This window comes from Leptidea sinapis, chromosome 5, assembly GCF_905404315.1.
Source record: "Leptidea sinapis chromosome 5, ilLepSina1.1, whole genome shotgun sequence".
Lineage (NCBI taxonomy): Eukaryota > Metazoa > Arthropoda > Insecta > Lepidoptera > Pieridae > Leptidea > Leptidea sinapis.
The window spans coordinates 14992057-15064145 of record NC_066269.1 but is presented as its reverse complement, the minus strand read 5'-3'; the positions used below and the strand labels follow the sequence as shown (position 1 = coordinate 15064145).

The 72089-nt window shown below is 34.0% G+C and overlaps 1 protein-coding gene across 1 annotated transcript; it reads left to right on the top strand.

The window, feature by feature from the left end:
* The first annotated feature begins 32375 nt into the window (after window positions 1–32375).
* On the top strand, window positions 32376–33275 carry LOC126964736 (uncharacterized). The gene has a single exon (XM_050808010.1). The coding sequence runs from the start codon at window positions 32376–32378 to the stop codon at window positions 33273–33275; it is 900 nt and encodes a 299-aa protein (XP_050663967.1).
* Window positions 33276–72089: the final 38814 nt, after the last annotated feature.

The following is a 72089-nucleotide window of genomic DNA, read 5'->3' as shown; positions in this document are numbered from 1 at the left end:
GGTAAATATTATGCTCCGTAACACATAAGCCTCGAAACAGATTAAAATATTCAACCTTGTAATAATTAACTGTCAATGAAATATAATACCGTATGTGGTAAGATTTAAATATTTTGACATTGCACAATATGTATATTTGAAGCATGTAAATTTGTAAAACAAAATATTCATTTATTTAAAAGGGCCATTGAATTGAATCCTCGTTCCACCAGATTACCGGACAGACTCGTTTACTAAATAGTAGCTACGTAATGTGTATTAGTAAAATTATTTTATCATCTATATCTATATACAAAACTAAGCACAGAAACGATTTCCGTCCAGTAAATTAAGTCCTCTTTAAATGATTAATCGCCAAAAATTTTTAAAGTGTTAAGGATTTTTTAAATTTTAAATAAACTTATTGCCTGCTAATTTAAATTAGCCGAATAGAAGACACTATAATAAATTTAAGATCTATAATAAATACTGTATTCTAGGCAATAAATAAATTTCAATTTATTTAATTTAAAAGTTATTTGTTCGTTTGGGTCTTTAAGCAAGATCTCTTACCTGTATAAGATTATATCTCGCTGCAGTGTATTGCGTAATTGCTAACTTTTTATTAAATAAAAGTAATAAGTACCTTGAATATTTGTGTTCCCATGTAAAATACAAGGACTAAACCATATAATAATATGTAAAACAGAACAATAAACAAATTAGTTTCGGAGCAATTACTAACGTTAACTTTTATATATATGTATGATTAAGGTAGGGCTTTTACGAAAGTTGATAACAATATCAAAAGAATGTGGTGGTCCATGTATAGTACATTTATAAACATTTTGTCTCTTAACAACACATGAAATGGTTTTTACACGCTTTTTATTAGCTTCGTCTGCATGTATGTTTGTTTGTAACCGACTCATTTGGGCGCGATTAATCGGCCAGGTCAAACTTCATAGATTTATCGAGAACCGATGGCAATATATTAATTTGATAAAATTATTCCATTTTCAATTTGCAAAATAAGATTGATTTGATAATTTATATAATTGTTTTCATCTATCGTCGATAAAGCAATAATTGATTATCATTTTAAATTTCAACTATTATATTTTCAACCAAAGCGTATTTTTTAGTTTTTCCAAACTATTTTTATTTTCGGATATTTAAAATGAAAATATGAAATAACTGCCATGCGTCTTTTTAATACTGGATGAAAAATGAAATCGATATTTTGATAATTCATATTTTAAAAAAATCAGTAAAAAAATATTCTTAATAAAAATATATTATACCTCTCTCTCTTTACAACGATCTCTTGATCTAGTATCATATATTTTTTTTTATATTTACAATATATTGTATAAAAGATTGCAAAGTTACCAATACAGAGTTTTATTAATTTAATTAATTATTTATTAAAATGAATTATATTAATCGTAAATTAATAAAGAGTAAATTAATTAATATAATTCATTTATCAATCTATTTTTTTGTAAATTTATATTAAGATTTTATTCGTAGATATATAATATATTATAGTTCTTATTTTATTTTGTGGCTTAATTTAATTGAATAGCATGTCATTTTGGCCTATAATTGAGGCATCACTACCATATATGAATGTTATTGTTTTTGTATTATACTGTGTTTATATTAGTGTATACCTTGTTGGCGGAATTTAATAAATAAATTAATTTACTCCTCATTAACGATTTTTATTGATATAGTGACGAATATATACGTATAAATTTTTTCACGGGGGCTACTTGAACTTCAAAAGTACTCAATAATACATTACGCTACCACCACAAAAATTTGGGAAATGATATTCGTAATATTTAAGTTTTTGCGTAACCTAAGGTAAAAATTATATGCGTTTTAATCCTTTGAAATGTATTTTATTTAAATGTGTCACGCTCGAGTTAATCAAAGAATATAATATTATGTAGTATGATATTGATTTGTTTTCAATATTAGTTTAATTATATATTGAAAATTCCAGATACGTTTTCAGAAATAAAAAATTAAATTGTTAAAAAAACACTTTACATTTCTATTCTAAGAATCTTTATAACTTAAATAATTTTATTATTATCCTAAACGTTTTTACCACTTAGTATCCGTCAGATTTTGCAAAAGTGTTTCCATTTACTTTGCGAAAAGTAAAAAAAAGTTTTCACTTTACTGTTAGCCGAACGTTATCTTCATAAGGTTGTGATTTTGAATCACAACCTTATGAAGATAAGAGAGTTGCAATATTCTATTATTATGTAAAATAAAATATTTTATTTCCGTTGGTCATTTGTAACTAAATCTAATATAATCCTGTAAGATTTTCAAAATACAGGGAGCTCCAACAATATAATTCCGATTCACGTAATTTATAATTATATAAAACAACGAATGAAATCGAATTCCCTCACGTTACAACCCTTAATGTTACAACACACTGTAAAACCTGACAGATGTATCACATTAACCTTTTTCAAACAATATTGAGGGTATTTACCCCCGAGGACAACATAACGAATCCCTTCATTGAAAATATTTAGAATTTTCTGTTGTTCCATATGTTACATGTTTTATTTTGAGATTTTGTGTTTTAAATAGCTTATAACTGTATTAGAAATCAATTTTATTTCATTTGGTATGATAAATATTTTATAGATATTATTATCTTGTAAGCCATCTTTTTTTTATGTAACTAAGAGACGAGACGTCCAGGACGTTCAGCTGATGGTAATTGGTACGCCCTGCCTATTACAATGCCACTCACAATTATTGAAAAACCAAAAATTCTGAGTTTCACTACAACTGTCACTGTACACTCGTCACCTTGAGACATATGATGTTAAGTCTCATTTGCCCAGTAATTTTACTAGCTACGGCGCCCTTCAGACCGAAACACAGTAATACATTACTGCTTCACAGCAGAAATAGGCGCCGTTGTGGTACCCATAATCTAGACGGCTTCCTGTGCAAAGGAGCCTCCCATTGGTTGATGTCATCACAATATGAAGTTAAATTTAAGAAATTCTAGATACGGAGACTAACATAGGTTGAAATTCCATATGGATTAAATTATATCTAATTATTTTGACTACAAATTACCATTACATATACCACAGCAAATATAATATTATCATCTTGGGAGGGCCTACCAACACTAAGTCTTCCGGTACGTGGTTGGCATTCGAGGACTATACTGCCCCCAGAACTTGTCCATCAAGCTGTGTGCTCTGCCCACTGCCACTTCATTTTGGCAACCACCTGGGCTATTTCTGATTAGATCTCGCAGGGAAACTCCAAGTATAACACTTCCCATTGCCCTCTTAGCGACCATTGTCGACCAAGCTCATAAGCTTCCTTATATGGCCCAAAGTTAGTGACCACGTCTGCGTTCGCATATAATATTATAAAAATATATATTTAAAAGTAAATAAAGCATAAAATTCAACCAACATTATCTTGTTGAATCGTTTGTCAGTTGGACGAATGATATTAAGTTTGATATCTCCTAAGGCAGAAAATATTAAGTATGTAATCAAATGCTCGTGAAATGGAAAGTCACCTATTCTTATGTTCTATGATATCCATCAAAACAATTAATTGGCTTCATTACGGTAAGAAATATTTCAAGTGGGCAGCGACTGTTTGGAAGGAATTTAGTAAGTAAATAAATATTAAAGCTGTGTTATTTAAAAAACTTCTCTTCAGGATTATATAGAAATTGATTGATTCTATTATTCTCATCTACAAATACATCCATGTTCTTATGAGATTTAGTCTGTTCATAAATAAATGTGAATTTAAGTAGCTGTATTCACAGGATAGGAACAACCAATTCCAAATTCTGTATCCCTTTATCTTTATTAAGGGCATACATATAAAAATAATGGAAGCGGTGCGTGCGTGGCTTCGACGGTTGGTAATCTGTATAGCCCGAAATTCAAGTACACAAAAGCATCAAGAAGTAATCAAAAACACTTTCTTTAATATTTTATAAATTTAAAATTCAGAAAGGAATATCTTTGCAATGTTTTGTTACTAAAACAATGTAATAGGTAAGTACCATAAGTCATCCAAACTTTAATAGTGCAAATATTAGGATGAGTATGACCGAACATATAGAAATTTATCCTTTTAATACAATAAATTATTTTATTTAATAAGCTGAGCACTTTAATTGAAACAAATTGGCTATATTTGCTCATTAAACTTATGGTTATCTTAAAAAAATATAAAATCTCATGGGTAAACTTATAAATATTTCGAACAATTATTCAACCTAAAATGAATTATAACAATGGGTTGAAATGTAAATGACGCCTCTGAAAGGGAACAGTGACAAATTATATCTTCTCAACCAAATTAGAGGGTCGTGGCGAATTCTGGAATTCATTAAAATGGTTAATTACATACATCAAAGCCCTATTTCGATTGCGGTTCACCTAGAAATGGCTTTATCTAGCGTTGACTCATTGTAATTATACACTGTTACAATTATAGCAATAATTATTATGTTGATAAATCTATCGGTAAAATTTTAAGCGTTGAAGTTAAACTAGAACACGCAAGTACTGGGCGTTGTCGGAATTACTCGTAATTATATATTAGAAATAGAAATATATTTATTAGCAATAATTTAACGCCACACACTTATCTTATCTATAAATTACATCTTACAATACTAAATCACATTAGGGAAGAAAAAACAATTATATATACTTAATTAAAGAGAGATAAACAATAGCAATATAATATTTAAAATATCAATATTCATATGAAACAGGTAAAAAACTGTGCGACGCGTGATTCATTGCTAAAAGGAGCTGACTCAGTACTAAGTTGTGTTGAGTACTTGAGACACCAACACACCACTGGTTTTCAGCAGCCCCTCGTGACATTTGGAGTAGACAGTAATTATTGTATTCCTATTGTAATAAATTTATATGTAATATATATATTTTTTTTTGTATTTATATAGGTTACATATATTTGTTATAATTTGTATCCTCCAATTGTGAAAGAAGCAATGCGTCCAGTTAAATGGTTGATCAGGACATATTCTTATTTTATTAGTAACGTCTCCTGTTAGAGAATATATCATGCCGGAGTCCGAATAATACACAGTCTAAATTATCTTCAAGAATAATTTACTCCGACATAACCTCCCATTCATAGGGATATACTTTTATATTATGATAAATTGACATATTGGCCGATGTAAGAACAGTCAGTTATTCTGAATGTGTTGTAAACAGAAGCTTAAGAAAAAATAACATGGATTTATAAATTTAAATCTTAATATAAATAAATTACATGACACGTTGTTTGTCCGCGATGGACTCCTAAACTAATGAACGGATTTTAATGGAGATTACTTCATGGAGTGCAAGTTGGGCCAACTTGAGAGAAAGGATAGTTTTTATTTCGATTTGGGACCCATTATTATTTTTATTTTCAATATTTGTTTTGTATGGACACATTTACCACGAGAGAATTAAGTGACGCACAGTTTGACAGTTCCGCTGTGAAACAATATTATTATAACAACAGGGGGCCTACCATCAACTTTTAATAAGCGATGCGATTCCGATGCAGTTTAGTTTAGGTACCTAAACTGAATCACTAATATTCGTACCATGAAGTGCCTTTTACTGAATGGCGCTTGGATCGCTTATGAAGAATGAACGAAACAAATTTCTCTTTGGTCCGCGCTGTGAGAAAGAGATGACGCTCTACAGACCTTGCATAAGTTTGTCTCTCTTAATCGAACCATATGCGTTGCGTTTCGAAACCTAAAAAGATATGATTTTAGCGTTTTTTTTGCGTAGAAAATACTAAAAATATATTTTAAAATTGCGCTTTATCGCGTCAAATTATAAGCCATTAAGCCCTTTTTGTACTTATTAAATAATAGTAATATAAATAAATATAGCATTTTTTACGAAATAATTATTATCATTTTGAAATATTATTGGCAAATTCCTATAAAACATAATTTTTCTTTATTATCTACAGAACAACGTCTGTCAGGTCAGCTAGTTATATTATAATTCTATCTTACTTTAGTTAAGCGTTATTTGAAAATTCAATACTTGCTGTGGTACAATTTGATCAAATTTCAATTTAATATTGATTGTAGTATATTAAACTAACTTATAGTATTAATAGTACTTATATATATAGTATATTAATTTAACTTTATTTATTCAAATGTGCTTAACTTACATGTCTGAGTGTGAGACGGGACGTTATCGTTAACTCACTACGCCTGATGAAGGACCTCTGAATGGTCTGAAACTAGTCGGTACCATCACGGATAAACCGTGAGGGAAGCAGATATTAAAAAAAAATGTGTTAACACTATGTAAATATATTTGAGGTATTTTTTTATTTGAAATAATCTGAAAGACGAATATAGCAACAATATTATTTTTTTAATATAATAAAATAATTTATAAATAAATATATTTATTGTAAAATTTTATACATTGGATTTTCAACGTCACTCATCAATTTTCGTTTAGAATATCAAATAATCTCTCATTAAAAACTGATACCATAGGTTAAGGTTTTAAAATAAGAAATATAATATATAAAAATATTGTATTGACATATATTATGTATTGGCTATATAGGTCATCAAAATGATTTCAAGATAACCAATAATATTATTCATTTATTATTAATAATTTAAGATTCATAGCTGTTATCGTAAAATAATAGGTTTATCAAAAAACAAACGATGAACAATTACCAACTCCGGCATGATATATTCTCTACCAAGAGACGTTAGTCATAAAATTAAATATGTCCTAATCAACCATTTTACAGGACGCACTGGTCCTTTCATTATACTGTAGAAAAGCAAATAGAATTATGTATTTTTGAAAAGGAGGACAAACGAGCGTACACACCAGAAGCCCCCCGGTGTTAAGTGATCACTGCCGCCCACATTCTATTGTAACACCAGAGGAATCACAGGAGCGTTGCCGGTTTTTTAAGAAGGTGTAAGCGCTTTTTTTGATGGTACCCATGTCGTATCGTCCTGGAAACACCGCACAAGGAAGCTCATTTCACAGCTTTGTAGTACATGGGAGAAAGCTCCTTGAAAACTGTGAAACAGCACTTCGGAACACTCTCCGTGATAAATGTGGTAGAAGACACACAATAAAGCGACGTCTCTACGAAACGCCGTAAAAAAGGACTGGGTCCCTGACAATTCGAGCTGCTCTGCGTTGCCCGCGGTTAAATGGATCGAGCGGATACTGGGGTGCGCCAGACCAGAGATGACAGCAATACTCCATGTGTGGGCGGACCTGTGCTTTGTAGTCCGCTAGAAAGTGGGCTGGCTTCAAGAACTGCCGTGCTCTATTTATGATGCCCAGCTTCTTCGACGCCATTTTAGCTTGACCGCGGAATTGGCAATCGCTCGAGATTTTGATGCCCAGTATTCCGATACTAGGTGAGGCTTTAAGGTGTTGTCGAAAAGCGGTGATACGATGGGTTTTTTTAGTGTACTATGTATGATTTTTTTCAATTTAGTTAATGATAATTCGATTTATGACGTATTAAAAAAGTACTTACTAAATTTCGTTCATACCAATTTTCGGTGGAAGTTTGCATGGTAATGTACATCATATAATTATTTTTTGTTGATTTTATCATTCCCTTATTTTAGAAGTTACAAGGACACACATATTACCACTTTGTAAGTGTCTCTCGCGCAAGCTTTAGAAAAAAGATATTAGAAACCTCAATTTTAAAGACCTATCCATAGATACCCGATAAACCCAGACTGGGTTTGATGAAAAGAAATTTTTGAGCTTCAGTTCTAAGTATGGGGTCCCCCAAAATTAATTTTTTTTTCCTATTTTTATATGAAATCTGAATGCGATTTACAGAATACATCTATTCACCAAGCTTCAACAGTATAGTTCTCATAGTTTCGGAAAAAGTGACTGTGATATACAGGACATATGGACAGGAAACAGACGAATTTATAAGGGTTCCGTGTTTTAATAGCTCCTTTTTATCCCTGATAAACATTTTTTCACTGTATTTTTTTGGCGAGATTCAACAACCAAGGATAAGTTGTAAAAATATATGGCCATCTTCCGCAGCGCAGGCTCATTTTCACTTATCTATGTGTTGATAATACCCGCATTGCCAAGCCATCATGACGTCACTAGGAGATAGGATGTATATATTTTCTTACTTTGATTAAAATTTATGAAATACATAAATATGTGCTTAGGATTATTACTGCAAATCTTAAATAATAATATTATGAACTTTGATGCTTATTAATTTTGTGTATTACCAAAGAATATGTACTCATAATAGTACAAGTACAGAAGTCTCACTCCCCAAAATTAATTAAAGAAATAGAGACCCTTGCGGCCATACATAAATAGGTGTAATTCTACATCTGCTTCTATTAACCTACCTTTTTATTCACCTAGATGTAACCTCTCTTTCGATCGCGTGGCTCTTGCCACTTCTGACGATATTAGGGTTGTCTTCTTTACCTAAAACTATACCTACCTATTATATAGCAGATATCGAGCGTCAACGTAGGGCTCTTTGTGTGGTGGGCAATATGATTGCGAGAAAGTTTAACTATTCAGCGTGAGAATTACTCTCTTTAAGTCATTCTGCCAGTCGTTTTACACGTGTCAGCTTCGGACTAATTATTCTAAGAAGTCGCATGACGGCATACGAGTCGCCTATAATAACATTTTTAGATTCCTCTTGGGCCTGAAACGTTGCTGTAGCGCTTCAGAAATGTACGCGAAGGCTAGGATTGATTCGTTTAATTCTATCCAGCGTAAAAGAATTACATCGTTCATGTCCAGGGTTGAGACGTGTAATAACGGCATTATCAGAAGTCTGTCTGATAGGCTGATGCTTTCAGCAATGTATCAACGCTGGGTAAATATTACAACCTAGTTTCTATTTGTAATTTATATTTTTGACTTTATTTTAATTACATATTTTATACTGTGTCTGTACTATGGATCAAGGGTCTGAAATAAAGTATTATTATTATTTTAAGGTCAACTTATAAAAATAGCTCATTTTTTCTATAGTATAAATTGGTATGTAATCGTAACTTAAATCAATATTATTTCTTTGTCAAACCTACGTTAGTTGCAGATAGTAATGTATGGGTTGGAACCATGATCATGAATGGTAATTTCATTAATAATCACTTTAAATAAGATTCTTTCAGCGTCTATAGGAAGCTTAAAAACATAGTTTTGGATCACAATATATATAAATGATCGGTAGGACCAGTGAAGTAGGTGACAAACAAAGTTCACGCGTGCGTCACTGCTCGTGAGTCCTTGGTGAATAGCCTCTCTGTAGAGGCCGCCTCGCGTACTTATTATTTCGATACGTACACGGAGAGTGAGACAGGCCTGATATTACTGACACAAAATTATCTACCTATATAGAATAGTATAACTCTGATATAGTAAGAAGACTAATACTAACAAAACCATTTGAGTTAGTGTAGTGCTAGTGAATTTGTGTAATACAATATACAAACAGTGATATTATTAAAGACACGTGAATAAAGTGACTTCCCCTTAATAGATACATTAAGAAATGTGTTAATGGATACATTCTTACTTTAATCTATATAGCAGTTTAAGTTAAAGTAGAATTACATATTAGTCTAAGTTAAGGCTAGATTGTAATGCAAATGAGGCAACATTATAATGACTATATTATTATGTTCCCTAGAGAAAAAATATAGTATAGTATGTGTAACCATTGTGACATAGTTGAACGGTTGAACCGTTGACTCTCACAACGGAGCCACCGGTTCGATCCTCGCCCGCCACGTCACTAAGTGTTTTCAGTTTTCAAATTCATATGTATGGTTTATAAGGTCGGCAACGCTCTTGTCATTCCTCTGACGTTACAAGACAGTATTTGCTGCGGTAATCACATATCAGGTATACCCGTTTGCTTTTCTGTCCTCCTCTTCCATAAAAAATCTCAAATTACATAATTTATTATTCCTAACGTCTGGGTGTCTGTAGTAAAATTATTTTCAAATTAATTTTAATTAATAAATTCTTAGGCATGAATTTAGTCACAAATTTTTGGGCTGAAAAGTACTAAACGCTTTCGCCTCAGTTTGTCACCGAATCCACAGCTTCTGGTTATCTGTAACTATGTCAAATGGGCTGATTATTAATATAAACTACATCAATTAGGTAATAGTTAGTAGATGTTATTTAATTATTTTCAACGCTATAAGGTATCTCTGCAATAATTATAATTGAAACTTTTACTGAGGCTCTCGTCTTGGACAGAAATAGAACAAATAGAAAACCAGTTCACTCGTTACTCAGCCGTTGTTATTCTAAAAACAATCATTTCCATAAAGAAAATCTCTAGACAACCTTTTAAGCCTCTTGCGCTTTTATTAATATAAAATACTTTGTTGTGTGTATTGCGCTATATTTGTATTTTACAATTAATTTACATACAGTGATTGCCTTTTTTAAATACGAATAATACTTTCATAGAATGTGGTAAAAGCGAGGCGTTATTAGAATAATTTAAACACTAGAAATAACTACAAGCTTATAGTGACCCCTACTAGGCTCTGTAAAATAAACAACTTTTTTGCGTGCAATAGTATTAAATTTTACAATAAGTTACCAAAAAGTGTATCTGAACTATCAATAAATATATATTTTTTTTAATAAGCGCAGACATATGTCGAAGTTTTATTACTCGTACAGTGTTGAAGATTACGTAAACGATATTACAATGTCGAATTGAATAGTATTATAGTTGTTACTTTTTATGGATTTTATGGTTCAGCCTTGTATTGTTTTACTGGATTGCATTATTTTTAGTAATTAGCATATAATATTTGAATTGTATTTTAGGTGATTTACGTTGACGAGCAATCTGTTGATTTTATATCAATAAAATATTTTTGACTTTGACTTTGAATATTTGTCCGCGCCATACCTTATTCCTAACATATCCATCCTTCTCATTCCTAAGCCTTGTCCGTCCTAAACGACGTACTTAATCTAATGGAACAGCCATCCGTACACGCGCAAGAACAGTTCATCCGTGGCACCACGCGATAGAACACACCGCCCGTCTGTCTGCGTTGACACACGGAGAGGACACCACTAATTATTTGTTCGCTACCTAGTGAATATACCTACCGCACCGCGAGTGAATTACAGGCTGTACCATGTTCCAAACTACAGTCCACACCAACAACTACTAACTAACTGGTAACTGCCACACCCCCAAGCACGCGCCTACATATTTCCTGGTATACGATAAATGCCACACAATATTCATTTACACAAATAAAATTTGAAAACAAAGTTTTGTGAACGATTCGGGACTCGAACCCACGACCTCTCGCGTTCCGTGCGAGTGCTCTTCCAACTGAGCTAACCGTTCGTATCGTCATAAAATCTCGTATGCTTTGTTCAACTCTCAGGTTGTAGATTTATCGACAGGATCTACTTTACAGGTGATAACTTCCTCAACACTAGTATTTGCATATTCGAAGTGAGGGTTAGCACTTTAAAAACATAACAAATATTCATTTAGACTATAGTTTCGCAACCTTATTTTGCTCACCGCCCACTTTGAGAATATGTTTTTTTCTAGAGTATTTTCATGTATTTTTTTGCCTTTTTAGACTATATTTTTTAATCTACCCACGCCCATCTCAATGCCCCCTAATTTTCTCTGGGTCTTCTACTGCCCCCCCGAAAGTCTCAAACGCCCACAAGGGGGCGTTATCGCCCACTTTGGACACCTATGATTAAGATATTTACATGTAAATACAATATTATTTATGAATAAATAAAATAAGGCATAAGCTTCAGAATTAATGTAAAGAGTATGGAATACGTATTATCATTAAAATTAGAGATACATTCAGTGTTAGCTGGGAGTTAGTAAAATTAAATAAGAACTACTCTTAAAAGCACCCTGACACGCGAGTTAAATGAATAATTTCAGTACTTTTGAATTTTTATTAATTATTAAAGTATGTTTTACAACGATGCGAGTCCGGGTTGTTGCAGTATTTTATTACGAAACTATGAACGGAAACGTTTTTATGACATACTTTTAGGCTTTTAGCTAACAAGTATTGAACTTTCATCCCCCTTTATCAGCCCAGACAGGTCTAAATTTTAAAAACGCTAGAAGCAATATTTAAAAGTTTCATGGTGCTATCTTCGATCATGACGAAATTTCATACAAATTTCCAACCCTCTATTTTGACCCCGCCAAGCTTTTTATTATTACAAAAACTAGCATACGAGTCCTTGTCCTTTCATAAGCTCTTATCTATCTCTGTACTAAATTTCATCAAAATCGGTTCAGTGGTTTAGATGTGAAAGCGTAACAAACAAACTGATATTGAAATATTATATAATATTCGCAGGGATTATGAAAGTATAAATAGTTGTAGAATATATTGACATATAGATGACCTGACAGACCGAATATGCTTCACCAATTTTGATTTGTAAATGTGTGCATCAGTTAGTAGAGTCATTAAAACTACTAAGGAGTTAATTCCAAGCGTGGCTGAGAGTTTACGACTTGTCAATCAAAATCTTGTTGAATGTTTCGTTAGGGATGTTTTTCACTGGCGCTAAAAATATGTTAAACAATTTTGAATAATCACAATTTTTTATTACTCACTATATATTTGGAAAATAAATCAGTGAAAAGAACAAACCAGGGCCCAATAGTTGGAGGAAAGCTATAAAAGAATATACCGAAAGGTTTTACAAAAAGTTGTTTACAAATGTTTTGAGTTTTTCTTGAGTTTTATCTCCGCGAATCTTTCACCAATGTGACACGTGTTTCTCTTCTTTGGGATAATTATGGATTTTGGCAAAATAACGCCTTATTCAATAAATTTTCAGAAGTTATTTCATTCGATAGGCGAATGATTAGTTATTTTGGTATAATTTATGAATCTCTTCTTTTAGAAATTCACACGATATGCCAAGTTAAATAGGACATTAACTAAAAACTTTATTAAAGCTAACTAGTAAAGTCAAGAACTCTGGCAAGCTGCCAGTGATTGCAAGTTTTGCACAACTTCGCGACAGGAATGTCTATCTACAAAGTTCTGTTACATTGTTTTCTTACCACACGGTTGTCTGAGATGTTCGCACATATTATTAATATGTTTTATTTTATTTTAATGAGAAAATGTTACGAGTAGAGCAATACTGAAAAATAATAGTGAAATTAATGGGCAAACGAGACTTATCATCTTATGTCTAAAGGAAACGAGCGCATTGTAGTGCCACTCAGAATTGTTGAATGTTTCAAGAATCCTGTATTAGTAATGGCCAGGGCGTATCAATTACCATCAGCTGAACGTCCTGCTCGTCTTGTTCCTTATTTTCATAAAAAAAAATACGTTTTCTCCATGGAAAATGATAATTCAATTCTTGATTGAACTTAAAATTATACGCGGCATCGCGATTACGCTCGTCAGTTGTAGACATAAGATGTAAAGTCTCATTAGGCCAGTAATTTCATGCTTGCTGCATGCATGCTGTTTCAACAAACATAAACTTGTAAAACCGGCTAAGTCGAGTTAGTAAGTCTTTTGTGGGGCATTGTGTATAATATATGCTTTTACAACAAGATCCCAGAAAATATTCAAAATAAATGTATTACTTAAATTATTGTTAAAAACGTTTGTGTGGTAAAGGTTACTATAACAAAAGAAACTTTCTTAACCTTGCCGATTTTGGAATTCCCCGATTTGCTAAATGGCACTGCCCGATTATTGAATTTCATAGTTTCGATTTCATACCACAGATTGGAGCGACCGCCCTCAGGCAATTTAATAATAAATTTTATTGTACGATTATACACATTTTACATTTTAACCATAATATTTTGCAAGAAAAAGAAGCTCGCTGAGTTTCTTGCGCCCGTTTTTTTCAGGTCTGAGGCATACCTTTTCGAATGTGTGATAGTTTTTTGACTTTCAATAATATATTTCAATATAAAGATATTATATCTTAATTTTAATAAAAATATTTGAATTTGGCTAACATTGTGATACGAGAATTTTATATATAAAAATTTTACTTATATTTTGACAACTTTTTCTTTAAAATAATTATTGTTTGCAGCGAAAAGAAATTATTTTATAAAAAAAATATATTATGATATCTAAAAACTATCTAGTACATAAAAATGATAGCCAAGCTGCATACTTCAGTAGAGATTATTTTTCTAATATTAATATTCAAATTATATTTAAAATTCCGAACGTGTTTTTCAATAAAACTTTGCAGACATTAATTAAACAGTAACAGCAACAACCAATGAAGTTCATCACGAGTCAAAAGGTTCATCTCAAATTCAATTCAGTCCAGCTGTCCAATCAATTTTCTATCCAATTCTCTGTAGTGGTGAATCTATAAAAATATAATTTAAATATAAAGATTCAACGCGATAAACTTTGGAACTGCCAGTGGTATTTGAATTGTTCTTTTTCTTTAAGATAGCCGTATAAGTTTTACCTGTGGGAGACTCCTTTGCACCGGATACCGGCTAGATTATAGGTACCACAATGGCGCCTATTTCTGCCGTGAAGCAGTAAAGTTTTAGAATTACCGTGTTTCGGTTTGACGGGTGCCGTAGCTAGTGAAATTACTGGGCAAATGATGAGACTTGACAACTTATGTCTCACGGTGAAGAGCGCAATTGTAGTGCCGCTCAGAATTTTTGGGTTTTACAATAATCTTGAGCAGCACTGTATTGTAATGGGCAGGGCGTATCAGTTACCATCAGCTGAACGTCCTGCTTCTCTCATCCCTTATTTTCATAAAAAAAATCAACAGGATAGTAAGGGCTGTCAAGCATTAGGTTTCCCCTTTCAGCCAGCTTTAAGCCTTGACTTTCATGAGGTTTGTTATTTTTGAAGAGCAATAAACGATAAAGGATAAACACAATATTATGTTAACGAACTTAATGAAAACAACTTGATAATTAAATAATAGTTACTGGTATATTAATTAATGCGTTTATTAAGTAAATACTACTAAATTTTTATAGTAACTTAATCAGTTAAGTTCCTAAAACAATAAGACAGAGGTCTACTAGTATATGGAAAGATGAAACCAAACTATTTTTAACAAATTTCGACTAACCAGGTCATGTAAAATACGATATCTAAGATAAAGACATTAAATACGATATGAGCAGTTTTTGTGTTATTAAGGAAAACTGTAATACCATGTTTTATTTACCATTATTTGTTAATAACAATTGATATTAATTATGGGCTAATAACAACTTCGAGATCTTGGATTATGGATTGATCTTCACCGCCCTCCAACTAGATACCGCACTATCTAAGAGCATTAGCTTTTTTATTACGGCAACTATTAGATGTTGTGTGCTTGGCATCTTGACCGTCACTGGCACCTTTCAAATTTTGTAACATACGCTTCGTGTTATTTTACATTGAAATTAATAGAATACAAAATACTGATGATAATATGTGATCCCAGTGTCTTTCTTATTTCTTGTAGTATTATTTTTACAAAGTTTTGCTACGCAACCCGGCATTCTAGTTTCAATGTTAGCAAAGTTTAACAGAACATGGCATGTTAACGTCACACATTGTTCGAGACTAGCTCGAGTACGCCCACCTGGGGGTAGTATTAGTTGCCACACTTTGCGACTATACCTGCGGTGTCTAGTTGGAGCGCAGAGTAGACCAATCCTTAATCTAAGGTCGAGATACATTTTTCACATCGAAAATTTTTAGGACGATTTTGTACTTGTTGACAAGCAATAAATTAATAATAATAATATACATTTACACAGTTCTTATTGTAAAATTCGATTTAATTTATTTATAAATTGGACGTAATTCCAAAAAATGATCCAAACCACAATCATGTCGAAATTGAGTTAAGAACACAAAACTGGTCACGTGGTTCATATTAACGGACTGACAAAAAATGGGCGCCCTACTGTCACTCTTTAAATGACATCATGACTTAGTAGCCCAACCCACATGTATGGAATGCACTAATATTTATTAAAGTTTAAACACGAATTCTTTAAAATGTGATGTTTGTGGCTTGGAAAGTTTTTCAGGAACTAAGTCCAAATGTAAAATCTAAATTATACAGTCTGTTCATGACAATTAACTTATTCTATTATAAATAGCTTTTGATTCAAGCTACATAGTGGAGCTTATAATATTGTGAACGAAATATATGGTTTTAATTAAAGAGAAACATTGAGGTTACTCAAATAGCTCTGGCTTTATAGATGTTGCTAATCAGACCACAACTACGTAATCTTGTTTGTAGTGATTCTATGTACGAATTTAGACTTTCAATTATCTTAGTAAACTTTATATTTGTTTTTGATTAATTAATTTTAGAGCTCAAACGCAGACTATACTATTTTCTATTTTCTACGCTTTGAAAAGAAAAACATGTGTGCAATTCGCACCTGGTAAAATTGAAACCTTCAAAAATTTTGGCTTATATAGATAATGAGACGAATGTAAAATTTCGGGAAGAGAATAATTGTAGGTTTCAGTAATGATCATAGTGATACAAAGTTTGATAATTACTTTACATTATATTCGTATATGCGTCTTAATACATACATTAATCAGATTCAGAGCTTACATTTTCAATAAATGATACAAGAGGCTTTTGGTAACGAAAGTATGAAATAAATACTCATTTTGGTCGTTATGATATTTTTGATCTTGTTGTTGACACAGTGTGACTGCTGCGTATTTTCAAAAAAAAATGGCGTCCATAAACTCAATCAACGCAATCGCTGTATCCGATGCAATTTACATATAAATTACTATATGAAGTCCTGGTACATGTCGCTAGGATGACACATGATTACAAGCGCTTTGAAAGACATTACTATCACCGCTACCATATTTATGTCTTCCTGGTGTCTATGTAGTAATACGTCGTGCGCATGACGTCAGAATACATTAGAGTATACTTGCGTCATAATAAGACAATCTCTTCTTTAATTATGATCGCCTGGTACCAAAACACTGTATAAAACTTCCTATCTCATTTTCTCCCACGTTAATCCTTATGAATTTATGTGTCTGTATCTTTTTACTGGGGCGCTTTTTCGTTTCATTGACTTTAAATGACAGCGATGTTAAAAAAGTTTTCACTTCAAATAATAAATAACATTATATAATAATATAATTTCATGAAGTATTTTTCTCATATCTGGTCTGATGCACCCTAGTTCTAGCTCGAAACATTTATATGATTGGAACAAATGGTTGTCATAATCGTTGATGTTTCAGTACTCTATGAACGGTTCAGTCACCTGTCACTGCGTAGAGACGTCACTTGGTTAGCTTACCCCCTGAACCTGCCCCCCAATTCTACCTTGACAACTACGTTTTTTTAATTAAAATAAGGGATGAGACGAGGAGGATATTCAGCTAATGGTAATTGATACGCCCTGCCCATTACTATGCAGTGCCACTCAGGATTCTTGAAAAACTCAGAAAAACTGAGCGGCACTACAATTGCGCCCATCACCTTGAGACATAAGATGTTAAGTCTTATTTGCCCCGTAATTTCACTATTTACAGCGCCCTTCAGACCGAAATACAATAATGCTTACACATAACTGCTTCACGGCGAAATAGGCGCCGTTGTAGTACCCATAATCTAGCCGGCATCCTGTACAAAGGAGACTCCCATTGGTAATTTACATTACATTTGTTAAATATGTTTTCAAAATTCAATAGCCAATATGGTAAATATGAGATTGCTTCTGAGATATATTTTTCGCAGAGAGCAATAAAACTCAGCCGGTTGATCATAAAACATGTTATTGCTTCTTGCTTATCATTTAAAATTTGTGGTTAAATACGAAAGGGCTTATATTTATAGTGAGAAATATATTTTTAAATTCAATAGTAATTACTTCACAGCAGTTGCATTTTCAGATGTAAGACCCAGAAATTTCACAAGCTACGATACCTTTCAAACGAAAACAGAAACAGTACTGGCAATTTAAAGCTGGAATCCTCTAAGTACTAAGAAGCCATCCACTGCTGCAAACTTACTCTATAAACAACATACTGGACTCTTTTGTGAAACAAACTATTTGTTCAAAATAATTCGTTTAGGTAAACCTTAGATCAGGGATTTGTCTCCGCTGCGATCCAACTAGATACAGCAGGCGTAGTTGCAAAGTGCGGCAACTAATACTAGGGCCAAGTAGGCGTCCTCGAGCCAGTCTCGAACAATGGTGACGTTGACGTGCCACATGTTCTCTTTAACTTTGCTAATAATTGAAAGTAAAATTCCGGGTTGCGTAGACACTGGGATCACTTATCATCACTAAGTAATATGTATTTTATTAACTTCAATGTAAAATAGCACGAAGCATATGTTACAAAATTCAGAAAGATGCCATTGAGTGTCAATATACCACGCACACAAGCATCTTATAGTTGCCGTGATAAAAAAGCTATTGTTCTTAGGAAGTGCGGTATACTAGTTAAAGCGAAGACCAATCCCTAATCTAAGAGGTGAACCTTAACATAAAATAAACTAGATAAGAGACCGTGGCAGACTATAATTAATTAAATGAAGCACTAACGGCAGCCAATTCTTGAAAATAATATATCTATTTATTATTATGAATGGTCCATGACTTGGCGGCCCGCCAAATGATATTAATTATCTATCAGTCAAGCTACTGAATTTGATTTTGTTACAATTTCATGAGTTACATATTTTTATAATAATTGGTAATATATTAAAAATATATAATATTTTTAAAGGCGCAATTTCCTACTGAACAAAGTATTGCTCACCGAACTCTTCAAAATATTATTGAAAAGCTAATTCTACTAACTCTCATAAGGTATTGTCTAACTTTTTAAAAGAAAAATATAACTCGATTATAGAAAGTTGAAAAGTACTTTTCAATATTCAGATTCATTAAAATGTTCTTAAATACTTTGTTAAAAAATGAGATTAGTAACTGTACATTATTGAAAAGTTTTCTTGCTGCAAGATTTAACATTAGTTAAATACAGTTTTATTTCTATACATCACATTCTGTACTGACGCATCGAAAACACTTTAGTACAGTCGCCTCGTCATCGTCGTTTTGTTGATGAAAAAAAAATAATAGGTTGCACTCCGGGAGATGTTAAAACTTTAATATAACGTTGTGCATTTTCAAATATTTTGGAATGGCTAGCGAGAAATTTCGCACGAATTGCTTACTATACTTATCATTCTATTTTAAAAAATGACAGTTAATATTACATAAAAACTTTAACACTTCTGAACTATTACAATTATTTTACATTAATAAGTTTACCTCTGAAGAAAATCAACTTCAACAATCATTCATAATTTCAACGACTGTCTTACAAATTTTCGATCAGACCACGTGTCCTGACGGGAGTTTAACATTTTATACCCATCCCAATGTGCTCAACGCTGCTAAAGAATTATTCTACACTTCAAAATTAAAAAAAGAATGCATTGAAGCTCTTGTGTAAACATAAATACCAAATTAATCTAAACACACAAGAAATTTTTGAATTTTTGAATGCAGGAAATATTTAATCACCGGCAATATTATGCAAAAAATATATTCTATATTTCTTAAATTCCCAAATTTCAATAGATTTCCCTATATGTATTAGACGATACAAATCATATTGAAATTAACCTAGAACATATTACTCAAGAATAAAATAAAGTACAGTATCATCGAAACACATAGATATTATAATGCATTATCTATTTTTGAATTATTGAAGTAAGAATGAAATATTATGATCTTGGAGTATTTTAATAATTTTAAGCTCATTTGCAAAAGATAGCGCTGCTATATTAATACATCGTTGAATATTAATGAATACAAATTACCTGCAATTTGTGTGAATTATGTTAATACAATGCTAGAAGCAAAATTTATTATGCATAAATTATGTTCAATGCTGCATTAAATTGTTTAATGTTTTGTTGTTTGATACTACTGTTGACAATTTGATTACTAGCATTATTTATGTACTCTTGGGTACATCAAATACTATTTTAATAATTAATTAATCTCTATGATTAGTGTTGATTTTTAAACTCTCTTACAATAAAAATGCTTCCATAATTAGCAGTAACAAGACAGCCTAGCGAAACTTAAAGAAAAAAGCGATTCACTTTTCGATTGTCTGAAACGTGCAGTCAATGATATATAGACAGATGATGGCTAAAAAACGGAGATTAACGAAATCCACTACGTTTTATACAACTGTTCGCTTTCAAACTTAGCTGGATTATACTTCGTGGCCATAATTGAACGTAGTGCTTAAATTCTCTTTGGCCATAATATTGTAATTACTATTTCAAACTTGTGTCAAATCACTGCACGTTTCATACTTAACTAAATTTTAATTTTTACTTAGGCAGTCGCGCCTCTTATTACGTAGTATTTACATCCTCTATGAATATTTAGAAAATATCCCGTTGTTAATTAACTTTTTTTTATCTTAGGGGCAAACGTGGAAGTGTCTTCCCAAATGGGAGGCTCCTTTGCACAGAATGCCGACTAGATTATGGGTACCTCAACGGCGCCTAATTCTTCAGTGAAGCAGTAATGTGTAAGCATTACTGTGTTTCAGTCTGAAGGGCACCGTAGCTAGTGAAATTACTGGTAAAATGAGACTTAACATCTTATGTCTCAAGGTGATGAGCGCTTTTGTAGTGCTAATTTTTTGGGGTTTTTCAAGAATACTGAGCGGCACTTCACTGTAATGGGCAGGGCGTATCAATTACCATCAGCTTAACGTCCTGCTCGTCTCATCGCTTATTTTCATAAAAAAATTCAAGCTGTGTCAACTGGGAGTGCCAGTTATTTATTAATCCAATTTTTGAAAGTAACAGGATTTCAATCATATTGCTTGTCAATGTAGATATTGTTTGTATGTAGATAATGTTTTATAAAATCAATCAGTCTTATCATAAAGCTATCAAAAATTTTAGAGAGTGTTATATATCGCAGCTTTACTAAAGTTGGCATTTAGTAACACGAGCCGAATGGTGTGTGTGATTTATATGATAAAATCGAGTAATAATTTATTTGCGCGAGTTGAACAAAATTTAAATCGTGAGTTATCATAACAAGAATGGATGTAGGAAATATTAATACCTAAGACTACAAGTTTGTCATCTATCTCTAAATCTTGGCGGGAATTACTAAATAGAAGTAAAGCTTATCAATTTATATCTCATAATTTGTTCATTACACATCAAAATGAAAAACAGAGCCCTTACATAACTTTGTCGTCCTGTCTGGTAGTCTCCCAATTTCTTCTTCGTATATCAAACTGTAGTCTGTAGTCTCTTGTTAAAGAATATCCATATATTTTGCGTTGTAACATGTAGATACGTATATCTTAAATTTCTATTAGCATATTTTTTTATACAAGAGGAGGACAAACGAACGTATGGGTCACCTAATGTTAAGTGATCACCGCCACCCACATTCTATTACAATACTATAGGATCACAGGATCGTTTCCGGACTTTGAGAATACTTTTTACACGCTTTTTTTAAAGCATTTATTTATATGTATTATTATTATTTATTACGTTACATGCGACTTAGTAACCAAACTAAATTGAAGTACTAAATTATCACATGCACCTCGTAAGGCATAACGATGAACAACAGAGCGGCTGTCATTCAAAACTAATTTTCCTACAAGTATTCATTAACAGAATAGTTACTTTTTTCCAGTATTAACTTTTTCAAAGTGCTTATGATTTTTTATTTTAGTTTTTGTTCTGTGTTTAAGTGTTCTGGTAAGTTATTATAAATTTTAATTGACATTGGGTAGGGACTGGAATTGTGTAATGTTAATTTATATTTAGTTTGCAAATGATTGCATATATATTTGGGTGTTTTCGTACAAACTTACAAATATACGCATGTCGTATTAACCTGGAAACACAACCCAAGGAACCACATTTCGGAGCTTTTTTTTTATGGAATAGGAGATATAGAGCGTTGCCGGCTTTTAAGGAAGGTGTGCGCGCTTTTCTTGAAGGTACCCATGTCGTATCGTCCCAGAAACACCGCACAAGGAAGCTCATTCCACAGCTTCGTGGTACGAGGAAGAAAGCTCCTTGAAAACCGCACTGTGGAGGACCGCCACACATCCAGATGGTGGGGATGATATCGTAACTTGTGGCGTGTCGTTAGAAGGTGAAATTCGGCGGCAGGAATCAGGTTGAACAGCTCTTCGGAACACTCCCCGTGATAAATGCGGTAGAAGACACACAATGAAGCGACTTCTCTACGCAATGCCAAGTGATCCAGCCGTTCACAGAGTACTGGGTCCCCGACAATTCGAGCTGCTCTGCGTTGCACGCGGTCAAATGGATCGAGCTGATTCTGGGGTACGCCAGACCAGAGATGACAGCAATACTCCATGTGAGGCCGGACCTGCGCTTTGTAGAGCGCTAGAATGTGGGCCGGCTTGAATTGTTGCCGTGCTCTATTTATGACGCCCAGTTTCTTTGAAGCCAGTTTGGCTTTGCCCTCCAGATGGCCACGGAATTGGCAATTGCTATAGAATTCGAGACCCAGTATTCCGATACTAGGCGAGGCTTTAAGGGAAGTGTTCTCGAAGAGCGGTGATACGGCAAATGGGGTTTTTTTAGTGGTAAACGCGCAAACTTGAGTTTTCTGGGGGTTAAATTGGACAAGGTTCAACTTACCCCATTCCGCGACCTTCTCGAGAGAGGACTCGATAGAAGACACAAGTTTCTCCCGGCACTGGTCGACGTTTTCCGAGAGAGACCTGCATGGCCCGTGTATACGGCATCACCAGTGCTGTCGTCTGCATAGCAATGCATGTTGGCGGTGTCCAACATATCATTGATATGCAGAAGAAACAGCGTGGGAGATAGCACACAGCCGCCAAGAGTCGAGTTGGAGGCAAAAAGAGTGCACAGGAGATCGGCTTTCTCTTTTGCCGTATGGGCCAGGGTGTCATTCCTCATGTGCAACGGCGGCATGGACGGCTGGCTGAAGTTACCAAGAGCAGCTTTCGACAACGACCAGAACTTGCGTGTTCCGGTCGGGTAACTGGAAAGCTGCTCGCCAATTTTGACGACGTGCTTCGATTTCGCACGGGCGATTTGCCGCTTAAAAAATCTGGAGGCACGGTTATATTTCCTCTTCAGAACTTTGCAGTTTGGATCCTTTGAGCCCAGCGCCGCAACCCAAGTTCGATACGCCTGTTTTTTGCAGTCAGATGCTGCTTTAACTGACGCATCGAACTAAGGCTGTGATCTGCCACCGATCGGTACTACAGAGCTTGGTATAAAAATATCCATGCCCTGCAGTATCACATCGGCTACTGCAACGGCGCAGGCACTAGGATCATCCGAAGGGAAACAAACCCTGCCCTAAGGGTAGGATGCAAAAAAGAAACGCATCCTATACCAATCTGCTGACTTGTAGTGCAAAACGCGGCGGGTCGCTGGTGGTCTGCGACGTTGGCGTCGGATAGGCACTACACTCCTGACCAGGCAATGGTCGGACGTTCCGAGAGGGGCGTCGACAGAGACCTGGTAACTATCGGGATGTGTAGTCAGCAGAAGATCTAGTAAGGACGGCATGTGGCTATCCACATCCGGGAGCCGCGTCTCTCGAACTCAACCAATTGGGACAGACCATACGCCAATGCAAAATTATGCACAGATCGCCCTGCGTAGTCTGTGGTACGTGATCCAAGCCATTCGGCATTGTGCCCGTTGAAATCACCCAAGACTACGCTTGAACGCAGCCCATGAGGTGATCCGTTTCTGCGTTACCACTATGGGACCTGTAGACAGACGCATAGATGCGGACGCGGTCCTCTAAATCTACGCGGAGCCAGAGAGTAGACAGGCCCCTACCCTCAAAATTGCCGAGACGGTGACAGCAGATATCCTCCCTAACGTACACACATACCCCGGCATGAGGCATGAAATTATGCTCAATTTTGTACACGGGGTACGTTAAATATGACGTATCGCTAGGTCGAGATATCTGCGTCTCCGTAAGGAAACACAAGGCCGGCTGCGCCGTCTCAAGGTGGTGGTGGACGGCGTTTAAGTTGGAGTGAATTCCCCGGATGTTACAAAAGTCCACTGATTCTCCAGCTCTTCAAGAGCCGGTACCCTCCTGGGGTAATTTCTCTTTAAATACCGCTCTCATATTTTGTTGGGGGGGGGGGAAGGACGGGGGGGAATGGCCTCCGGTCCTCAACACTAACCTATGCGAAACATAGCGGCACTAGGCCGCTACTTCACGCCGGTATTCTGTGCGAGTGTGGTAAGTAACCCGGACGAGTCTGGCCCGATTGTGCTGACGTCATAAGACAGCAGCGTGACTCTCCCACTTTCAAAAAGCCGCCTCTTACGACACCCTTGGACCTGGGACTACCCTATTCTTTTTACGCCCCGGGGCAGCACAGGGCAAACACACAGCTTGGTTCTAAGTGGAATAAATCAATAAAAAGATATTGCAAAGCTAAATAGGAGAGAATTTTAAATTTGAAAATTGGTAATCGCCATGAGTACAACCAATCAATAAATCATGAATCAAGCATGACTTGGCTGTTTCGTTCTCGTTTAATTTCATCACTACACAATTATTATAAAACAAAGTTGCCCGCCATGTCTGCCTTTCTGTATTTTCACAATCAACTCAAAATTGCTTTACTATTTTTATGTGGTTTTCACCAATAGAGAGTGTGATTCATAAGGAAGGTTTACTTGCATAAAATATTAAGATTTTATGGAAGTGAAAAAATCTAAGTGGCTGGGAGCTTTCATTGACAACACTCTCTTTCGAGTACAAAATTCCAAGACAGCATGTTATTTTTGATGATGTTATTTTGATGGTGATGTTATTTTGATCACAGGATCGTTTCCGGACTTTTAGATACTTTTTACACGCTTTTTTTAAAGCATTTATTTATATGAATTTTTATTTATTTTATTTTATGTTGGCACCAAACATTCTTGCCTTGAGTGCCTACAAAAGAATTTGAAGCAAAATTAGATTTAATTCTTTTAACTTTGACATAATATTATAGATATCTTAATTTTATTTTTAAGCCACAAAAATAATTTTTATGCATTCTTATGTTTATTTGGTCTTCACAATTATTAATGCTTATCATAATAATTTTATCCCTTTTTCTAGCGATCGCAATACGAATTCACTACGAAAAAAGTTGCGCGCACAGGCTAGTATGTCAATATATATTATTTTTAAGTTTTGATATTCAAATCTATATATATATATATATATATATATATAAGAGATTTCCACGTAGTACTCATCACGATATCTCTGGAACCATAAGAGCTAAAGACTTGAAATTTGGTAGGAACATTCTTTTCACCGAGTAGAGGTCAGCTAAGAACGGAGTTTGAACGGAGGAAACTCTTGAGGATTCCATCCGCAAGAGTTTCTTTTTTATTATGGACAGAACAACGTCTGTCGGGTCAGCTAGTATAATATAAGAATGAGAAAATATTTCATTGATCTTTAATGCCAACATGTATCAGCTACGAGTACACTTTACAGTACCTACAAATAAAATATATTTAAAAAAAAAACTAAAAAACACGCTTTGCTTGAAAACATAATGGTTGAAATTTAAAATGAACATCAATTCCTGCCTTATCGACGATAAATTAACAAAAATCTTATTTGGCAAATTGAAAAATTGAATTATTTTATATAATTAATGTATTGTCCTCGGTCTTCAAAATATATTAATAATCTACGAAGTTTGAACGAAATCCGGCCGTTTAAAGTGGCCTCAAGTGCCTCAAAATTGGGCCCAAAGTAGTCGGTTACAAACAAACATACATACAGGTGAAAGATTTAACTTATAAAGGCTGACAATTATATATTGTTGCTCTGGAGTTACTAATAGTATGCACAGTAATTACTTACCACGAGGCAATGCGCTTTTAATTATATTATTAGGAGAATAATATAAAAAAAACATTATTCTTATATTAGATAATTATACTTATACTTCACTCTATATTCGTCGTAAATGACAAGATTTGATAACCTTCCACAAAGTACTACATTCAAACTTAGATTCTCCCGCTTTGCTGTCTCAATTAAACATATATATTAGACAAATTGGCCCAAGATCCAAATAACAACTCATATAGAAATAGCCAAATTAGACATAGATGTTTTTGATTCCGGACTTTCGTTATTTTTTAATAAACTACGTGAAATAATAAAGTAGATTACGAATTTTGTAGTTGATTTCATTTTAAAATCTTATTCAAGCTGTGCGACCCTATAGGATTCCAATGAGATTTAAATGTAATTTAATTAAGCCTTTTACGAAAATAAGGGACGAGATGAGCAGGACGTTCAGCTGATGGTAATTGAAACGCCCTGCCCATTACAATGCAGTGCCGCTCAGGATTCTTGAAAAACTCCAAAAATTCTGAGCGGCACTACAACTGCGCTCTTCACCTTGAGACATAAAATGTTAAGTCTCATTTGCCCAGTAATTTCACTAGCTTCAGACCGAAACACAGTAATGCTTACACATTACTGCTTCACGGCAAAAATAGGCGCCGTTGTGATACTATAATCTAGCCGGCATTATGTGCAAAGGAGCCTCCTACTGAGCCTTTAGGTTAGCAATTATTGTAATCTGTTTGGATTTGCTAAATAAATCTATATATAAAAGAGAATGTATGTTTGTATGTTCCCTAATAATTCCTAAACTATTCGACTGATCTCAATAAAATCTTTTGTAGTACATTCGTTGAAGCTCAAGGAAGGTTTACATTTATAATTTATATAGCAAAACATCGTTTGCCAGGTCAGCTAGTAATTAAATAAATTTTAAAGTTCAGTTTTGGCATCACAGAGTGAGTACCTGGACACGTCTCGTCCGTTCAAAACTTTTTAATGGGAACACGCAAAAGCTTTCTCAGTCACTTACTTTATAATTTAATTGAATGTTATTTAGAGAATTATACTTAGATTAAGGGCTGGTCTCCGCTGCGCTCCAACTAGATACCGCACTACCTAAGAACAATAGCTTTTTTATTACGGCAACTTTATATTGTAGTGTGTATTGGCTATTTGTAAAGATGCTTGTGTGCGTGGCGTCTTGACTCTCAATGGCATTTTTAAAATTTTGTTATTTATATACGCTTCATGTTAATTAACATTGAAATTTATAAGATACAAAATACTCACTGATGATATCTGATCCCGGTGTCTTTTTTATTTCTTGCAGAATTATTTTTACCACTTACCACGCAATCCGACATTGTAGTTTCAATTATTATCAAAATTTAACAGAAGATATGGCACGTCGTCGCACATTGTTCGAGACTGGCTCCAGTACGCCCACTTGAGCTAAGTATTAATTGCCGTACTTTGCGACTACGCCAGCGGTATCTATTTGGAGCGCAGCGGAGACCCATCCTTAATCTAAGGAAGTATATAATATAATTATGTTATATTTATTACCTTATGAAAAATTATTAGTGTATATAATATTATCATTAGCAATAATTATATACCACTAGCTGACCCGACAGACGTTGTTCTGTATTTAATAAATAAAATAATGTTTTTATATGAATTTGTCAATAATATATAATAATATCAATAATTACTTTGTAAAATATGCACACTGCTGTCGTAATGAAATTGTTTCACAGCAGAACTGTCAAACCGTGCGTCAATAAATTCTCTCATAGAAATTATGTATGGACAGTGGACACATCAAAGGAAAAACAAAATTGTTGTTTTTATATATATAGATAATATTGGTTTCACAATCCAATGATCAATACATATTTTGCTAAAACAAGTCTCACGTACAAGCATGTTGTTCATGGTGTATTAGATATGCTTTCATCGTCTAAAACTGTGATGATAATTAATAATAATATGTCACAATCAAGAACAATTAATATTATTATGGGGCATCAATATTAATTCCATCTTCGTGTTACAGAAGAGGGCTTTTTGTAATCTAGATCATATAGAAATATTAAGAGAAAATATTTAAAAAATAAACATTTACAATAATATATTCTTGATAATGTAATGTTTTGTACATAGGCACATATTAAGTGAACTTTCTAAAAACTGTGAGAATCATAATGCTAACACAAGGAAAAAACATAAACTTGCTATACCTACTACACGGTAAGGTCGAGTTAGTTGCTTTTACAAAATAATTCCAGAAAACAAAACGTGATAATAAGCAATTCAAAAGTATTGTTAAAAAAGTTTATTGGAAAGAAGGATAATATCACGTAAATTAATTTCTTAATGAAGGAATAGACCGACGTCCCTCAGGGTATTTGATTAATAAACTTTATTGTAACGAAATGTTTTTTCCTTTTAATATGTAAAGAAGGTAGTTTTTAAAAATTATTTTTGAGTAATATAATATCAATTTTGTGTGTGTTTATAAACATTTACATTGACAAATGGTTATGAGAAATGATCGCTCAGAGGGCAATGGAGAGGGCTATGCTCGGAGTCTCCCTGCGAGATCGAATCAGAAATGAGGAGATCCGTAGGAGAACCAAAGTTACCGACATAGCCCCAATGATTGCGAAACTGAAGGGCAGTGGGCAGGGCACATAGTTCGACGGACAGATAGCCGTTGGGGCCGTAAAGTCCTTGTATGGCGACCACGTACTGGTAGTAGCAGTGTTGGTAGGCCCCCGACAAGATTGGCGGAATACGTTGGATGAGGGCAGCGCAGGACTGACCGTCGTGGAAATCTTTGGGGGAGGCCTTTGTCCGGCAGTGGACATCTTCCGGCTGATGATGACATTGAAAAATATATAACTAACTACATACTAACTCAAAGTACTAACAGGCGTTTGGGTGTCACACAAATAAGGCTCAGGATATTGATAAACCTCACTAATTACACAGAAAGGCTGAATCTTTTCTATCCAAAGTTCACAAGGTTATATTTTAAATAAACGTGTCACCTCAATCACGTTGTCTTGTCCCCCACACGATCAAAGTTTGAAACTTCGTGTTTTACGAATATTGAAAACAGCTCCCCAGAGATGCTTTGTATGTGGTTCCCATTTTAGGAGATTTCAAGCAACGAATCTGTGAAGAGACTGTCTGGGAATAGAAAGTTTTATTGTAGTTTAGTAGCGAGGTGAAATCGTACTCAAATAAAAATTCAACATACACTTAAAAAATGTAAACAATAATTAAAACAAGATTTTATTAAACTTTTGATATTACTGTTTCTTTTGAAATCTCTTCATGTGCATTATTCATTAATATAATCTCATATTATAAAATTAATATTGAAGATAATAAAAAAAAATATGAAAATAAAGAACAAAAATGATATGATTATGATATAAATATTTATTAATTATATCTACAAATTATACGGAAAATTTGTACTTGATATTTAACGGAAATCTTAGAAATATATTTTGTAAAAAGTGTTTGCGTAAAAGATGTCCTGCAGTTTAATTAATTATAGGAGCGAGACACGCTCTTGTCGACTGAAAGTTAGTTCCGGAGCAGTTTCAATACTTTATCGTAAGAACTTGTCGAGTAACTTTTACATATACGAGCTCGTATCTAATGACATGATCGTTAAATATGTAAAAAATTTTTTAAAAAGATTATCCCAAATTGAACATACGTCACATGACTTTTCTGGCCATGATTAGTCACAACTTTGCGAAATGATAAAGGGGTAGACTATATCTAACATATCCAACAATGAATTACTTTACTATTAGAAATTGTACGCAGTAAAAGAAATATTTGTACAGTTCAAAGCAAATTTTGCCACGAATAAATAACGTGCTCCATAAAAACATAACAGTAAGACATGCCCGGAGACATTCAATTTGTCACCGCTTCCTGATGTTTTTATATTATTTGTGTACTCTTGCTTACATTTGCTTATCTTAACAATGATTATCTTGGAGATAGGGATGATAACATTATTTTGATATTCATATTTTTAAGGCACAAAATTATGTGCTTTTAAAAAACACGGTTATATTTGTTACTTTGTTTGAGGCTCAATAACGCCTAAACCACTTATTGTATCGACATGAAACTACCACCATTCGATGTGAAATTTATCCTAGATAGTTTATGGCTACTTATTTTTCGAATTCGAATGTTTCTTCGTTTTAAAATTCACCCGCCCAGCGAAGCGGGCAAGAACGGCTAGTATAAGTATAAATTTAAATTATGAAAAGTTTAAAAAATGATTATCTGTCTATCTAACTTAATAGTATAGAAACAAATCTTTAATTATGTCTGTTTTTTTGTGTATTAGTTGGGTTTATCTACAATTAAATCAAAGAGAAATAAATACATTGAATAATTTAAGGAGTTTTGTAAGATAAGTCAACAGGATGGTATTATAGAGATTTAGTTCAATTTGACATGTGTTTAGTGGACTCTAAAAGCAATAACATAGGGAGTAATCAAAATCACGGGAATTCATAGAAAATCATTGTAATAACAATTTTTCTAGTTTCTTTACATTCTTACATTTATTATAATATCTTTAAGAAGGAACAAGAGAGATTGATGTAAGGAAATAAAATTCAACATCCAAATACTCCTGCACTTGCTCTCGAAATCCATGAAATGAAAGTGTCGTCATCGAGTTAACTTCTCACCCTGTGTGAGGGCGGAGGGCTGGTTTCAGGGCTGAGTCTTATACCGTGGAACTTCTTCTCCCAAGAGATTGGGAAAGTCATTGGATATCTTTGGATTCGTCACTGCTTGCTTGGGTCACGATATTTTTTTTTTGTTTCTTTGAATAATTTCTATCCGTTGTGTCCTTGCTTGCATTAGTTTTGTCAGTCAGTTCATTCATTTTTCTTTGTTTCCGGGGTCTTGTAGGATTTTAGTCCTCCTCTTCAGTAGTCTAGTCCCTGGACAAGAAGTTCTTTGTTATATACTCGATCAAAGTCACAGTTCTATCCAGACCTACCAAACCTTTTACTATGGAAGACCGCCGCCCTTCTGTATATAGTCACGACTATAAATATACTTGAATATTATGCTTATTATAAAAATATCGGAATCCACTTCTCGTAACAATCAGTCATTAGGGAAGTGCTTAGAATAGAAGTGTTCCCAAAAAACGGATCAAAGGCATTCTTCATATCTTTGTTTATGCATGAAAAGGAAAGATTCGCTATAAAATTTAGTCTTAGTTGACATTAGGAATATCAAAACATGTTAAATGTTGTGACACCAATTTATTTCATTCCTAATATTTAAATTTAATGATGTTAAAATCAAACGATAGACATGAAAATCTCCGCGGGCCAATTACCTAAACAGGAGACCATCGCATGTAAGTCAGCTAATTAGAGCCCAAACATAAGTTAGTTGTTAGTGCTTCGGTTCCTAATTTGTCAGTGTTTAAGCAAATACTAGCCCCACAATTGAATTGAATTAATCCTACTGTTCTGATAAATATCTAGTTATATATCCTATCCTATAGTGCAACTGAGCCTTAAGCTCTTACGCTGCGGTAGAGGCTAACGCAGCACTTCTCTTATCAGTCGGCCCTTCCGGGCGACTTGTTATTATAACAGTAGCTGGTAAGATAGTTTTAAGTTACATAATGCATTTATATTTTAGTTATTAAGATGAGTCTTGTATCAAACTCTGTAAGCTCGGGTCGTAAATAATAAACTCTTATTTCGATTCTAAACTATTAATTTTAATTTCTATTTTTAAAAACCCAATCGCTCGGTCCCGAAATCTAACTGGCGCAGCCGGTAGGATTGCTGGTTGTTGCCTTCGCGAAAGTTACGCGTGTGAAAAGTGGAAAGCTCGTGTAGAATAGTGTTTCGCGAGTGGTGACTATACATAGAGTTGTTGTTACTTAACATCAGTACGACGCTCTATCAAGGCAATCCTCGAACCAAATAAATTAGTTTAGATATCGCGTAAAATAACGCAAGTGAGCAGAGATGGTGCTAGTTTATAAGGCGGTTGGACAGTGAGTACCCTTCTACTTCCTTCCCCATTTCCCCTACACATTTTTGTTAATAGAATTTTAACTCGTGTGTGTTCTTGTTTAATATTCTACATCTTGTTTAATGTTCTACATTTTCTTATAAGTTTTTCATATGATTAGTATTTAACCTTGGAATTTTATATTATTTTTAGATTGAAATTTTAATTAATTAATTACATTATTAATAATTGACTTTAACGTGCTTTTATATTCTATTTTAATATTAAAAAAAATGAGTCAAGGTCGTACTACGGTGGAGGCGGCAGCAGCTGTGACTGTTTGCTCCCCTTCGCTAATGTCTCAGGCGGAGACAGCAATACCCCGGGACGTGCTAAATTTTATTCCTGATTATAGCGGTGAAACTAATTTACTAAGCTTATTCTTACGAAAGTGCAAATATGTTATCGAACGATATCAAGGAACCGTAGAGCGGAAAGAATTTTTAATGGAAATAATTACGAGTGAATTAAAAGGAAAAGCGGCAGCCCTTATAAGTGAAAGAGGCGACTTTGATACTTATAACGAATTAAAATCCTTGTTGATTCAACATTTCGGAGATCCCAGGAGTGAGGAGTGCGCGGCGATAGAATTGGAAACCTTAAAAATTCAACAAAATGAGTCATATTTAGAATTTTGCAGTCGCATACAGGATATTCGTGCGATATTAATGTTGAAAGTTAATCAGAATAGTTCCACGACATTAAGAGAAGCTAAACATGTTATTTATAATAATACTTCACTAAATGTTTTCATGTACAATTTACCAGAACATATGGTACGGCTTGTTCGAATTAAAAGCCCAGATTCATTGGAGGAGGCGCTAAAATTTGTCCTTGAAGAGGTTAATTTTCAGGAACAATATAATTTACGCAGTAAGATGTTGCAACACCGTTCGAAAAGTACGTTATTGCCATCATGCGATAAAGACTTTGCTTTTAATTCATCGAATCCGAAACCTATTTTAACACAGCCTCCATTGCAATACAATAATAATTTCAGGCCTCTCGCAAATCAACTTCGATTTAAATTCGGCATACCTAATCAAAATTTTGTGCGCCCAAATATTATTCCAAATCAGCAGAATGGTTTCCGACCTCAGTTGAATCAATTTGGATACAGGCCGCCGGTTTAATTCGGGTATCCCCCAACAACCTCAACAATTTGGTTTTAGACCCCAGGTAGGACAGTTTGGTTACAGACACCCTCAACAACCTCAACAATTTGGCTTTAGACCACAGGTAGGACAGTTTGGTTACAGACACCCTCAACGTTCAGGATACCAGCCACAAACGGCTGTTTTGAACGATCGCGACGTGACCATGAGAACTGCCCCAGCACTGGCAAAGCCACAACAAGGATTATGATACCCTGTAAACGAGCTTTATTTAGGTGATGAGCAACAATATTATAATCCATACAATGCTTACAATGATAATAGGTTTTATAATATGACGAGCGACTATGACTACGATTACGATTATACGAACATGTATTCTAGCGATGGTTGTGCAGATCAGTGCCCCGACGCAGAATACAGCGAAAAGGTAGATGTTCCACAATCTACTGAAAATAAAGAGGATTCAAACGATGGACAAAATTTTCAAATAAATTCGATCCAAGTATACTATAGATGATAGAGCTTAATTATGACGCTAACTTAAGACATCCATATATATATGTCCCTGATATAAATGGTAAATTTATGCTAGATACAGGAAGCACAAGGTCTTTCATGAGCCCCGAAAAAGCGGAAGCATATTTCGCTGATGCAAAACAATATGAACCATTTACAGTCACAAGTACACATGCTTCTAGTGTTCACCATGAAGTGGCTAATATTCCTCTTTTTTCAATTTTTAACGATATTGGCTATCATAAATTTTATATATATAACGTTGACCATAGGTATGACGGACTGATTGGAATGGACCTTTTGTCTCGACTTAGCGCTGACATATGTTTGAAGGATAAGACACTAAAAACTAACAGAGCAAACATTCCCATAATTTACAATACTGACCATCAACTTCTATTAGACCCACGTATGGAACATCGAGTGAGACTTCCTGTAAATCAGAAAGATGGCCTTGCAATTTTAGATTACAAGCAGTTTCGAGATGGGGTCCGAATGCCAACTGCAATAGTTAAATGCGAAAACTAAATGAAGTTGACCATTACAGCGCCTTTTAAGGTTACTGAATTCTATAACGACGAGTGTTTCGTAAATACTACAACTAACTTGACAGACGTTGAGATTGACTCACTATTGACAGATAACTTATCAAAATTACGACTAGAACATGTAAACCACGAGGAACGCGACACCTTACAAAAATTGTGTATAGAATACAAAGACATATTTTATTGTGAAGAGTTACCCTTGACCTTTACAAATCAGGTAAAACATCATATTAGAACCACAAACGAAGACCCAATTTATATTAAGCCATAACCACCAGCACAAGCTGAGGAAATCAAACGTCAGGTCGAAAAGCTTCTCAAGGACAACGTAATTCAGGAATTGTATTCGCCATGGAGTGCCCCTGTTCATTTGGTTCCCAAAAAGGCAGATGCTTCCGGTAAGGTGAAATATAGAATGGTAATAGACTATCGCCGATATATGAGATTTGTTTGACAAACTCGGGAAAAGCAATTACTTTACAACGTTAGATTTAGCTTCCGGTTTCCACCAAATTGAAATTTTTGACACTGAGAAAACAGCATTATCTACCCAAAATGGTCATGACGAATTTCTCCGAATGCCTTTTGGTCTAAAACAGCACCAGCGACCTTCCAACGCACGATGGATAACGTGTTGAGAGGGTTGCAAGGTATACACTGCCTAGTATACCTAGACGTTATACTTATATATTCAAACGGATTAGTAGAGCATATTCAAAAGTTACGTACCGTGTTCGACAGACTTCGTCAAACGAATTCAAAAGTTCAATTGGACAAGTCTGAATTTTTACGTAGGGAAGTGCAGTACTTAGGACATACATTGACCAAAAACGGACTTCGACCTAACAACGACAAAATACAAGCAGTTCTGAAGTACCCCATGCCACAAACACAGACAGAAATAAAACGATTCCTGGGTTTTGTTGGATACTATAGACGATTTATCAAGGACTTTTCCAAAATTACACAACCATTGACAGCGTGTCTAAAAAAAGGTAAGAAAGTAGTTATAGATCAAAAGTATACGGAAGCTTTCGAAAAATTAAGAGAACTTCTTATTAATGCCCCAATCTTACAAAACCCTGACATGACTAAACCATTCGTACTAACGACCATCCGAAGTTGCAATTGGCGCTGTATTATCACAAGGCCCCATAGGTGGTGACAAGCCGATAGCCTATGCCAGCAGGACTTTGACAGATACCGAAAGAAGATATAGTTCCATTGAACGCGAGGTGTTAGCAATCATATGGGCCACAAAACACTTTCGACCGTATTTATATGGACATAAATTCGACATTTACACTGACCACAGACCGTTAGTTTGGCTATACCAACTTAAAGAACCTAATAGTAAGTTAACGCGTTGGCGCTTGCGCTTGAAAGAATATGACTTCTGTGTAATATATAAAAAATGGCAAACAAAACGTAAACGCAGACGCGTTATCTCGCATTAGACTCAACGCACTAGGAGCCGACGAAGCCGACGATACCTCAATGATTGTAAACGTAGACGAGAAAGAAAAACGACTCCAAAGCTATTTGGAAGACGTGACTAAACAAATTACCGACATTTCAAAAAGAAGAAATACTGACAACTCTAAGACCATTTCAATATCTGACAGAACAGCAACAGCTAGTCCTGCAACGATTTCAGACATAGATATGGTTGAACAACCATCAACTTATCCCATACCATCTGAATCTACTTCCACTCAAACAATTCATTCGGCTAAGGATCTTGAGTCTCACGGAACCCCCATCCTAAACGAAGCTATAGATACAAAACCAAACCAGATACTTGTATTTAGCTGGTTTCGTAATGAAACCCAAGAAGAAGATATATCTAGGGACAAACAAAAAGTGTTAGAGGTATTTCTACCCCTACACAACCTTGAACTTATTAAATCATTTTTAAAGAATTATATAAAGCCGAAAACGAAATATTTTATTTATTTTGAGAATCCTGAACATAGAAAAGATTTCAGCAATATCATCGTTTCATTATTTAAAAAGGGTATGGTTTACTTTTACGAATGTACTGAGCGCGTGGTTTATATTGAGGATGAACAGGAACAAAGAGCTATTGTGATTAAATTACACGAGGGCAAAACTTGCCACCGTGGTATTACAGAAACTATCAAACGAATACGACGTACTTATTATTGGCAAAATATGAATGAAACCGTTTCCGCCATAATTAATTCTTGCGAACACTGTAAAATTTCTAAATATGATAGAAAACCCATCAAACCGGCTCTTCAATTAACACAAACGCAAAATGCACCTTTTCAAGAAATCTTCATTGGTCTGTTTAGCATAGAATCAAAATATTACTTAACTATAATTGACGCCTTCAGCAAACTGGGACAAGCTATAGAAATTCCATCAAGGCCAACACCAGAAGTAGTTAGAGCACTTATCAAATACTTTTCTTTTTACGGTATTGCCCAGAAAATTAGTTCGGATCCTAGAACCAATTTCAATAACGAATTATTCAGAGAACTGGCAGAATTATATAAAATTAAGCTTCACATAGGTACACCCAACAACCCGAACTCTTTGGGTTTGATATAACGGTTTCATTCCACAATAATAGAAATTTACCGATTGGCTAAATATGAAAGAAAATACACAGATGCAGCATCTGTAATGACGTATTCCATTATGGCTTACAATAATACAATACACAGCGCCACAGACTTATCACCATTCGAAGTTGTATTTGGTCACACTGAATTAAACTCCACATTCGACTATGACTTTGACAAAGCCTACAGACAACAATTAATTAAAGACCATAAGAAACGAACTCAAACACTTTACAAATATCTTTCAGAAAAACTAAAAACCCAAAACAAAAATATTAATAAGAAGCGAGGTGGCGATAAATGGTCTATAGTTAAAATAATCAACCTTAAAGGCATTAGTACCGATCTTTCTTTCAATATCCAAAAATATTCCTAATTTAGTAAAAAGATACACCCGAATAAATCATATGCAGATGAACTCATCTCAAGGCTCATGAACTCATGAGCCTTAAAACACAGGTAGTGAAACACAAAATGAGACTCTAGAAAAATTACGAGAATTACTCCCTTCCAAAAGATACAAACGTGGGTTAATAAATCCCTTAGCCTCTATAATCAAAGTTATTACCGGAAACCTTGATCACGAAACAAAACCAGAGAACAAGTAATCTCTAACAAATTTACTGTGATATCTGAAATTTTGGATCACTTTCTGAACTCTACCAAGACAATTGATGAAAACACTAAGAAAATGAATGCACGCATAAAACTAATAACGTTAATTATTGAAGTTCCACTTGTTGATAATGTTACTTATAATTATTATAAATTGTACTCCCTCCCTATGTCCAACGATTCCAATAACCACACCTTTATTGTTATTCCTGAATTTCCATACATATAAGTAGAAGGTGTTCGATACCGCCCGATAGAACAACCGTGCTAGGAGATCACAGCTAAAGAATACCTCTGCTCTTAAAATAAACTCGTTCAATATGCGGAGGAAACCTGCATCGAGCAACTCATGAAGTACTACCATAACCTATAACGCTGTTATCACGTCTGAAAACCTGAAAAAACGAAAGAATCGCCCCAATTAGTTGGATAGTCTACTCCAAATATTACAAACTCATATCTCAAACTTGTAACAATGAAGATTCAAAGGAGCGTATATGGGGAACATACATTATAACCATAGGAGAACAATGCGATGGCTCCATAGACTCTATCCAAATCCAAAACCGGCATTCTTACTCTCTACAAACGAGTTATATGCCTATACCCATTATTAACTTACCTGATTTACGGGAACAAATCTCAAATGCCGCAGATATGGAACCTGTGGACTTAAAAGGCATCAGATTGGATGATATTCAACATTTAAACTATATACTGAAGAAAAGTGTAACCAGTGTAAAAAGTGAAATAAGTGAATCATATAGTGTCGCTATTTACTCGTTGTACGCGATCGTCATCTTATTGTCACTAATTTTAATTATGAATAAATATTCCTCTGTAATAAAAACGAAGCTTTGTAGGAAGTAGGATTGTCAATACATTGTTAAAAATAGAGTTAATCCGAGGCCCTTATTATAAATGGGTTAACTCCATTATTCTCAATAATTATAGTATATTTGGTATGTTTTTTCATTGTTTTTAACATTTCGTTAAAAGAACTTTCCGAAGTTCTCGAAAAGCTACATATCCGATAACTTCGGTCCAAGGGCCTCCCCCTTATAGTTATATATCCTATCCCATAGTGCAACTGAGCCTTAAGCTCTCACGCTGGGGTAGAGCCTAACGCAGCACTTCTCTTATCAGTCGGCCCTTTCGGAAGACTTGTTATTATAACAGTTTTACAATAGTTTTAAGTTACATTCTGTATTTATATTTTAGTTATTAAGATGAGTCTTGCATCAAACTCTGTAAGCTCGGGTCGTAAATATCAAACCCTTATTTCGATTCTAAAACATTAATTTTAATTTCTATTTTTAAAAACCCAATCGCTCGCTCCCGAAATCTAACTATCTTGTCAATATTTACATATATTTAAGTCAACATTATTTACTAGGTACTTTGTACGTATCTTTTCGGTTACTTCTACAGGCAATACGGTTATATGGTAAAAAAAAGGTTGCGGTTATAAATTTTACACAAGTAAGGAATAACATTAATCCCTATGCAATGCCAAAGAATCAAGCCGATTGGAGATGACTTAAGGATAACCTGGATTTAACAATTTGATTGGGTATTTGTTTTGATGGAGTGAGCCCTAGTAAGTAACGACTACTTGCAGGCCTTGAAAATTTCATTACAATCGCTACAGGTATTGTAAAGTCCATATATATATAGTTCTTCTGTACGTGTGTTGACAGTAAACTCCTCCTAAATGGCTGGACCGAGTTTGTTGTTTTTTTAGAGTGTTCCAGTGAATTTGAGATTGGTTTAGATTCGCAATACAGTCGAAATAATTATAATTCTCCTACGTAAGTCAGTGATCTCCTAACAACGTCTGGACCGATTTTCAAATTCAACACGTACAGGAGAATGTCTGTCGGGTCCGCTAGTATGTATATATAGATAATTGAAACGTGGTGAACTAGTTAGAGTAAGTTTAGAAGTAATGAATACTTGAAAAAGCATTAAAAATGAAAACATTGAAATTGTTGTACCTAAGTAAAGTACAAAGTTTTTGTTTGCGAATTTGAAAAGTCAAAAACTTGCACTCCACTTCAACATAAATTCAAATAGATTGTTATTTAGTTTTTTGTGTGAAATTTTCTTATTAAATAAAATATTCTGTATGTATTTGAAAAGTTTCAGGCTCAATTAAAACTACCGTTTAACAGTAACTAAGGCGTAGTCATGGTCTGCGCCGTCGATGAAAATGTCGGGGTAAATACCAAGTGTTTCGTATTCATTTCTATTTTTAGTATCATTAGTGATCTCTATTCTTGGTAGGTACTACTCTCCAACAACATCAGCACATGATCCGTAGACGTCTGGACTATAGGTGGCAGCTGTGCTTAAAGTCTAGACTTTATAGGATGTTTATTTTTTTGATGCAAACTTTAATCTGATTTCTATAGTTTTTTCGTATAATTCGCGACTCATTTATATTCATATGTTTGCAATTTTGATTTATATGGCAATTTTAAATACATTTTGAGAAATATTTTGAATGTATCATTTTGACTTCTATTCTAGTTATTTATACAACAACAGTTGCATCCAAGAGTTTATCTACACTCATAATATGAATCCTCTATATAAGACTCTGAAACAGTTAGCTTACTGCTAACATTAAAAAACCAGCAATAGTAACCATTACATCATTGAAACGAGCGTTGTAATGTTGTACTGAATTTCATTACAACACTCGTTTGGATGGTGTAATGGTTATTAGAACATTGGGTGTTTTAATGTTAACAATAAGCTAACTGTTTTAAAATCTTTTATAGAGCATTTAAAGCATGGGTGTAGATAAAAATTCTTTACAATGGCACCCAAAGCAACGTCTTAACGACAACAATGTAACAACGGCTAAAGGCGTTGGACATTTTGTTTGCTTACTACTTATAACTAAATAACTTAATTGGAAATCTAAATTAATGGAATAATCAGCCTATTTGCGAACTTACTAAAATTAATTTTTTTTGAACTGTCTTTAACTTTTAAAAAAAATGCTGTGAAGGACTTTGCCAGGAAAGTCAAAAGTGCCAGCTGTATATTAATTGAGATGAAACTCTTATGAATATAATATTATTTTAGGCTTCCAGCAAAGGTTTTCAGTAATCTTAATAAATACCTGCTCTAGGCACAGTAAATCCGACGAATGTATTACATTTATCTAAAAATCTCAAGAGCTACATAAAATATTTCCAGTCGCAAGCTTTCGGTGGGGAACAAGGTAAATAATTGTCGACTTAGATAATACCGCGAACTTTTCACTCGGTGGATAAATAGCCGACTTGGGTTTTATTATTCTTTGTATTTGTCATATTAATGGATGGGAGCGAAGATTTACTGATATTTATCCACTGGCCTCAAAAAGGAAGGAAGGTATCAATTTCTATGTAGTTCGTTTCGTAAGTTAAAAAGAGCAATGTAATGCTAGAAGAAGACTATTTTCAACCTAGCTTCAATTAATTATTAGGATTAACTTATTACCGACGCATTTAGTCGCCGTTGGAATGAAAAATTTTAGATTGTTATTTCTTTGACTGTGTCAAGTACTTTCTATATATTATTTACTTAAGTAAATAATATATATATAACTATAATTAATTATAGAACTGAATGATAAAATGAAATGATAATATACAAGGAAACCTTCAATTTGATATCTAGGACTGTTTCGTATATCATCAAAATATGCCTTCAAGTCTCATTTGATGCTTCTTCTCCAAGTTTTCTTTGAGATGTCAGATATTATGTCTAGGTATGTACTAAAAGTGTTTGTTTGTTTATATACTACAACCTATAAATTTTTTCATTGTAACCTTCAAAGTTTTGAAAATTTACACAAATACAATTTTGTTTACAAATTTAATTTGTGTAATTATTCTCATTAGTGAGAGTTATTACTTTAAAATATTACAAACTGTTGAAAATGTTTCTTTTTATTTCAATAATTTGAATTAATATGTTTTCTCAATTTTGACTGAATAATATATAACCAAGTTTTCTTTTTAAAATGGACAGTTAATCCTTCTGTGTCATAACAATGACCTTTTTTACTTTGGATTTTCCATATAATAAGCTGAAGTAAATCATCAATCCAGCTCAACAGTTCAATCAAACAATGTTAATCAAATATGAAAATATTGGGGTTGAGCAGGTTATCAACTGTAAAGTATATCCTGTAGATGCAGCCACAACCTGAGTGTTGAACAAAGCATACAAGATTTAATGATGATACGTCACTCGAACGGTTGGCTCAGTTGGAAAGAGCACTCGCAAGGAACGCGAGAGGTCGCGGGTTCGAGTCCCGCCTCGTTAAATTTTGTTTTCAAATTATTTATTTCTGTATACAAATACGATAAATATATTATAATTTCAAACTAAAAATTTAACAGTTTAATTAATTTTATTATAAGTTATTAGCTAATAAACAATTAAAGATCTTGTGGATTGGCAATCTTACTCTTGAACATTATTAAAACAAACCGCCGGCATTAAAGGCCTTAAGGAAGCTATTAGTCATATTGGGCGTTTAGCAAAATTTATTACAAGTTTCAAAGTGGTAGGCTCCTTTGTACAGGCTACCAGTTACATTATGGGTACCGCCTTTTACTGCCGTCAAGCTACTGCATTACTATGTGTAAGCATTACTGTGTTTCAGTCTGAAGGGCGCCGTACCAAGTGAATATACTGGGCAAATGAGACTTAACATCTTATGTCTCAAGGTGACGAGCGCAATTGAAGTGCCGCTCAGAATTTTTCGGTTTTTCAACAATCCTGAGCAGCACTGCACTGTAATGGGCATGGCGTGACCCTAATAAGGGACAATAATCACAAATCATAAATAAATTTAAAAAAGTACCTATCTAGCAATCTAATATAATCCGTAAAGCCAATTTCAATCAATTATACTGATACTAACTACCCAATATTAAGTTAACTAAAATATTTTACATCTTATGATTGACTTGTCCAATCACCATCGAAATCTCAGGCACTTTATATTTTACAAGCTACCCGCGGCATGAGTTTACTCGTAAATTTAATTTTGTTTGCCAAAAATGGCAATAAAGTATTTATTTTTTAATATTCTTACAAAATTTTCGACGGTCTCAGCTGATAATTAAATAGCAATGGAAAATGTATTCGTAAAGAAATAGTCATAATTCACAAATAAATTTAAGATTTTGTCCTTAACGCTAATTTCAATCAATTTTACTCCGACTTATAAAATTTAAAGCCTTACAGATATATCGTAATGGGTTTCTTTAAATTCAAATTTCTGATGTAAAACGTATGTACAATGAATCGAAAATATAAGGGTATTTCTTCACAGAATCCGTTACCAAATATCTTACAAGATCTAGAGTATTCGACTGCAAGCAAAGACTTTCTGTCTCAACAACGAGAACATTAATCTTTCGGCACCCGTTCAACTGGCAGACGATTTAACACGATAACGTCGGATATTTCTCACTCTTGTTTTACAATAATTTTTGTATTACTCATACGGGAAAAGTAGTATTTTGGCGCTCGCTGTTGCGGTTGAAAAAGAGACGTTTGCCCATTTTAAAATTACGCGTGAGTTGTTTGAGTACGAAAAGTTTCCTTATCGCACGCAAATTATACTTGGCACACACAAATTAAGATAAAATTGCTGAAATAAATAAATACTAACTGTACGGTGTTCTGGTTGCCGTACAGATTAATAATTTATGTTTGGTTCATAAATTAAACTAGACTTTAGAACAATTAGTTTATTGAACTTAGTCTAAATGGTTATAATGGTAAATGGTTATAAGCACACGCGAACCGATTGATGCTCGAACGTGAACTGGGGGAAAATGTGGAAACACGTCACGCGCCAGCGCAACCGCTGACAGGGCGCAACGTAATGTGCTATGTTTCACTCGTACATGCTCCCCTTAGAGAAGTAAGGTGAAATGGTCATGAATAATGAAAATGGTACATGGTGATCAACAACCGCCTCGCTGCTGAGGAATCGCACCGCGGGTTGCGGGAACACGTCGGCGGTGGCGGGGACAGCGGGGCGCGGAGGGTGAGGAGCACGCGCCACCGCCGCCAGCCCCACCACGTTCCCGCAGCGGTTGCCGCTCCCATCACCAAGAAGATCACGACGTAATGGTGTACGTCGTGATAGGACATCCCGTTACGAAGCTCCGTTTTCAGTTGTCTAATTCTAGATCCTATAACTGATGCTGATTCTTCCAAAAATGAATTAAATGGTTTTGGTTGTTTCTTACAAGATTTATATCTAATTTATATTGTTGAGCGAAATGGTCATCGAGTACACCAAGCAAAGAAAGTGCAACATAACCCACTCCATTGATAATTCCGCGTCGACGACGAGCGTGCCCGCCTGGGAACGTATTACTCGACAATAAGTTATTGTATAATTGCAACTAACTAAAATAGACTTTTTGTGCACGTAGTGTACAAAAAGTCTATATATCTTTCTATTAAGGTAATTCCTTGCCAATATGGTTCTATATCATAATAAACAACTAATTTCCATTCATCTTGGCCGATAAGCATTTTTGATATCTTATCAAAATATAAACTTTGCGTTTGATTTATATTAACAATCTTATGGTTTCCTTCCGACGGCGATATAAAAAATGTAAACAAAAGTAGTATCATGGTAGCGTAGTGGTAAATTCCTTTTTTATTTCTCCGTCTCGATGTTACTGGTTGTATTATAGATTAATAGATTACTGATCTTGATTTACTTGTGGTGGTGTTTCGGGATCCAAATTAGTATATATAAGAATATCTTTTGAGTGAGCTGCCATCTGGTACGTAAATCCTTTTCAGTTTCGACTATGGTTAATGTTGGACCACTTGAAAGAAAATGAGCTGGTGTGAGGAAATCTAAATCATCTGGGTCTTCATTTAAGGGGCACAAAGGTCTGGAGTTCAGAGCCCCCCCTAATTGAGCCAATAGCGTTGAAAATTCCTCGTATGTCAACCTTTGTTCTCCTAATACTCTTTTCAAGTGGTACTTAAGGCTTTTAACAGCGGCTTCCCAAAGGCCTCTTGCACTGGGCCAATACGGAGCGTTACAATGCCACTCAATTTGCATTTCAGTTATCTGCGTATAGAACTGGTCGTCTATTAAGGATTTCAAGTTGACCATCTCTTCCTGCAGCATTCTGTTGGCTTTTATGAAATTGGTTCCGTTGTCACTGTACATGTGACCTGGAGTTCCGCGACGAGCTGATAGTCGACGGAGAGCTGCTATAAATGCAGACGCGGTAAGATCGGATACAAGCTCCAGATGAATAGCCTTGGTTGCCATGCATATGAATACAGCAATGTATGCTTTGGTACATTTAATTCCTCGTCCTTTGGCTGACTTTATATCAACAAACCCTGTAAAATCTACTCCTGTATGATAAAATGGTCTAGAAATATTGGTTCTAGCTGGTGGTAAATCACCCATTAATTGGTTATGTTTCGTAGGATTATGCTTTCTACATGTAATACATTTTCTTAACCTCATTTTAACTGCACTATATCCGCCTATAATCCAATATTGTTGACGAAACCATGATTGCGTTAAACGTGCCCCGCCATGGAAAGTCATTCTATGAGCATAATCAATAAGCATTTCCGTCAAATGATGGTTGTGTGGTAAAATTATAGGATGTTTCATGTTATAATTCACCATATTTGCTGTTGATATTCGTCCCCCCACTCTTAAAACTTCTTGGTCATCCAGAAAAGGAAGTAAATTTAAAATCTTACTCCTAGGATGCGCTCGCTTGTGCTTTTTAATATATCTGATATCCTCTGAAAATTCCAATGATTGTACATATTTTAATAAAATTGTATTAACTTTTGGCAGTTCTGGTATTGTAAGATATGATGGTTTGTTACTCAATCGCATAGAGAAACGAAGCATCCAAGCCATAACTCGCAATACTTGCTTATAATTGTTATGTCTGCTTAATAAGGTTTCTATGACGTCATTTTCATATTTTAGCGTAGACATTTATTTGTGTTGAAGTTTTAATCTCTTCGTTTGTACTGTAGGACTGTACTTTCTGTGGTTTTTTCTTCAAACGATAGCAACCAAACTGGGCCGGACCACCATATAGAATGATGAACTAGCTGGTCAGCCGTGATTCCTCTACTTGCGCAATCAGCAGGCTTGTCCTTGGACTGTACATGTCCCCAGCATGATGACGGTATTTGTTATAGTACATGTTTGACCCTATTCGCCACAAATGGTTTCCCTCGATTAAGATCTCCGCTCAACCATACTAATACCGCTGTGGAGTCAGCACAACCAAATATCTTAATATTAAATTTAGACAAACATTTACAAGTTGTTTTTATCAATTTTGATCGTAAAACAGCGGCGCATAGTTCTAGTCTAGGTAGCGAAATAATCTTCTTGGACGGAACAAGCCGTGCTTTTGATGCTACGATGACAATCGACGATTTGTTTTGATCGTTCTTAGTAATCCTAGCGTATATAACGCAAGCATAAGCCTTTTCAGATGCATCACAGAATCCATGAAGCTCAATGGTGTCATTAGAGTTGCATTGTAGCCAACGTTGTATATTAATATGCTTTAGGTTATTATTTAAGTTATTTCTTATGGTATCTATATATTTATTATATCTAGATACAATGGTTTCTGGCAATATATCATCCCACTGAAGATCAAGTAACCAAATTTCCTGGAATAACAACTTAAGCTTGGTTGTAACAGGTGATAACCAACCAAGTGGGTCTAATATTCTTGATATGTCAGACAATAAAGTGCGTTTGGTAAGCTTTAACGATGGTTCTAATATATGTTAAACGTAAACTTATCATCACTTGTTATTGTAAGATATGATGAATATTCGAATATTTTTGATATGTCAGACAATAAAGTGCGTTTGGTAAGCTTTAACGATGGTTCTAATATTAGGTTAAACGTAAACTTATCATCACTTGGTTTCCATTGTAATCCCAAGGCCTTTGTTGACTCTTGGTGCTTGAAAATATATGTGTGATCATTACTACTGTTCTCCGTATCTTCATCAAATAAATCAAGTTTATTAGATGACCATTTTCTGAGATTGAAGCCACCTGAACTTAACAGGGCTTTAAGTTCTGCTTTTAACCTTTTTGCGGAGTCAAGGTCATGGCTCCCGTGCAAAACGTCATCAGTATAGAAGCTGGTATTCACCACTTCTGCTGCATCAGGAAAACGATGAGCTTCATCTTTGGCTAACTGTTTTAAAGTCATCATAGCTAGGAATGGTGCAGCCTTGGTGCCGTATGTAACAGTAGCTAGCTGGTAATTTTTAAGTGGTTGTTTGGGATGGTCACGCCAAACAATTTTTTGCAAAGGTTGGTCTTTCTCATTGAGTAACACTTGCCTGAACATTTTTTCGATGTCAGCAGTAAAAGCAATTTCATATTGACGCCAACTAATAATAAGGGTGAGTAAATCCTCCTGAAGATTTGGCCCACTATACATTAAACCGTTTAAAGCATACCGCGTCGAAGTTTAGTTTAGTTTAGCATACACGAGTTGCAGAGGTCAATGACTCCGCGCGTATTACACAATGGTGTGGTAAATATGATTCCGGTGTCTGGTTACCGGAATATTGCTTCATATGGTTTAATTCATTCGTTAATGAATTGCTTATAGTTATCTTTAATGGTTATGTGTTTGATAAAACGTTTCTCTAATTGGTGAAATTGGGCAAACGCTTTAGTTCTGGACTCTCCCAATTTTTCTTTAAAATCTGGTTTTAATGGTAATCTCACAACGTAACGTCCATGTGGTTGGCGTTGCGTCTCTAATTGATATTGCTGAATACAATAGAAATCATCAGTTTTTATATCTACAGCATTATCCGAAATGTCCTCTATCTCCCAAAATTTTCGGATGTGCTTTAAATCAATTTTTACGACATGGCAATAATTTTGTAGTTAAATACCACCACTTAAGATCCAACCCAACTCCGTTTCTTGAGCAAGGTTGCAATGCGCTTTTACGAATAAAGCCTGGTAGTAAAATTAGTTCGTATACTTCTACACCTAATATAAGATCTACAGGTCTTTTCAAATAGAACTCTGGATCTGCTAAAGTTAATTTATTAATTTGTGGCCACTCTGGATTGGTAAATGATTGGTTAGGCAAGTTGCCGACTATTTGTTTCATGACATACGCCTCTGACGTAATGCTAAAGTCATTAATTAATGAGCATATGGTGATTTTAATAGCTCCCTTACTGCTTATAGATTTCTCTCCAACTCCTACAATCCAGACAGTTTCGGTTGACGCGTGATAAGCCTAATATCTGTGCTGCATTCTCTGTTATCAACGAAGATTCTGCACATGGGTCAATCAGAGTGCGCATGACGTGCTGGGAACCGTCTACAGCTTCAATATTAATCTTCGCTGTGGCTAATAGCTTTGGAGATACTTGTGGGGGTAAGGTAGAAACGCATATCTTAGTTTTTCTAGGTTCTTCCACTGCATGCTGACTTGATTTTGTTGGTAAGTACGTTATGTAAGCTTTATGAAGAAGTGTGTTATGTTTTTCTTGGCAAAATCTACATGTTTTTTCTAATCTACACTCCTTGCCTAAGTGATTTATTAAGCAATTCGTACATAAGTTGTTATTTTCAATGGTTCATCGTCGGTTTTCTGGTGAGTAATCTAAAAATGTTTTGCATTGAAATAATGCATGTTCCTTTTTGCACAGTATGCACATCCTTTGTAATACAATATCGTTCGACCTAATTGATGAATGGTTAATAATCGACTTATGTTGAATATTTTTATTCACATAATTATTGTTTCTTATTTTATATGAGCTCTTCTGATTTTCATGAATGCCTGTCGGATTGAATGTACTTGACCGAAAATCTTGTCTACGTTTCGTAGACTCCAATGAGGTAAACTTAATTTCCAAAAAACTTAAAAAATCTGTGATAGTTGGTAAATCCGTCGAGTTCCGTAGCGACTCTATGTAGTCGTTATGAGTCTCTGTATCTAATTTTTGGACTAAGATGTAAACAATTAGTGGATCCCAAGATGTTATATCGACATCTTTTAATAAGTGCGGCTGACTGTTGTTGCAGATTTGGTAAATTCAGTAATATGTGAATATACGAATTAAAAATAAGACGTATGTTATTATATCTGTGGTTTAAAATTTCCCAATAAATTGAGTAATTGTCTGAACTAATTTTTAAGTTCTGTACCAGTTTATCGGCTTCACCCCTTAATTTATTTTTTAAAAATTGCATCTTTTGTGCATTTGGTATGGATTTGTTTTTGTGTATGGTTTCACAAAACAAATCCTTAAATGACAACCACTGTTGATAATTGCCTCTAAATGATGGTATCTCCATTTGAGGAGTAGAATTTTTCCTATATTTAATAGAATACATTTTTGATCTTAAGACTTTTTGCATGTTTTCAAATTTGTTTTCTTAGTCACTGAAGGCTGCCTTCGTATTCATCATTATCTATTCCTTCACTATCGATCTCCGAAACACGGCACGCGCCAGCGCAACTGCTGACAGGGCGCAACGTTATGTGCGATGTTCCACTCGTACAGTTACTTTAGGGATTGTTATTATCAAAAGGCTCTACAATTTTATAATGATTTGAAAAATCTTATAAGTACATTCAAAGCAACTAAACCATTATTAAGACCAGCAACCCCACTGTCTTACGACTCAGATCGTCAGGTAACATCAATGTCGCCTGCCGAGGGGAATTCGTACTCCACATCTAAGGAACACTTGACGTCCCAGGGTAGTTCTAGTCGAGGTGAAGATATGCTACGAAAGCAAAAGCAAAAAGTAATTTTAAAGCTTTAAAACGCGCCATTGAAGCTGTGGATATAGAAGACATATCCGAACCTTGGGAAATTGAGGACGTCTTGACCAAAATAAGGTCAAGGTGGTCGGTCATCGACTCTCTGCAATGGGAGATCGATAGTGAAGGAATAGATAATGATGAATACGAGGCAGCCTTCAGTGCCTACGAAAATAAGTTTGAAAACATGCAAAAGGTCTTAAGATCAAAAATGTATTCTATTAAATATAGGGAAAATTCTACTCCTCAAATGCAGATACCAACATTTAGTGGCAATTATCAACAGTGGTTGTCATTTAAGGATTTATTTGTGAAACCATACACAAAAACAAATCCATACCAAATGCACAAAAGATGCAATTCATAAAAAATAAATTAAGGGGTGAAGCCGATAAACTGGTACAGCACTTAAAAATTAGTTCAGACAATTACTCAATTTGTTGGGAAATTTTAAACCACAGATATAGTAACATGCGTCTTATTTTTAATTCGCATATTCACATATTACTGAATTTACCAAATCTGCAACAACAGTCAGCCGCACTTAATAAAAGATTGCACGACACCACTAATGAATGTCTGAATGCTATTAAAGCAATGGGGGTCGATATAACATCTTGGGATCCACTAATTATTTACATCTTAGTCCAAAAATTAGATACAGAGACTACATAGAGTCACTACGGAACCCGAGGGATTTACCAACTCTCACAGATTTTTTAAGTTTTTTGGAAATTAAGTTTACCTCATTGGAGTCTACAAAACGTAGACAAGATTTTCGGTCAAGTACATTCAATCCGACAGGCATTCATGAAAATCAGAAGAGCTCATATAAAATAAGAAACAATAATTATGTGAATAAAAATATTCAACATAAGTCGATTATTAACCATTCATCAATTAGGTCGAACGATATTGCATTACAAAGGATGTGCATACTGTGCAAAAAGGAACATTCATTATTTCAATGCAAATCATTTTTAGATTACTCACCAGAAAACCGACGAAGAACCATTGAAAATAACAACTTATGTACAAATTGCTTAATAAATCACTTAGGCAAGGAGTGTAGATCAGAAAAAACATGTAGATTTTGCCAAGAAAAACATAACACACTTCTTCATAAAGCTTACATAAAGTACTTACCAACAAAATCAAGTCAGCATGCAGTGGAAGAACCTAGAAAAACTAAGATATGCGTTTCTACCTTACCCCCACAAGTATCTCCAAAGCTATTAGCCACAGCGAAGATTAATATTGAAGCTGTAGACGGTTCCCAACACGTCATGCGCGCTCTGATTGACCCATGTGCAGAATCTTCGTTGATAACAGAGAATGCAGCACAGATATTAGGCTTATCACGCATCAACCGAAACTGTCTGGTTGTAGGAGTTGGAGAGAAATCTATAAGCAGTAAGGAAGCTATTAAAATCACCATATGCTCATTAATTAATGACTTTAGCATTACCACAGAGGCGTATGTCATGAAACAAATAGTCGGCAACTTGCCTAACCAATCATTTACCAAACCAGAGTGGCCACAAATTAATAAATTAACTTTAGCAGATCCAGAGTTCTATTTGGAAAAACCTGTAGATCTTATATTAGGTGTTTATGGTTTATGGTTAAAGATAGGGTATGGTTAATTAAATGCACTGGTATAAATGTTGCAGTTAAGGTTAACTGACACGTGTTCACTATTCACTCGCGACAGTCCCGATTTACGACTAAATCTCGAAGGACCGCGTTGTACGCCACGCTGTACCACGATGTACGCCACGTTTGGTCACTGGTCTTTATAATGGTTAAATGGCTCGAAGGACCAAAATATACGGTGTTCTGGTTGCCGTACAGATTAATAATTTATGTTTGGTTCATAAATTAAACTATACTTAAGAACAATTAGTTTATTGAACTTAGTCTAAATGGTTATAATGGTAAATGGTTATGAGCACACGCGAACCGATTGATGCTCGAACGTGAACTGGGGGAAAATGTGGAAACACGTCACGCGCCAGCGCAACCGCTGACAGGGCGCAACGTGATGGGCGATGTTTCACTTGTACACTAACAAATTTTTGGTGTTACTCATGCCGGAAAATTAGTATCTTGGCTCCACTTGTCGATTGCCTACGAAAGCGAAGTTGAATGGTCATTCGCTTGAGTTGCAGAATATATTATTAAATTTTTACATGATTTAAATGCCACTTATACTGTTAATTTACAATACATCACCTGGTATACTTACTATAAACGTATATTACGTTCAATAATTCTGCCAACGAAGTATGGAGAGAAGCATGACAAATACAAAAAATCGGCCAAGTGCGAGTCGGTCTCGCCCATGAAGGGTTCCGTAGCAGCAAGTAACATAGTATTTATTGAAATGGAAAAGGCAAAAAATCTTTGTTCTAAATCATACGGTGCAAAAGAGCTCTCATCATTTATACGTAATTAAAAAAATCTACTTACTATACATCTAGTTCAGTTTAGAAAAAAATGATAGCAAAAACCTCAATATCATTTTTAAAGGGATAGTAAATTTTTAAAGAAGAATATTAATGGGGTTCACAGAATACATCTACTTACTAGGTTTCAACGGTATAGTTCGTATAGTTTTGGAAAAAAGTGGCTATGATATACATGGACAGACAGATAGACTTGACGAATCTAAAAGGGTTCCGTTTTTTGCTATTTGGATACGGAACTGGGGCGGTTACAGCTGTTACTATATATAGTTACAGATGTAACGGGAAAGGTTGACTTAGGCGTTAATTCCACTCTCAGCTAGTGATGTATTGTAGTTGTCGACGCCAGATTTCCTATCGTCGACTGGATTAAATAAAATTTTATTATTATATCGAGTCATACACCTAAACCTATCAAACAATTACTCTAATATTACTCCATTTACCTACTCTTTCAATCATACTTCATCCTTCATCTATCTGTCAAATACAATATTCATTCATTTCACTCTTCTACTTCAACTACTTGCACACGACACCTCAACTACACAAGAACTATTTTATCTAATCCTGTTAAGACAGACGAAATGTCAATCTTTAAGAACATATCAATCTTTCTTTTTTTCAACGCTAACCGTAGTTTATTTAGAAAAAAAAAATTATAAAAAAAAATCTGTTCTTTCTTAATATGAAACGACCAATAAGAAATTATTCTCGAAGAAAACGAAAAGTGTGTTATAATGAGGCTGAGTTTTCTCAAGTAGCATAATAATCATAATTCAATCACATTGCAAAGGGTCCTCGTAAGAAATACAAAGTAATAGAGCGTTTTTCTTATAAGAAAATGAAATATTGTTTATACTTTGCCTCCTCGGAAATTGCCTTCATACTGAATAAGGCTGTAACTAGATGGCTAGAGAACTATGCCGAATGTATGTCATTTATTACAAACAAATCCATTAAAAATAATATCTCTATGGTGTGTTTCACTTGATTGTTTTATTTATATCCCGACTACTCACGATTTAAATACAAACTAGGTCTGATTTTTAAAAAAATATTGCAAAATAGACTTCAATAAAGCATTCCATTTATAAAATTGATTGTTATTATTTTTCTCGTAGGCGTACATAAAATTGCTAAAATTCTTCTATTGATGAACAACAATTTTATTTACTATTTCGAGACTTATCTTATTGTTACATAATTTTCTACTAAAGTCAAAGTCAAAGTCAAATATACTTTATTCAATCAGGCTTAGCTCGTAATAAGAACATACAAGAAACTCAAAGGTCACTCTTTTCTATCAATAGAGTATCTTACAATGGTTGTAATTAATACCTACTAATGAGTTAATTAGTTTGTGAGGTGCTGCATCCAATATATCAATCGTGTTCAAACTTAAAAGCGCTTAGTATATACTTAGTACTACGGAATCTTGAAACTCATAACACACGATAGCAATTTATTAAGCCCTGACAATTTAAAATCACCACCAACCATCAAAGGCTGAAGGACAGTTCACATCGTTTTCAAAATTTTCAGTGTACTATTCGGGTTATATTAGATTTCTAAAGAGAAACCGACGTAATAATTATAAAGTAAATAACTTATCCCTGTGCTGTTTTTATTTTTAAATGTATTTCTTTAATACTTCGCGAACGACAATATAAAGTAACAGTCAACCATACAGGTGTTTCAGAGCTGAACTACGGCAAAAGGTCAAGGAAATCAGCCCTTGTCCAACAGATACGGGTTGAATATACGTAAATATTTTTCATTTTCTTGATGTGAACTTGTTTGTTCTTCTTCATTCACGAATATGAAATGTGAATCTAACTAACTGAATATAATTCTTGTTTATATAAACCCAAAGAATCAGGATATCTATATTTAAAATTTCTCAAAAAGGAAAAGAGAAGTTATATGTATAATGGTTGATTATTAAGGATGTCAAAAAAATAAAGCCAGCTGAAATGTTTTATTTAAATCACTGCCCAATCTCTTGGTTATATTAAAAAATATGTATGGTGAGATTGTCTTTAAATGTTTTCTTATTGAGTCCCTAGTTTGTAATGCAAGAATGACTTTTCAGGTTTAAGCTTTCGGTGTTTCATGTCTTTTGTAAAAGACACTTTCAGGTAATCAAATTTTACATATTTTTGTTTGTGTTTCATTCAAAGTTAGCAAGTGGAAGTGTTATGGCAAAGATCTGAAGTAATGTAAGTATTAATAAATGTTGTATTATTATTATTACTTTTAATGACTCCGGTTCGGAATTTGTTACGCCTATTACTCGTATCTGAAAATGCAATACTCGGAAAAGTTCAAAATTAGTGAGTACAATATTTAAATGCAACATCGAACTGTATTGTAAAATTGCAACACATTCAGTCTTGAAAATTACTCTATTAGAAGTTGTAATATGTTTACTAGAGATTTTTTGCAACAATAATATAATATTTATTTTCATTTCTGTAATTGATATAAGTACTACAACAGTTTTTGTGTTTTTTCGTTTAGAATCTGCGAGAATACGAGTATAATAAATGCATTTCGATTTTTGATTTATTTGTACGCACCAATTTGCAAATTATTTTCACGATTCTTTTCAATTGACTCATAATTTTTTCATTTTGTTTTATTACTGGATATATTATATTATTATATTCGTTATCAGTTAGTTATATTTCCGCTTCACAGTGGCACCATCATTACTTACCCTACATTCCTTATTTTTTTGCTAAATAATGAAACCTGGAATCGAGTTCAATAGCAACTTGATCTACTTAAACAACTAGAATATAAGAATATTTAACAATTTAAAAGTAATTTTATATATTAAAATTAATATATTTAAAAATATATGATGTGTAAGCTTATGTTCAGTATTGTCGGTACAAAACACTTAGTTCATTAGCAGAGTTCGTGGTATCCTTTGGGAATAATACGTACTGCTTGACTGTGTGATAAAATCTTCAGGGACTTAGCCAAAACTTTGTAAGATTGCCTTAAATATAATGTTTTATATAACATTACTGTTGAGATAAATCTGAAATTATTGCCTTCAATTTTTTAAAGCGATGCAACTTCTTAGCAATTAAAAAAAATTGGCGGGAAATCATTTGTCAATTGTTATTTACCACACATCAAAGTTCTACGTACTCAACGAAAATGGAATTAAGTCAAAAAGATTTTAGAGCGATGATTTTTTATGATTTTAAAAGTTCTCTGTCTCCGCAAGACTGTGCCGCTCGTTTTCAAAATGCTTTGGAAAGAGAATCACCTTGCGTGAGCACCGTGAGGCGATGATTTGCTGAATTTGAAAGAGGTCGGGTTTGTTTAAGCGGGTAATTGAAGAAAACCCGCGGATGACATATAAGACAAGACGAGGACTATTGGGCATTGGTATGAGCCAAATTCAGAAAATTTTACATGAAGATTTGAAAGTTCGGAAACATTGTTGTCGTTGGATCCCATGAACTGACAGAGGAGCAGAAGCAGGCTCGCGTGGGATGGTGCTCACAGATGCTAATGAAGTACGACCACGGACATTCTAATGCTGTTTATGACATTGTCACAGGAGACGAACGTGGATTTATTGTTTTGAACCCGAAATAAAACAGCAATTTTATGAATGGGTGTTTGAAAATGAGAACAGGCCAAAAAGTGAGGCAGGCGAGAAACGATTTCAAATTCATAACATTATGTTCGTTTATTCGAAGCTTTATAAAGTTGCGCCAACTTCATAAAGCGCTCTGGCAACACTCATACATGAGAACACGAGCCACGATGATCACATCACAAGGTTTTATGAAAATGAATATTTATAATATTTAAGATACGCTAATTTCCATGGCGAAACTAAGCAACTTCTTGTCCTTGAGATTTCTTAAGAGACCCGATATTAGCTTGTCATCTAAAGATTCCTGACAGTAACATTTTTCTCGATAAAGAAGCAGCAAAGGAGAGCTTCGTGTGACGTTTGATATTGTTTTACTAATAAACAACGCCATATTTGTAAGGGCTAAGTTAAGAAGGCTTTTACTGTATTTTACTTAAACTTAATGAGGCAATATTTTCATTAAATTTGTTAATAATATCAAAACTATAATGTGGCGCTCAAGTGACTTTCCATGCCTTCCAAGTCTGCTTTGGACGGTATTGCACATTGCTCTCTCTTTTTTCTAGTATTTAGCATGGTATAATAATATTCTTTTATTATTATAATATTTTCTTGCCACGATGGCCTAAGACTATGTCACTATATAATAAAAGCGACAGTAAAAAGAGCAGACACATAACACATATTTAACATGGGAAATAATGAGATAGGAAGCATTATACAGTGTTTTGGTACCAGGTGATCATAGTTGAATAAGAGATTGTCTTATGTATGACGTGAGTATACTTTGATATATTCTGACGCCATGCGCGCGACGTATTACTACATAAACAGCAGGAATATATATATATATATATATTAGTGGTGATAGTAATGCCTTTCATAGCGGTTGAAATCATGTGTCATCCTAGCAACGCGTACCAGGACTTTATAATTATGAAATTTAAGTTAGTGCACAATGCAGGTTTCACTTCTGACATATGTACTTTGTAGGCACGCAATTTTTATATATTTTTACATTTACCATTTACCACTTCGAAAAAGGTTGATCATTAATATAATGGCTCTCTTTTATATCAACATTCACAGCATTATCTTTCTACAAATAATTTCAATTACAAAATATTAATATGTAATATGATGCAACAAAAATACCTAAACGTCAAATTACAAAGTTAATGCCTGTAAACGAGTAACTAAAAAAAATATATTGGTATCTGAATTTTAAGCTTGCAATATATGAAAGAAATGGCGTTATATGATCATAGTAACACAATACACGCGTTTTTAAAGCCTTTAATATAATATAATAATATATTTCGTATATAATATAATAATTACTTATTACAAATATAATCTATGGTAGTAATATAAAATTAATAATTATTTATGCAACTGTTGTGTAATAAGGGGTATTAAAACACGAATGTGGGTTATAATGGTATCGCCTGAGTGTTTTAATACCTAATTATCAACAGTTAATGTAAAACAGTTAGATTACTGCTAACATTAAAAAAGCCAGTCCTAGTAACCAAACGAGTGTTGAAATGTTGTACTGAATTCCATTACAACACTCGTTTGGATGGTGTAATGGTTATTAGGACATTGGATGTTTTAATTTTGGCTATAAGATAACTGTTTTAGAATAGTTAATAGAGGATTTAAAGCATGGGTGTAGATAAAATATGTAACAGCAGTTGTTTGGGCAAAACATTGAATATTCTTCGTTCAAGTGGTGGTTTCCCAGTGACATTGTAATACGTTGCGCAGGTTTCTGAATGTAGCTACGGAACCCGTTAGGAGTTCATTCATCAAAGTCAAAGTAACTAATGAAATAACAAAGTGATGTATGAGAGTAACTCGTGTGAAGAAAGATACTTTATATAATTTACGCAGCATTTATTAGTGGAGATTTGTGACTGCAAAACAAATGTTTGTGTTAAGAATAATAGATGGTAACTTTGTGAAATAAACAAAATACTGGAAAACTATTATATTTCTTCATTTAATTTAAATGAGCTGATACCTTTTTAGCAGGGAGGCTCCTTTGCACAGGATGCCAGGTAGATTGTGGTGCCCATAATATGCGCCTATTTAAATGTATCTATAGATTAAGATAGTTGTATGCACGTTGGCTTCCTAATAAATAAAATAAATAAAATATTTCTGCCGCTAAACATTAATGCGCCGTAGCTAGTGAAATCAATGGGCAAATGAGACTTAACATCTTAAGTATTAAGGTAACGGGCGCAATTCTAGTGTCACTCAGAATTTTTGGGTTTTCAAGAATCCTGAGCGGCCTTGCATTGTAATGGACAGGGCGTATCAATTAACATCAGCTGAACGTCCTACTCGTCTCGTCCCTTATATTCATAAAAATGAAGCTAAACATACAAGAACATAATTTAACAATAACACAGGATGAAAAAGGTGACAGCTTAGCTCGGTCCGAATTGAATATACTTTATAATTACTTAATTTATTGTTTTTAAAGTATTATCTTTCACTTTTGGGATTAATTATACAAATTAAATTTGTAACCAAAATTTTATGGACGATGTGGGACTCAAACCCGCGACCTCTCGGGTTCCATACAAGTGCTCTTCCAACTGAGCCAAACGTTCGAGTGACGCATGTTTCGTATATCTTGATATGCCTTGTTCAACTCTCAGGTTGTGCCTCATTGTGGCATTAAGTATTTTTCATTGTCTTGCACATCAAGAACACACAAGTTCACAAACTTGTGTGTTTGTGTGAAGTGAAAGTGATGTTATAGGAATGAGGTATGAAGGTTAACCTTGCAATCATGATTACAAAAACGTTTATCGATATGGGAGAGGAGGACAAACGAGAATACATACGGCTGAGTTAATCACCGCGGCCCGTACTCTCGTGTAACACCAGAAGAATCAGGAGAAAGTGGACTTGAATTGGATTGTTATACGCAAACCTAAAAAAAATACAAAACTGATTAGGTTTCTAGGCCTGTTTAATCACGAAGCTTTACCAAGAAATATTTACATAGTGTAATTGGGAATTGTCTTAGAATCAATAAATACCTTCTAGATATTTTTAACACATTGGCTGGGTTGTTTGTCTCAGGGATTATACTGAATTCAGCATTAGAAAATTAAAATTAATCTGTTTAGAGTACTTTCCAATGATTCTTATGGCATTTTTGTATAATATTCCTTTTTTGGTTGTTCTGGTAGTTCCATATTATGTTAATTATTGAAATGATAGTAGTAATAATAATTACAAATAGACGTATTGTCCTACTCACCGCTGTCCATCCCTCGTCTAACTTAGAGTGACATCTTGATTAATGAGTTCTCTACTTTCTAATAAGGTTGGTATCTTATTCTAAGAAAAGAGGCATTTAAGGCCGCTATCCCAGGAAATCGCCATCATAGCGCATAACTGAAACCATTTCTTGACGGTTTATATAATTCATTATTTTTCTTTACATTTCTATTTTTTATAGACAGTGCGAAAAAAAATTCACCAAACTACCTCTAACTTTTACAGTTGGAGCCATGCTAATAATTCAATGTAGATAAAAAATTTACAAAAATGTATTAATTGTAAACCAATACTATTTAACATGAGATAGTTTTGTTATAATAAGGAAAATTTTATTATGTTTGCAATAAATTAAAAATGCTTCTTATTCTTGAATAAAACTATAACAATCTTGTGCGAGAGAGGTAACCTAGCTCCGGTCGAATCCTCAAGGCCATTGGCTCGGTCCCCAGCTGAATGCTACTGAATGCAAATTTCTTATGAAGTTACTCTGGAGTTAAAATATAGGTATATTATTCATATGTTTTTATTGCTTTAAATCGTACACGCAGGTAACGTCGCGGCAACTAAAATATATCATGTTAAATAGCTCAACTCACAGTTCCTTCAAAACCGCACTGTGTAGGACGGCCATATATTCAGATTGTGGGGATGATATCCTAATTTGTGGCTGAGTATACTTAGGGGATGCCAATGATAATAACAATCCAGTTATTATAGGTGAATATTATTCAATGTCTGGTTTATATTTGTCAGGTTTCCACATAACCAAGCTTTAAAATCAAATCCTGTATTAATGCACATAGAGTACACCATATTGTACTTGATATTCTAGCAAAAAAGGTCAACAAGGGGTTTTTATAACAAGTGACAAATTTTAATACCACCTACTAAAAATTCACAAACAAGCTAACATCGAAATAACTAACTTTTAATAAATGAAATGGATCATCGTGTTTAAACTTCTAAGAATATATTTCAAACAACACAATGACTAATATTCGAACAGAAATCGGGCAGAGTAACGTCCTAACTAGTCAACGATTGCAGCGATAATGTTTCGACGATAGGGAGACGTCGCCCTATAAAGACGTCTTCACCCTGTCCATCTGTTACTGTCAACAATTTTTTTTTATAATTACTCGCTACAAACAGCCAATACGTAAATGGGCAGAGCTTCGGTGAGATGTTCACAGTCCGACGACAAACCAAGTAATGGTCACCAACTTTTTTTTCTTTTTTTTTGCGCTCAAACAAAGGGAAAGGGCTACCCTCCGGGATAACGACGGGAGGGAGGTGGTCAATGCTCATGCGGTATGCATCCCACATAACCAACGTAGACATAGGCTGCGTTGGTTATGTGGGACTCACGTAAAACCTAGGTGCCTACCCACTAAACACCACCTGAGGTTGGCTTTGGACAGGTGCCCTCTAAGCCTTCAGTTCTGCTACTGCTTATATAGCGGTCTCGTGAAGTCGGGAGAGGTGATGTCACGTCTTGAAAGTAATTCTTGTGTTTCTAACAATATTATAATACAAACCCTCAAGTAATGGGATTTGCGTCAGCTCTACAACTAAAGTTCGTCACTCCCATATTAGCTACTAATTGGATATCCTATGGGACGGTATAATTTAAACTATACGTTCAATATTGGAAATTAGCTTCTACAGGTTCTATACAACTTGTGCTTATAAATTACACTTAGCATGCCTTAGATATATGATGATCTATATATAAGTATTGCAATCCTATGCGTGATTGAAAGTAACTACGTAAACTAACGAACATTCTTCGAATTAATCGCGTAACTAATTGTAAAATAAGAATTTTTCATGAAGTGTTTAGTCCGACTGTCAGAAATCGTATCCTTAATTTCAAACCTGTCATCTTGCCACCAAATAAATCTCAATTTCACGATCAACTAACGGCCGTTCCCAATATACTATGTACAGATAGAGATAAATTACTACCTTCTACTGTCAGTAATTAGCTACCAATAATTTGAAGCTGTCCCAATATACCCGATAAGTCATTCTTATTGCCTTATGTTGGGACGCGTGAATTGCAATTTCCATACAAATTTTATATCGCTGGTAAGCTATACGTCGCGGTCGTCCCAATATCAGACAGCATGCACGGATAAGGTGAGTTACCGTCGATAAGTTTATTGGGACAGAAAAGTCAACGATAGTTAAGATTTTTATCTCAAGTAAGAGATAGACTGAATATTACGGCCGTAAGACATGACTAAAAAAGGTAATTTACCTTTTTTATACAATTTAACCATTTTTGCATGTATTTTTACTATTTTGTATTCATTTTAATAATGTTTCGTAATATTTTAAGCCTGATCTATCAGATCCATAAATAAATAGTTTATATGAAAATAGTAAAAAACTACTTAGCAGAGTCACTGTTATACATTATAAAAACACTTACATACTACACGTCTTTATAGGAAAATAGCCGCTTAACTTCTCTCGTTGGTTTCCAGACAATTAGCTCCCTCTTAACGCACGATATCATTTATAACAACATTGTGACTATTATAATATTATACAGCAGTATTACAATATTGACGTATAAAAGAAAATCTGGATATATTCATATTACGATTGAAACGCTGGTAAGTTTAACAAAATTCTAACATTTTCTCATACGAAAAGTTTTCATTCTATTTTATTTTTCCTTTTATTTCGCGTAATGCATGGATAATAAATATAATAAAAAGAGCTTTATTAATTTCTTAACACATATTTTTACATACATTAAAAACAACTACCCAAACATTTTTTTTAATCTATGTTAATTAAAATATTAAAAGTAACAGCTATAAAAAAGTTAGGTATAAGAAGTATCTCCATGGCCTCCCCTTCCTTCGTTTTGTGCATGGATATGAATAGTTAATATTAGGGCGAAGGATTAAAAATTAAAATAATAGTTAGTAGCTTAGTAGTAGTTAGTATAATTTAATTTACTTTTAGTAATACCAGCTTGAAAGACAGCCGGGACAACTGAGTAAATGACTCAGTTGTCTAACTTTTCTAACAAAATAAATATAATATACTAGTGGACCCGAAGGCGTTGTCCTGTACACACGTCTTAAATTTAAAAAATCGTTCAAGCCGCTTATGAGGAGTTCACTTACATACACATGAGCAGGAGAATTATATTATATGGACGGAATTGAGAATCTAAGCCAATCTCAAATTCACTGGAACACACAAAAAATCATCAAAATCGATCCAGCCGCTTAGGAGGAGTTCAGTTAATACAGACGCACAAAAAAAATGTATACATTAAGATATATGGACGGAATTGAGAATCTAAACCAATCTCAAATTCACTGGAACACACAAAAAAATCATCAAAATCAGTTCAGCAGTTTAGGAGGTAGTTCAATTATGAATCTAAACCAATCTCGAATCCACCTGAAGACACACAGAAAGTTTCATTAAAATTGGTCCAGCCGTTTAGTAGGAGTTCTGTTACAACAGACGCATAAAAGAAATATATTATATATAGTGGACCCAACAGACGTTGTCCTGTACACACGTCTTAAATTTGCAAAATCTGTCCATCCGTTAAGAGTTCTTATTTATATGGACGGAGAGAATTATATTATAAGGGCGGAATTGAGAATCTAAACCAATCTCAAATTCACTGAAACAAACAAAAAAAGTCATCAAAATCGGTCAAGCCGTTTAGGAGGTAGTTTAATTGTGAATCTAAACCATTTTCGAATCCACCTGAAGACACACACCAATCTCAAATTCACTGGAACACTCAAAAATATCATCAAAATCGGTCCAGCCGTTTAGGAGGTAGTTCAGTGACATACACACGCACACAAGAATTATATATATAAAGTTTAAGATTTCAACCAATCAGCTCTAGTTGACTTTATTTGTTTCAAATATATTCAGTTACCATTTCGATAGCTACAGAAATAATTGTATTGTTGGTACGCGAGTATCATACGTTTAAATAAAATATATTATAAGGAATAAAAAGCGTGTTACAAATGATATTTAATACTTTTCTTTTTGATTAAACCGTTGGCTTTCGTTATGTTGACAGAGAAAACTCATTTCAGTATTCATTTTGTGATGTTGTTGAAAACATTTCTTATTGGATATTGTAAATGCCTCCAAAATATAATATAATTGAAACCAAAAATATCAGTGCCTGTCTGTGACATGAGCATCCGCTGTCAAAGAGAAATGATATTATTGTGAAGGACCTTATGATTTAGAGTTTAGACTTATAAATGATAACATTTATAAACAGCTTAATACAGAAACGTCCAATATTTTTAAAGTTCAATTGTTAACTACATGATCCAGTGTTGAGTGTTGCAATTCAATTCAGTACAACATTACATCATCCGTTTTCATTACAACACTCGTTTGGATGATGTAATCGTTACTAGGACTGGCTTTTTTAATGTTAAGCTAACTGTTTCAGAATCGTTTATAGAGGATTCACATCATGGGTGTTTATGAAGTCTTGTATGCAACTGTTGATAATTAGGTATTAAAGCACTCATGTGATACTATTATCACACTCGGTTTTGCCGTGTGATAAACCCACATTCGTATTTTAATACCTTTTATTACACAACAGTTGCATCATCATCATCACCATCATCAGCCGGAAGACGTCCACTGCTGGACAAAGGCCTCCTCCAAAGATTTCCATGATGATAGGTCATGCGCAGTTGCATAAATAACTATTATTATATCTGTTATTTGTTTTGATATTTTCGCACCATATTAATGAGCATATGTACATCACAATTAACTGGTCATAAAATTTAGTAGTCTGATTTTCTACAAATTTAAGTGTAATTTAACAGCTCAGCAGAGCAGATTTCCAAACCGTACACTTAGTAGCTGTGAACAAACTTATTCACTCGGGCACTGTAAAGAATATAACATCGTTAAAATATACCAACTTACATTCATAACAAGAGCGCTGTCAGTCTTAAGAATTGGAACGTATTTTCTATTAAAAACTGTGTTATATAAACCTAGAAAAATCGCAATTATTGACGCCTCATTGAAGAGTGGTGATGTTAAAAAAAGATTCTTTTATATTGGAAATAGTGAGCGCGTAAATTACTTTTATTGAAAACCATTTTGCGATCTTTTCTAAACGAGGGCTTCATAAGAATAGAGTTGGGTTATCCAGATAACGCAGTAGAAATATTTTGTTTCATAGTTAAATACGTTTATATTATATACGTTGTATGTATATATGTATGTAAGGAACTATTTGCACGTGGTTTCCACTCACACCTAGATGTCTGACTTACAGGATATTATTATTTATTTCACTCGCTACAAATCTGAAGAACTTTTAATAATGTTTGAAATGCTACAAATAAAGTTAAAAACGTTTTAAAAAGTAAAAGATAATTCAAATATTTTATGCTTCTCTACCGATAAAGTCCACTGGTTTACTCTAAGAAAATTCTCAGTTGACTGTGTCACTTTAGAACGATCTGTAAATATTTTAAATTATATTCTAATTTTAAACATATTGTATATCAAAAATCCATTTTGTAAATTTATTTACGTGTAAAAGTGCAAAGAAATGCGAGGGTAGAGTATTATTACTAAGAACAACTTAATTAAAAAAAAAGATTATTAAGTAATCATATATTATAATAAGTCGAAATCGGCACTAAATATTTTGTACGAAATAGACAGATGGAATATTATATTAAACATGCGAAAATTAATTCTAAAAACAAGTAAACATTATATTATAATTAATGTCAAATGTTTGACCCCGAAAAAAAAACTCGTGGCATTTTCGTTAAAACACATTTGACATGGAAAGCTGTAACATTTTAACGTTATTTTAATTAGTTCCTCTACATGAAGTCGGAGAGGCAATGAAGGCGGGAGTATTGTTATGAAGTATTTTAATTATGTACTTTTCGTGGCAGCGAAAATTAATTTGGCACTGAAAAGCGGTGTGCAAGCAAAAATTTTCTCAAATACAGTTTTATTTTAACAAGTTGATATTACGTTTTTAAACACCTTGTAATTTAATTAAACCTAGTCTAATTTGCTTCTCTCACCGTTAGTGCGATACTCTATCAGCACTAACGCCGAGAGAATAAAATTAAAATTATATATTTACTGTATTTAAAATCTTATTTTATTGAAAAGTCAATACAAATAAAACTGAAAACAAAATTTTATGAACGATGTGGGACTCGAAACCGCGACCTCTCGCGTTCCGTGCAAGCTGTAGCTGAAGCCACAACCTAAGAGTTGAACAAAGCATACAAGATTTTATACACGATACGTCACTCAAACGGTTGGCTCAGTTGGAAAGAGCGCTCGCATGGAACGCGATAGGTTGCGGATTGGAGTACCGCAACGTTCATAAAATTTTGTTATAACTTTTATTTATGTAATTCAAAATTCATAAAATTCAAATATTTTTATTCAAAATAGGATTTAAAATCACTTATTGAACGTCAAAATCTACCACCCATTCAAAAGAGACTGCCTCAGACCTGAGAAGAATGGGCGCAAGAAACTCAGCGGATTATTATTAATTAATCCCAGAAGTGAGATTTTATACATATAAATTAATTATGATTATTGGCGACAGGCTCTCAAAGTAATAAGGAGTAATATCCAAATAGTATCCTATTTTAATACAGGCTCCTCTTATCTGTTAATTACAGCTCTACAAAACGACACTGAAATGACTCCGAAACCTTATGTTATGAGTTTTACTTGTGTTGCGGGAAGAAACACTTGAAGTTGTGTACACAAATAATTAAATGCTTATTAGTCAAGTTCACTAAATCTTGCCCGCATGCGGCTGCCACAAAGATAATAATGTATAAAACATCTGTAATCTACAAAGGTTGAGTTGTACGGCCTTACAAATAAACTTGGTATAAAGCTATAACTAAGCATAAACAAAAAATATGCAAAATGTTTACAATATCGTCGACAACGCTGTCAATACAATGATAATTCTGAAGTTTTCCGAATGCCTTGAAAATAAACGCGGGAAACGTTAAACGTCCGAATTTACCGATCGTAAGCAAAATGTCTATTTGTTAACATTTTATATTTTCTTGGTTTATGATTCGTTATAACTTTATGCGAATTTTAGTTGTAAAGCCGTTATAGTATATTATAAAATCTCTTTGACTGTACTGGCTAGTAATTTGGCTGGTTAATAACATTAAAAAAGTAACATTTAAAATATTAAAGAAACAGATTAGTAAAATATTGTCTCCAATTATTTTTCGTTTTATTTTCTTTCTCACAAAATGATTGCATTTAATGAAGGAATTCGATACGTTTTCAAATTTCATTGCTATGACAGTAAAAATGCAACGCAAGCCACGTGAAAAGTTTCGTCCACAAATTTGGCTTAACCGTTTTTAATCTGGAAAGTTTGACGTCAAAGGGAGGTGCTCTAGTCACCCTGTTACAGGTAAAACGGATGCTGTTTTTAAAAAAATGAAGCAAGATTGGCAAATTAGTAGTTAGGATATAGGTGAAGAACTAAAAAGTGACCACAAAATAGGTCTCACGCATTTGTATAATGTAGATACACGAAAAATCTCGACATTTGAGTGACACTCGAGCTGACCGTAAGAAACCTAATAAAAAGTGTACTCATTTGCGATTCTTTATTGAGATGTAATGAAACCGAAACGTTTTGGACGAGATAAATTCGTCACATTAAGTGGGAGGCTCGTTTACACCGTATGCCGGCTAGATTATAGGTGTGGTACCCATAACGGCACCTATTTCTGCTGTGAAGCAGTAATGTGTAGGCATTACTGTGTTTCGGTCTGAGGGGCGCCGTAGCTAGTGAAATTACTGGGCAAATGAGACTTGACAACTTATGTGTCAATGGTGACGAGCGCAATTGTAGTGCCGCTCAGACTTTTTAGGTTTTTCAATAATCCTGAGCGGTACTGCATTGTTATGGGCATGGCGTATCAATAACCATCAGCTGAACGTCCTGCTCGTCTCGTCCCATATTTTCATTATAAAAAACATAACACAATAAAATAATATAAATATATAATATAAATAAAATAAAAATGCTCTGTATAAATTTAAATTCATATATTATTTTTATTCAAAATCACTTATTGTACGTCAGAAACTACCACCCATTCAAAATAGACTGCCTCAGACTTGAGAAGAACGGGTGCAAGAAATTGAGCGGGCTTTTTTTGAAATATTGATTACAATGTCATATCGCGCAATAAACATTTATAATTCTAGAGGCTGAGGGTGTTCACTTCATTCCCAGTCTGTGGTATCATTAAGAAAATCGTTTATGCTATAGTATCCTACATAAACGTTTTGTAACAATTCTTTAAAATTTCGTAATACATATATGGTGGAATTGGAAGAGCATAGTTTATTATGAGCTTTAGCGCCAGGCAGAATCATTGATTCGGATATCTACTGTCAACAAGTAATGAGATTAAAGCAGAAAAATGATTGAAAACGGCTGGAATTGATCGATAGAAAGTGCATTTCTTCAGCCACTCAGTAAAAATTATGAGAGTTTGTCTTGGAGGAATGCATACGTCATGTATCCCTGACCTTAGTATTTCCACTTGTTTCATTCTTCTCAGAATTTTGAGTCAGTGTCAAGTTAACATCAAGAGGAGACTACTTGGAGAACTACTTATTGTGTTCTTTTAATCAGAAGTTCTAAAATTTCTAAAGCAACTGGATCATGTCATAACCTACAAGACTGAAAAAAGTCATCAAACAAAATGGCACATTTATATACTGTAATTAAATATAAGAAAATTAAACTATTATATTAATTATTATTATTACTATAACAACCGAATTCCACCTTCGCACGACACGCCACAAATTAGGATATCATCCCCACTATCTGGTTGTGTGGCGGTCCTCCACAGTGCAGTTTTCAATGAGCTTTCTTTCACGTACTATAACAAAGCTGTGGAATGAGCTTCCTTGTGCGGTATTTCCGGTACGATACGACATGGGAACCTTCAAAAAAAGCGAGTACACCCTCCTTAAAGTCCGGCAACGATCCTGTGATTCCTCTGGTGTTGCAGGAGAATGCTGGCGGCGATGATCACTTAACACCAGGTGACCCGTGCGCTTTTCCATTAAAAAATTAAGTAAACTAATAATAATGTCTTGTTTTCATATAAGAGAAAAAGAAACCTTTTCCCTACTTTACTGTAAAATATTTCATTATACACAGAAGCATAAAGCAAGCGAATACAATACGAAAGGATATTATGCAACCGTGTGAGGCTTTGGTCGGAGCTGTTGAAGTGAAACCTTTAATGAACATTATATCGCAGTTTCGGAAATCTAAATGCAATATCGATGTTGTATATTCAATATTGGTTATTGTATTTTGTATGAGAAAATTGCAATCCTGATATTATAAATGCATATATTTTATAAGCATTTGGTATAGTATTTTTAATGTGAAAATTAGTGTCATTGCGCTACGATTTTACATGAAAGACATTTGGTTATCCTTCCCTGCACTATATTGGCAAATCGGCGATGCTACCTAGTTCGCAACCCATCTACAGCCTTGCCTGTGAGACAACTGCAAGGTGACGTCGAACAAAACTCTAATTTTAAAACATATAACTTTCTCAGTGTTTTTGACATTGAAGTCAAGGTGAATTGGCATAAACTAATATTTTAGAAGAAACTTCAAATGTTACATTGACTACTACACGAAGTAGGTATTTGATTAACGCGCGAAAATTGATGATGCGAATGATAAGTGTTGAAAGTTTTAAGACTGTTATCGTAATATGTTTGTATGAAATTCAGATTAAAAAATATTGTAACAATAAAACAGTTTATTGAAATACAATTTACGAAATTTATTCTGTATTTTATCGCATATAGAACTCATAATGTAACATTTTTGTGCCTCTTGTGTTTTTAATCCTTTTAACTAATATTATTAGTTAGCAATAATCGAGCTGAGTCGTCTCTCAATCTTATAAAAAAGACCCGATAATGATCCATTGAGTATTTTTCTAAAAACAAGCAATAACGTAAACATATCAAGTGTGTGCGGTGTCGAGTTTCAAGTGCCCCGCGGCGCAAAGGATCACGCGACCGCAGGTGCCTTCAGATCATATTCAGGGGAAATTACAGTCTGTATGTAATTGTGCTATTCTAAATAGTGAAACTCTAAGATTGGTGTATTTTTGGTTACTTTCACAGCATTATGTCATAAGGTATATTATTATGAGGATATATTATAATATAGTATATATTGTGCTGCAGAAAAGAGTTACACGAGCAATATATAGCATGGGACTAGCAATATATAGCAAGGGACAGACAGACTAGCAATTGTAGTGCCACTCAGAATTTTTGGATTTTTCAAGAATCCTAAGCGGCACTGCATTGTAATGGGCAGGGCGTATCAATAAACATCGGAATCTCGTCCCTCATTTTCAAAAAAAAATATGTAAACTATACATGCCCACTTCTATAAGATTTTACTAGGTATAACAAAAGTTCGAGTTATGATGTTAGTATAATATCTTACATACACACAATTGCGTCTTCGAACGAAACCTGGTTTCTACGACTTTCATAAACCCTTTCCTACAAGCATTCTTATTCTATTTTTTGTTCAAGGTTTTCTTGACCCGTACCTATCCCCTTTAGGTTATCTTACATATCGTGTATTGTATCATGGTAGGTTCTTCGCGAAGTTTTTCCACATAATATGTCCTATAAATTTGTGCAGTCAAATTTCTTTTATCCTTCCTCCCTATGTAACCATACCACCTCAATATTTTCTTTTCAATTTCAATTATCGTCAATTTAAACTTTACAAGGATATCTATTCAATTCACAAATTTTAAGCAAGTTTATAAAACATTCCCGTTGTAAACAATGAACTAAATTTAAACAGAAAATTTCACAATTAATCAAAACATTTATTATATTGATATAGCTTAACATAACTTGAGATAAAATATAAATCTATTTTACAGCGATTTAGTACACTTTGTGAATAATTTATATCTTCGGTGTTCTATATTTTATAGAAGGGATATGCCTAAGGGCAACACTATCGCAAAACAAATATTGCGGCATACTAAAGAATATCCGAAAGCGGTAAAGTTAGTACGTTTTTTCGTAACATTTTAACGCCCTCTTATCATAAATTTGGGGTGATTGAAGTCAACTTTCGCTTGAGAGCAGGGAATTGTAATTTATATAACTCCAAATTCTCTGGCGAAGCTCAAAATGTATTTGGATATGCCTTTGATTGCCTATGATTTTGTTTTCAGTATCAACTGACCAACAATTTTATAAACCATGAGTTCGATTTTTAATTAATTACGAGTGCCACTAGTACGGCTCCTTTGTACAGGATGCCGGCTAGATTATGGGTACCATGATAATCCCTTACTACAAGTTTACCACTTTTTCCAACTCCTCCTAAAAGCATTAAATATTGTTTTAAAACCTTAATGTGATTGTGAAAGAAATTAGTTCAGACCAATAATAAAATTATAAGGTAATTGAAAGTAGTTTGTATCCAAAAGTTTTAATTCGTTTTATTTTTGTTGTTAAAGTTTTCACCAATGTTTATCTTTATCTTCTTATTCTCGTTAACATGGAATTACTAGATAATTACTTACAAAGTTGTTTAATCAGCTTTGTTAGAGGCGCTCACTTATTAACCAATATAAACAATCTATCCAACTTATTAACCAATATAAAATATCTAAGTCGAAAAATTGTATGTTGAAATTGTTTAAGTTTGTTAAATAACCTAATTATTTAAATTTTATGTATATTTTTAAGATAATGTAGGGAAAGGTTATTTATAAATAAAATATTTTAATAACTATCCCTACTTGTATTATAAATGTGAATTTAAGCTTGTTTGATATGCTTTCACGCTGGAGCTACTGAATAGATTTTGATGAAATTTGGTACAGCGATAGACTATAGGTTGGTTGAGTAGGAGGCTACATTTTATCCCGAAAATGTCCATGGTTCCCGTGGAATTTGTGAAAAATTTAAATTCACGTCGATGAAGTCGCGGAGATCTGCAGCTAGTAAAATATATTTTAGTTACAATTCTTGAATATGTACATCAAAATTTGGTGTTTGTAAATTATTAGTAGCTTTATTTAATCCTATAAAAGTAACAATTGGTTAGAGTGAGAGAGGAGGAGCCTGCCTACCGCTGCCGTATGCGTGAGAGAAAGGGAAGCCAAACATACTGGCGTTGTAACGCGTTACGTTACCAAGCGGTTTATCCTCCCCTAAGAAGTTATCACTTAAAAGATAAGTGATATATAATATATAAATGCTTATCAATGTACTTTACATTTGGTATCTTGATAAAGTGTGGTAAGATAACCACAATATACAATGTTATAAATATATATAAATAACCTAAAATTTTTGGTAATTATGGTTATATCATGTTTCGCACACATGAATTAAGAATTTTTTAAATGCTTAGCTTCCAACTCGGCTTCATTGAAAATGATTCAACATTTTCACGGAATATGGAAATCGTCACGAACACTAAAATTTATTAATAATCATTTCAATAATATATATTATTACTTCCAAAAGTCTTTTTATATCAGTTTTAAAATTGCTAGAATTCCGAGGTAAAGTAAAATTACCTCACAAAGGTAGCATTTCAAAGATTCTGCAAGGAACTGAGTGTAAGATATTGAAATTTCGTTCTAAATTTTCTGTTCCACTTTATATTAGATCTGCTTGGGTTGGCAGCCGATTAACATAATGTTGCCAATATGTCTTTGAAAATGCTCTAAGTAAAGCAAACTCCGTAAATTCAAGATTCCTGTTCATCTGTCCAATTTATTAACATTTTTTAAATCATTTCATTGGCGTTACATTACACAAATATGGTGAATATAATAATAATAATAACATCGACACACTTTTACTCAAACTATCATGCCCCAATCTTTTGTTTTATGAAAATTGGCCCAATATTGCCCCAAACTAGGCATAGCCTGTTCCATAGGTACAAGACAACGATATATTTAATACAATATACTTACTTAAACATACATAAATTTTTCAAATTCAAATTCAAATATTTTTATTCAATATAGGATGTGAAATCACTTATTGAAAGTCAAAAAACTACCACCCATTCCAAAATGAATGCCTACTACTTGCTGCTGAGTTTACAAACTGAACGGTTTTCTGTCTAAACTGTTCTTCAATCATAGAGCTCTGACACCGTGGGATGGA

What these genes read in the sequence shown, in the direction of transcription:
- LOC126964736 (XM_050808010.1), top strand. Translation starts at nt 32,376, where the DNA reads ATGAGTCAAGGTCGTACTACGGTGGAGGCGGCAGCAGCTGTGACTGTT.